The sequence below is a fragment of the Dermochelys coriacea genome, chromosome 11 (assembly GCF_009764565.3).
Source record: "Dermochelys coriacea isolate rDerCor1 chromosome 11, rDerCor1.pri.v4, whole genome shotgun sequence".
In the NCBI taxonomy this organism is placed as follows: Eukaryota; Metazoa; Chordata; order Testudines; family Dermochelyidae; genus Dermochelys; species Dermochelys coriacea.
Window position 1 is genome coordinate 31591820 of NC_050078.2, and position 72089 is coordinate 31663908.

Below are 72089 nucleotides of genomic sequence, written 5' to 3' on the forward strand. Positions count from 1 at the left end.
TTGTGAATAAGCAAATGCTAATTCAGGGGTAAAAAATGTGATCTGTGGGGCCCTCTAGAAGGGAGACTGTTTTCAAAAATAATAACATGCTTTCCTAATAATTCAGCAAAATGTGTGTATTCTATCAACAACAGAAAGGTGAAAGCAGGAATAGGAAAATATCATGTGAGATGGATATTAGTCAATTTTTTAAAAAGCTAAAATAGAGGAGGAAAACTGCATTTTTATGAATGCAGTGAAAATTGAATTAGATTTTGGTGAGGAAATATTGAAGATATTCAGCACTTCTACCAGTGAGTCAAATGTCTTTATCTGCCATGTAAATGCAATAAAAGGATATATGCATAAGATTATAGGATTTATAGCCTAGAAAGGAGCAAAATCATATAAAGTATCATTTCTGTCTAAAAATTTTGTCTTCGCCTCCTACATAAGTAAAAAAATATACATCGATATGTAATATAGATGCCTTTTACTAATGAATTACATCAAAGCATATTATGCTCTGCATTTTGCAAGAACTGGGCAATTTATAAATGCTATTCACATTTAATTAGTAGCCATTTCTTCTCCATAAGCATATTTACTTGAAACCCTTGTTCCTACGGCAACACACTGAGTACTACAGCTACAGGAACAGTCTAGACTAACCTAAAAAAAAGGAATGGAGATTAATGAGCAAGCTCGATATTAAGATTATGCTGAAAAGACCAAGCACTGAGATTGGTGAGAGGAGCATTACAAAGAAGCCTCAGCTAAGAATCTCTTATTTCAAGGAGCCTATTTAAAGCGTTACAGATTTTTATTTATTCAAGAGTGCCTATATACACAGAGTGCAAGAGACGACTCATTTTATACTAAGTTCTCTTTAATTGGCTATCAACTCAGGTAGAGGTTGTTTTTTTTTTAAATAATTACAATCCATTTTCAACATAGTTTAAAACATTTATCAAGGGAATAGCCAAACAAATATTTTAAGTATTTGTATTTATGGATGCTCCCCTTACAGACAGAGCTGTAGTTTTAATGCAGACAAAATATCTAAAATTACTAATGGCATTATAATAATTCAGTATGGAAAACACTCTTAAAAATGAAGGCTTTTTTTTCATTGACATGCTAATCAAAGGTTTCCTTGTGTATTTCATATAATGTGAGCAGTTTTTAAAAGGATGACTTGTAATAGATGCCAATTAAAGAATATAGGAAATAACTAGAACTCGACCTTGCCTCTTTGGTTTATAAGAGCCAAATCTCAGGTAACAGGACTCTAAAAAATGTTTTCTATCTTGCAAAATAAAATTAAACAAAGGATGGACCTAAGTTACTTATGACTGAGAATACAACTTAACTAAGCATTCTTTAATCAATCTCTAATTAAAAAAGAAGGTAAGTTCTATAAAGGGTCATATACTGTAGCTACACTATTTTTGCATGATTTAACTTTACAGCAGGTAATGCTGTTAAAATATTCAATATATTTGTAATTTAAATGATTAGTATAGCAACTAAAACTGTAATGATACATTTATTTTTATACAATTATTCAGAATACATTATGGAATTTTGAAAGTTAAAATGTACGTGTGTGTGTGTACACACACACCCACACGTTTTAACATTCAAAGTTCCATTTTATATATATATATATATATATATGACTGTTTTGAGGCATTTTTAAGTACAGATCCACCCTATCAACATAATAAGTATAAGGATGTTATAAATCCTCTAGTCTAAATTATCTAGTTTAAAAAAAATAAAAATGTTTCCATCTGATTTTTCAACATCATTTTATTAACTCTAGGTTGCAAGCAACAAGTTTAAATATGAGTTCTCTGTGCTGTGTTCTGATATCTTTATTTTCATAGTTTCAATGTAAAAAAGATTTTGGTGCCAACCATTTGTTTTGGAGCTACAAACATACATGCCTGACAATCAACTTATATTGGTCTTATAATTTAACTTTTCTCTGACCTTTTGACTGATTCCCCCTCATGCACATGCACACACCTCCCTGCCCCCTTTGGGACATACCAAAATATCTGAATTGTACCATTACTGAAATAGATATTGGGGGATATAGTAAATTCTGAATTAATGATTAAGTATACATTTGAAACACTCCTTTGCTTAATGTGTGTTAAGGGGTGATGGGATATTATTTAGCCTTTTTAATTAAAATAACATGGACATATGGTTTAAAAATTGTTACTTTTACAAAAATGACTTTTTAGTGCAAAAAACAAATATACCCTTTTCAAATCATGTCTCCTTAGTAAAATTTAACTCCTCTATAATTGTAGGATGATGGGAGATTCTATAAACATTACTATAATTTTATTATACATTATTACCTTCTTTCAAAACATCCATTTCCTTGCAAATATTATATAGCTAACAAATTAATTAAGCTCAACAACCAAACAACGGGGCACCTCTTCTTTCACATATAATCGGTGACCTGAGCCCAGCATTCCTATATGTAGTTCTGTGCTTGTATGAAGTGCATTTTAATACCAAAGAACACAACAACTTAAATGCCATTCGCCTGGTTTTATGAAAAAGCAATATAGGAGAGTAAATAGGGCAAATACCAACAAGGACGGACACACAAGTTGAGTCAAACAATAAATTCAAATAATATCACTAAATCTAATAGAGCCAGCGTCTGAATGAAAGATCCTCTGTGCACGTTAGTTATCTAAAAACAGCTTAGCACATGTAAAAACAATTTATTGTCTATACATAACAACAACAATCAGGTCTGGATTAATCCTATTCAAATAATTGTCCAGGTAGAGTTAAAGCTCCAACAGTAAGAAACAATCACTGCATCCTCTTGCCTCTAGTAATCAGCTCATATTTGCAATGGACTTGTTAAATAATTACAATTAAATTACCTCCTCCTCTAACACCACCTTGTTCAGCTTTATGATTCTAAGGTACATCTTAATGGAGAGGAATCAGTAAAGAAACATATGTGAGATAATCAGACAAAATACCACCCAAGCTGAAGATAGATTTTTGTCTTATTTTAACATAACCCCATAGATAATTATTAGGTATTGTAATTTACAACCCCAAATGACTAAGAACAAAAATCATTAGAACGGCATATGCTATAACCTTCAGTACAATGTAAATAACAATGCACAGAATACAAGTGATTTGCTTTGTCTGTGTTTAAACTTGATGCACGCGCGCCCGCGCGCGCGCACACACACACACACTGCCACAAACTGCAGCCCGAAAGTGCTTCAGCCCAAATCTCTGCTCTTAAACAGAAGGCAGAAAAAAAAAAGAGGGAATTCAGATTTGCAGATCTGATAATGAGCCAGTTAATGACATAAATGATACCTCAAGAACCTCACTAAACCATCCAGGTCCTACAATTTAATCTGTAATAAATACTCCTGCATCATTGCGAGATGGCTGCTCATAATGGCAAATGAAATATGCTGGTATGATAGGTACAATAAATCTGGATTTTCCTATGGTTCCCTCAGGCTAGAACAATATGTAACCAGAGTGCGCACTGTCAGGATGAGCAGATCTCAAAGCCATCATAAAATCTAAATGGGGACTAATTAGGAAGCCCTTCCCTTCTAGAGTTACTATTTCTATTGACATTTTCCATGCATGAGCCCCTCCATAACATCATAAGTCACCAAGATAAGAACTCCCTAGATTATAGGGAAAAAGCTTTAATGGAGAAGTTGAACTCAAAGGCGATGCATAAATTTTCCTTTTGATACTACAGGAAGTCTGTGTTCAGTACTTTCTTTACAAACTTTCGTTACATGCACTGGATTCTTCCCAATCTTGAGAACACTACTTCTGTGTCTTTCCTTTACCCATATCCTTGCACCATGGGTGTTAAATGCTGTGGGGAATATTTGATCAGTTAAAACATTGTTCCTTATGGCCTAGCACTGGTGAGGGAGAGGGAGACTGTAGACTGGGAAACCCCGTGTGACAGGAACCAAAAGCACCACAGTCTGGAGTCTTGTTAGAGACTGGGAGCAGTAAGGGACATTTGTTGTTGGCTTACACTTACTCAGCAAGAAAGCCATTGCCTTCCTCTGACTTCCCGAGGAACTACCATTTCAACCTGTGGGGTTGGAGGAAATCTTAAATACTCTGGTAATACACTATGGTATAACTTTAGACAGATTGATATGAATTGAGTCTTCCTGAACTGTGGCACCTGCCATATTACAGAAACTCAAGTTTAAATTCACGTGAGTGAGAGTAATATAAGCTTGGTAGGACTGGAATGAGAGGAAGTTATTATATAACTTTGATTAATTAGTATAAAAAGCAGGCCAAATAATTATAGGATTACTAAGGCAATAGGTGCTACAGATATTTGTGTGTGAAATTCCTAGAGGTGGTGTTATGTGTGAGGGAGGAGAGACACATGGTTCTCAGGACTGCAGAAGAAGGTAAATGCTATACTGCTTGTAGTATGTTGAGAAAATGACAGTGGAAATCTACATAAAAATATACAGTGGAGATGATAGTCTATCTTTTATTATGTACTAAGCACAATTACCTGCAAATAGTCTTCTTTATTAGAACTCTGACAAGTTAAACTTTCTTTTGATTAAACCCAGAACTTACCTGAAATAAGAGCTTGATAAAAATGTCCCTGATCATTCCATTGGATCCTAAATCAAATTCAATGTGACTGCACTCTTATCCTTTAATTCACTTTCTGAGAACACTTGTATGAGAGAAATATTTTCCCCCATTCTGAAGCAATGGCTTGTGAGGAAGCTTGTATTTGGGTGAATACATTTGTTTGTGTGAACTAGCATTCACACTGGGCGTTTTCTCAGAGCCATCTGGATTCTTTTTGTGGGTTGGGGATCACATAGAGAGTGTTTCTCTCTTTAATCATGCAAACATAAAAGTGTGTGATCATGACTGAGGAGGAGAATTGGGTAATACAGGTGCTCAAGAGGATGGAAAATAGAAGATCACTAAATTTAAATAAATGTACTTGGGGTATATATTCAATTTCACACCTTCTCCTTTCCTCTCTTCCATAAGAGCATTATTGTGCTCTAGGTACATAGATGGGCCCCAGATTTGAAAACACCTAAGTTTCTTCTTGACTAAGAGAAAGACATAAACCATAGAAAGCAAGATTTATTGGCTGTTTACAGCAGATTTTACATTCAATTTTCTCTTGTCACATCCACACAAAATAATTGCCCTTGTGTGTACGTGCCCATTCCTGTTTGCAAAGGTGTGGTCACATATCCTTTTCTGTCTTATTTGATTAATTCCTTAGGACTGTGTATTTCCTCAGATCTCTTGCCTACCCCCTCTCTAAAAAAATGAAATCCCTAGTTACTTATTCAGGCCTTTCTCCTTTTAGAAAAGTGATGGATACCCAATAAAGAAAAAGAAACAATATCATATGACTTAAATGACAAGTTGCACAGTTTAAATATTGAATTGAAAATATGAAATTCTCACAGTAGTACTCTCAGCAAAATCTTCATGAGCAATCCATAGGCTGCAATGTATTGCAAAATAATCTTTGACTAAGTACAATCAAGCTAAAATCTATGTAAACCTGGGTTCTTTACACTGAGAAGTCATGTATGGAAATATGACAAATTATTCATAATAAATAGTTTGCCTAGCTATACTGGAAAGTAATACAAAGTTTAAAGCAACAGCAGAAAGAAGAAATTCTGGGAAGAGGGAAGATGGTCTTGTGGCTAAGGCGCTAGATTAGAACCCAGGAGAACTGGGTTTATTCTTGGCTTTGCCATACTCTTTCTTAGTGACCATGGATAAATCACTTAATCTCTGTGTCTCACATCCATGTCTATAGAACTAAGACTAATATTTTCCCATCACACAAGGGTGTTATGAGGTTAAATTCATTATTGTTTACCGGAAATATCTGCAAGCAGCTTAGAAACTTTTGTCCCTTTGAAAACCTCCAAACTATTGATCAAACCAGTCTCGATCAAAGGCTCTCCCTGAAAAAACTTGGTGATATAGGTGAAATTCTCCAGTCTCCTGCCTTCACCCAGGAGCTGCAAACATAGCCTTCTGTTCCCCTGCCAGCCAGTCTGTGGACTTTCCTCTCCTCTCCTTTCCTCTCTTCTCTTCACAGAGTTACTACAAAATCATCACACCTTTCTGAAGATTAATGGGTGGGATTTTCAAACATTAGGGAGTTAGGTGCCCACTCCTGATGAAAGTCAATGGGAGTTAAGTGCATAATTCACTTTGGCACATTTGAAGATCTCACCCATTAATCTTCAGAGAAGATGTATTTTTAAGTGCATAATATTTTGTCAGCCGTTAAAGACCAAAAAATGGTTTCAGACATGCATAGAACCACAGAGCTATGCATAGAGAGCTGCAGTTTGGTCATTCTACAAACTTCCCCAACTGAGTACTACTGCAATCCCAGTATCTGCCACCTGGCTTGACAGCTTGAGATGATGATGATGATTTATCTATTTATTTAAGTGCCAAGAGGAGCACAAGTGAAGGCTGGTTAATAAAGATTCATGTGGATTCAGGGAAAAAATAAGGAAAAATGGAAGATTGTTTCTTTTCTAGTTTGGCTGAGTACAATTGTACTGAGAACTTTCCTTGCTGCTCCTCAGAATGTATGTTGATTACAGTTCCTGCTGATGACAGAGTGGCATTCCCCCAAAAGGGGTGGGGGTGAAAGGAAGGGGCATCTGAGCACTACAAGACCTATAATATTAAAATAAAGCAGAAGACCTCTGTAAAGGACTGAGGTTGCTCATTTGACCCTCACCTGAAAGATAAAGAAATAAATAAAATAAATACAAATCACTGGTTCCAGTACCCTTTAAAAAGGAAGATACATATCATTTGCTCATCTGGGCTATTTTCACTTTTATTTGACCCCTCTGGTGGTTCATGTACAGCTCCTAGCAAATTTCCTGAGAGCTGCACCACGTCTGGGGCTCAGTTGTACCATATAAGCACTGACCTGTATTGGCTTTTCAAGGGAGACAAATTCCAGCAGGGATTGTGCCTCAGGGAATTTAGTGCTACTCATGCAGTGAGGTGACATCCACTTGGAATATGGTTGCAGGAGTGGGCCCTCGTTAAATAGTATCTTTCTTATTGTTTAATGCAAAAATGCAAATGACTTCAGTGTTGTTGCTCTGGTGTGACTGTGGGCAGAATTTGGTGTATAAATTTTAGAAAAAATGAATAATTTGTGGCAAGTAATTTACAAATGTAGATTATGAAAAATTGTGATTGTGAGCAGAAACAAATGTATTCATTCTTTGTACTTTTTTTGTTGTTTGATTTTTGAGAGAGAGATACTGAGATTGAGATCTGTTTACTCTATGGATTAATCATCAATAGTGCATTTGGAGTATTTGATACTTATTTGAAATTCTAGCCATGTGGATTATTTGAGAGTCTGGAATATAGGATCATAGGAATTGCTGACTAGATCAGACCAAAAGTCCATCTGGTCCAATATCCTGTCTCCCATAGTGGCCATCACCAGATGCTTTAGAGAAAGGAGCAAGAAACCTCACAATAGGTAGATGTAGAACAATTTGCCCCCAATGGAAATCTCATCCTAATCCCTAGTAGTTAGGGATTATTTTAACCCATGAAACATAAAGTTTTATCTGCTTTCCAATAATCTTTTTGTTAGCATTAACTAACTATTATAATTCTGGATATTCCTATTATCCATATAAATATCCAGTATCTGAATCCTGCTAAATTCTTGGCCTCAGTGACTTCTACAGTATTGGTTTCTACAGTGAAAATACATGTTGTGTAAAAAAAAAGTATTTCCTTCAGTTAGTTTTGAATTTGCCACCTTTTAATTTCATTGAATGTCTCTTTGTTTTTGTGTTATGAGGCAGGGAGAACAAAAAGTGCCAATCTAGCTTTGCTAGATATTTTAATATATGCCATTAGCAATGTTCCACTTATTGTCTCCTTTCTAAGGTAAACAATCCCAATCTTTTCAGTCTCTCTTCATAGGAGACTTTTTTCATTCTTCTGATCTCTCTCATCAACCTTCTCAGAACCCCCTCTAGTTCTGTAATATTCTGTTTTGAGATGGGGTGACCAGTACTGCACACAGTATTCCAGTTATGGCTGCCCCATTGATGTCTATAATGGCATTATAGCTTTTGTAGTATTCTCCATCCTGTTTCTTATGCATTCTAATATATCCTGTTTACTTTTTTGGCCACAGCTGCACATTGAGCAGAGGTCTTCATGGAGCTGTCCACAGTGATTTCCAGGTCCATTTCCTGTGTCAGTACAGTTATTTAGAACTCTGTAATGTGTATGAGTAGTACCAAAATTTCTCTCCAATGTGCATTACTTTTGCTTTTAACCATATTGAACTTCATCTGCCATCATGTTGTCTATTCACCAGCTTGGTTAAGTTCCTTTGAAGATCTGCACTCATCTCTAGACTTGACTAACCTAAATAACTTTCAGAGTAGCAGCCATGTTAGTCTGTACCCGCAAAAAGAACAGGAGTACTTGTGGCACCTTAGAGACTAACACATTTATTTGAGCATAAGCTTTCATGGGCTACAGCTCACTTCATCAGATGCATGCAGTGGAAAATACAGTAGGATGATTTTTTATACACAGAAAACATGAAACAATGGGTGTTATCATACACACTATAACGAGAGTGATCAGTTAAGGTAAGCTATTACCAGCAGGAAAGAAAATAAACCTTTTGTAGTGATAATCAAGAGGGGCCATTTCCAGGAAGAATGTGTGAAGAACAGTAAGGGGGAAAAATAAACATGGGGAAATAGTTTTACTTTGTATAATCACACATCCACTCTCAGTCTTTATTCAAACCCAATTTAATGGTGTCTAGTTTGCAAATTAATTCCAGTTACACAGTCTCTCACTGGAGTCTGTTTTTGAAGTTTTTTTGGTTGTAAAATTATGACTTTTAGGTCTGTAATCAAGTGACCAGAGAGATTGACGTGTTCTCTGACTGGTTTTTGAATGTTATAATTCTTGACGTCTGATTTGTGTCCATTTATTCTTTTATGTAGAGACTGTCTGGTTTACCAATATACATGGCAGAGGGGCATTGCTGGCACATGATGGCATATATCACATTGGTAGATGTGCAAGTGAACGAGCCTCTGATAGTGTGGCTGATGTGATTAGGCCCTATAATGGCGTCCCCTGAATAGATATGTGGACACAGTTGGCAACGGGCTTTGTTGCAAGATAGGTTCCTGGGTTAGTGTTTTTGTTGTGTGGTGTGTGGTTGCTGGTGAGTATCTTGTCTGTAGACAATGGATCGTGTGGTGTGGTCTGGATGAAAGCTGGAGGCATGTAGGTAGGCAAAGCGGTCAGTAGGTTTCCGGTATACGGTGGTGGTTATGTGACCATCGCTTATTAGCACTGTAGTATTCAGGAAGTGGATCTCTTGTGTGGACTGTTCCAGGCTGAGGTTGATGGTGGGATGGAAATTGTTGAAATCATGGTGGAATTCCTCAAGGGCTTCTTTTCCATGGGTCCAGAAGATGAAGATGTCATCAATGTAGCGCAAGTAGAGTAGGGGCATTAGGGGACGAGAGCTGTCGTCTGCAGACTATTCTACCTCACTCCTTATCTCCCTTTCCAGATTAATTGATATCTTAAACAAAACATCTTGGATGGAACCTTGAGGCATCGCACTTTTAATCTTTGGTCATGATGTAAAATAATAATTTATTCCTACTCTTTGTTTCCTGTCTCTGAGCCATTTTTCTGTTAGTGACAATAGATTGCCACTCACCCCATGACTACTTAGTGTCTGTAATAGCCTCTTGTGTGCAGCCTTGTCAGAGGTCTTCTGAAAGTCTGAATAAATTATGTCAGCCAGTTTTCCTTTATCCTCTATTGACATGTTCAAAGAATTCTAATAGTTTAGTCAAAAAATTTTTTCCTTTGCAGAAACTGTGCAGATTATGGTCTATCATAATGTGATCTTCCAGGTGTTTTATTATTTTATTTTTAATGATAATTTCAACCAATTTACCAGCTACAGATGTAAAGTTTACTAGTGTGTAATTCTCCAGGTGACCCTTAAAGCCTTATTTAAGTATATGTATAACATTTGCTACCTTCCAATTCTCCCGCATAGTGTTGTTTTTAATGATTGCATATTTTGCTAGCAGCTCAGCCACTTCATACTTGAGTTTCTTCAGAATTCTTGGATGTACCTTGTGGGCCGGGTGACTTCTTGATTTTTAAAGTATCAGTTTGTTCCAGCACATCTTCTTACACCTTAATTTGGGGTAGGAAGCTATCTGAAAATAGGAAATAATTTTTATAAATGTTCATAACATTTTTGTCCTTTTGTACAGAAATTTGAAATTTGGATTGATTTTACAAAAATGCAGAGGCAAAAATTTGAATTTTGTTGACCACTTTCATAGATAGTCAAAATATAGGATTGCATTTTTGTGAAAATTTTCATAGCAAATGTTAGGGTTTTTTGTCAATTCAAAATTTCAACAGCAACAAAAACAAACAAACTAAAGACAAATCTATGTTAGGTACATTGTAGAATTTTTGTGGGTTTATGCCCCCTTTGTAAGTTACTAGGGTGTGACATAATCACAAATCTTTGCACCAAGACCTAACATTTTATCCAGCTGGGGGCAGTAGTTATATGTACACAAATTATATATTATATACTCTTTCAATTAGGCAAACTCAGCCTAGTATGTATGGAATACAAAACATTTCAATCCCAACAGTTGGCTGGCAGTTTCTACCAAATCCTGTAGTTGCATATATTTCAAAATTTCATTTGATTAATGTTTTAAAAAAATCAGAGTAGGATTTTAAATTGAATTGTTATTAGCAGAGATGACCCATGCTTGCCAATAGTGCGTGTGTGGGGGCGGGGGCAGAGTGAGGGCAGCTGGCTTCAGCAGTGTTGCTGAGAATGCTCAGTCAGTGTGAGCATGCTCAGTACAAGTCAAGCAGCAAATCTGTGTGGGGGCATGTGACCCCACATGCCCCCCCATGTGTCGCCTCTGCTTATTTGTGATATTTAATATAAAAAGTGCTACATATGTGAAAACTGAACTTTTTTAATACCATTGCCTTCACTTTATTAGACATGCTCGATAACGTAATCAGACTCTTCTGAGTTACCCCTCGTCTCACTTGTGAAAGAAAATGTCACTCACAATGGAGGACAGAAAGAAAAGGAGTACTTGTGGCACCTTAAAGACTAACAAATTTATTAGAGCATAAGCTTTCGTGAGCTACAGCTCACTTCATCGGATGCATCGGAAGTGAGCTGTAGCTCACGAAAGCTTATGCTCTAATAAATTTGTTAGTCTCTAAGGTGCCACAAGTACTCCTTTTCTTTTTGCGAATACAGACTAACACGGCTGCTACTCTGAAATGGAGGACAGAGAATCTGTGCTGCAATCAGCACAATTGAAGCATAGATATACCCTAAGACTAAAATACTTGAAAAAATGATTAATTCTAAAAATAAAGATTTTAATTACTTTTAAAAAATGTTGTGATGATGAAAAATGTAAAAAAGTCTTGTTAAGCCTTTACAAATATTTCCTAGCTTACATATGTGAAATAATTAAGAAAATACCCTGGAAAAATATACATGGAAACTTACAATGTATATAATACATGATGGCTTAGGTCTTTGATGACATTTATCTTCACTCATGAGAGAAGACCTAATCACATGAATTATCAGGTCCCTCCTCACTCATGAAGAAAAATGTCATAAAAGAGCGATACCATCATATATTCTCTGTATGTTGTATATTATCCTTATATGGTGAACTCTGTATGATATCTTAAATTTTCATTGTTTTGAATGATTATGATTTAAAATAAACATGTATTGGGTGACTTAAAAAAGAAAAGAACTGATTTCTACAAGAGTTTGGACCTGATTGAAAAGGCTGGAGTTTTCATATGTAATTATCTTGATTTTCAAATGCACATTATATTTTTGAAAATTACTGGCTTAGGTAAACAAGCACTTTCTGAAAAGCAGCATTCCTGAAGGATGAGTCTAAATACCCTTTTCTTAACTTTATGTTTACATAGAGTTATACAGGGGAAATAAGCCTTCAGAGTATTATTAGAGGGCAAACTAGAAGCAGCTGAGTTTATGAAAAAATATCACAAAAATGACTGAGAGGATAGAGATCTATATCCTAAGTCAACTTCAGCTCCATTTCATTTTTTTTTAAAGGAAAATCATTGGCAGGTGCAATTTACTCTATTTTATACCATTATTTTATTGAAGACAGAGCTGTTCCTCTGCTTCCCAGAAAGTAATACAGTGAAACCCTTTTCTGCTGGATTTCTGTTTGCCTGGAAAGAAATTCACTAGATCAGAGGGAAGCAGATTTCTTCTTGATTTTTCTGAAAGAGAAGAGAAACATGACAGTTGCCTGCCGTGTTGAATAAAGAACATACCAATATATTTAAATCACATATCACTTTATTCTTTATAGTGAAATTGTGAATGATCTTTTTGCACTTGTATTTAGAGGACAGAACATATGTGATGTCTCTGCTAAAAGTGATAATATCTATTAAAATGACCTATGTTGCCAGTATAAGAAAGAGTTTGTTCAATAAAGCAATGAAACACTATGGAAGGAAACAGGACCAGAAAACATTCAGTTTATCAGAAGATTCAATGTAGCACGGTTACAGGATTTCCCTGTGTGATATATAGTTCTCTTTTGTATTCAAAAAAGAGTTTGTATGGCAGAGTTCGGTAGAATGAATGAGTTCTTAGAAATGTACCTAATTTGTGGAGACGGCTTGATTCAATAGCAAATATGTTCACCTTTTGTACTGAGGAAGTAACTATCTGCAAGGAAGCATAAACTATAAACCATTTATTATTTCTCAGTTTTGATGGCCATCCATAACCTTCAACAGAACGAAAGCACATATAGTTTTATTATTGAATCAAACATGGAATTTTTAAATATCAAGCACAAGGACAAAATAATACCCATTCCTTATGATGCTGTCTTTAATAAGTATGTTGGTTTTATAGTTCATCTCTTTTTATACATGGAATTATAGATAGCCAATAAGTTTCATTAATGTAAAACACGGTATAGTAGTACATATCCTTTTAGCCTTCCAATACATTAATCCAGTAGTTTTTGTTATAAAGGATATAATGTCAGGAACATCTTAGATGCAAAGACACTAACTCTGTATTATACCAACAATTGATAATATGTTTTATAAAGATGTTTTCTTTTTCAGTGCAATACAACTTTAGGCCACAATATTGCAAATATCCCATTGACTTTGATGGATCTCAGCCCAGACATGGATTCAATTGCAGGATCTAGGATTTATGTTGTATTTTTCATACAAACTGTGTCAAACAAATTACAAAGGTTAACAATGGAACTAGGGTTACAACAATAAATAACAGGAGATGGAAGAGAGAGAAGGATTCATAGGTAACCAAAAGAGGCATGGTTTCATTTTATTTTTGTTGCTGAAAAATGATACAAATCACAGTTAAGATTTAAAATTAAATGTGGTTGATCAATGTGGTGTAGGACAAATACTATGATGGAGAATAAACTCAGAGGGAGGGGTATAGACTTTATTGCCAGAACTCCTCTTGGAGCAGGTAAACAATTGACAACTTTCAGGCAGTCATGGAAATTTGTATTATAACCACTACACAGTCAGCTATATTCCATTCTCAGTTATATCAGTTTTCAGAGTGGAATTAGCCTACCTTGCTTGTCACCATGAAAGGTTTTCCTCCTTTCCCCCCTCCCCCCGCTGCTGGTGATGGCTTATCTTAAGTGATCACTCCCCTTACAGTGTGTATGATAAACCCATTGTTTCATGTTCTCTGTGTGTGTGTATATAAATCTCTCCTCTGTTTTTTCCATCAAATGCATCCGATGAAGTGAGCTGTAGCTCACGAAAGCTTATGCTCTAATAAATTTGTTAGTCTCTAAGGTGCCACAAGTACTCCTTTTCTTTTAGTTATATCAGTGTAAATCTGGAGTAACTAACCTGAAGTCCACAGAGCTACTACCAGTTTACACTAGCCCACTAAGAAGCTGAGTTGGCCTATTATTCTCTGCTGAGAAGCACGTCCCACAACTGGAAGGGCTGCAAAGAATAGCAGTTGGTACTGAAGTAATGTGGCAATACAAACTGTGATAGTCATGACAATAAGCTTATTTACGATATCTAGGCCTGGCAGACAAAACTCCTCCTGGCTCGTTTTATAGAACCAGACCCTATGGGACTGATCCTAAAGTGTGCCTTCAGTGAAAGTTAAATGCCCTCCACACCTGCCAAGATCAGGTCATTTATTTGTAAAGAATATTACTATTTAAATCTGCAGAGACATTTTAATTTCACTGTATTTTCTGATGTTTATGCTAAAGTTGAATCCAGTGAACAATGTGCACTAGAACAAAAAAAAATACATCTCCAAATCAAAATTAAAAAGCCTGACTAGAATACTTTTAAACAAGTAAAAGCAGTAGTGGATGAAAAATAATATACCTCCTCATCAGTCTTTTAAAATTTCATTTAAGCATGTTGTGTCTGTGCAAAGAACAATTAACAACGAATGTGACATTTGTTGTTCCAGCAGCTTCCCACGTCTATCTTTGGGCTGAGGCAGTGAGGTACCTGATCCCAGGAAGCCTCCCAATATGTTCATGATGATTGTTACAAGCTGTGCAAATGTACTGTCTGCATAGCATTCAAAGCTGCATACATTCTGAAATCCCTGAAGTTTGGGCATATGCTTTTTACGCTTAAATTATCGACAGTTTTCTATAAAAACAGGCACTAAACTTCTTGCAAATGCTTCTGGCTGCAAGGCATATACAGTAGCTATCTGCCTGCCTACCTAATCTATATATTTTAGATATTTGTAGGGTACCAATCACCTTGGTTTTGATTCAGATTTTATTCTTTGTATTAAGTATTTACCTGAATCTCAGTGTGTTCACTGAGCCACATTTGGGCCTAGAATGCAACTTCCATCAAAAAGTTAACTCACTAATACAAAATACTGTATGAGCAAACCTTTAATTTTCAAAGCCTGTATATAGGCTAGACATATAAGGCTGCAATAATATATTTTTAGATTTACCTAGCATCTTTCACCTGAGGATTTCATTGGAAGCATCAATAAAGACATTCAGACCCCTTTAAGTATTACTCATTTTTCAGATGGGTAATCTGTGGTATTGAGAAATTTGGTGATTTGCCTAATTACATAGCTAGTCAGTGGAAGGGAAAGGATAGAATCCAGGATTCAAAATCTTAGCCCTCCTTTTCTACCCACTAGCTCCTACTATTTCCTCTACTAGAAAGAATATGATTATGATTATAATTTATAATTATAATTTAATGTCAGACAAAATTCTTGGTCAAGTAGCTGGCATGGGGCAGGGGTTATATTGATTTCTAGAAATATTTCTAAATATATTGATAATGAACAACATTTCATATTTACAAAAAGAAAAGGAGTACTTGTGGCACCTTAGAGACTAACAAATTTATTTGAGCATAAGCTTTCATGACTACAGTTCACTTCATCAGATGCATTCAGTGGAAAATACAGTGAGCTGTAGCTCATGAAAGCTTATGCTCAAATAAATGTTAGTCTCTAAGGTGCCACAAGTCCTCCTTTTCTTTTTGCGAATACAGACTAACGCGGCTGCTACTCTAAAACATTTCATATTTATACATTCAGCATAATATCTTGCACGGTAGCATGACTACTCAATCTTTTATTGTCAATGTTTCAGTCATCTAGTCATAATATACAAAGAAGGATGAGTGGTTTTGTTCACCAGAGGGAAGCATCTCTAAACCAAGCAAAATAAATGAACAAACAAACCCTCCCTCCCTACTTGCCTTTCATTTTTTATGTAGTTGCTTCTGAGGGAAGCATAAGGAATTCACTATCACATGCCTTTTGGCTGCAACATCAGAGCTGGCGGGTGATGCTTATTTGGATGAAAGAAAAATCAGGATTTGTGTCATTTTAGTATTATTCACCGTGGGTGAAATTCACGCAGTGACACTAGACTTGCAGAAAGCTCCCAGTGCAGCCAAATATCTGGGATTCCTCTGAAAAAGGGGATGGGCATACATCTTGCTTGCTGCTGAGATGGGATCTATGTCAACTCCATGTAGCCCAATATTTAGGGAGTGGTTGGTGTGCATTGGGTGACTGAACTGAAATTCACTCATGGCAAGTGTCAGTACTAGTGAATATTGAAGCAAACAGTGAGCCATATTGAACATGGCAAATCCAAATTCATGTTTTGAGTGGAACAAATCTACATGGGAAATGTTTCCATTATTTGCTCAGCTAAATAAACTTTCTTCTACAGCTGAAATGAAGAAGTGCATTTTTCAAGTGGCAGAAAGTATTGGGGTAAATATAATCAAATACATTTAGGGCCCCATAAAAAACCTGCTTTGTTCCATGCTCGCACTCCCTTGCATTCAGAGTGGCACCACCACCCCCCGCCTTCCCAAGATATTGAGTGCTGGAAGAATAGCCTTGCCTCTACCCTCATGCTTGACCACACAGGGCTGGAGTCACACCCTTCCCACTTGAGCAGCCAGGAATGGCCCAAAGGCTTCATAGGAGGGCTCAGAAAATAGTTGGAATAGCAGGCAGCAAACATTCAGTGCCCCCGTGAGGTCATCAGCTGCTGTTTTTTGGGGGGGGAGGGGTGCTTGGTTGTCTGTCTTTTCCCAGCAAAGGCGATTTGAGTGACTGTGAGGTGGAAATAGTGCTTGAACCACACAATGGAAAGAGGTGGGAGTAATAAAAGGTGGGATTATTTTTTTTAATTGGGAAATGGGGAAAAGTGATTCACCAGTCCTTGCTCACTCCCACTGAATTCAGTGAGAGTTTGGGGAGAACAAGGACTTCAGGATCAATTCTCAATCTGGGCCAGATTGTTCTCTCCTGTGTGTCTAGACAAATCTGCAAGATAAGAACACAGAGCAAGAGAAACTTTGTCAGGTTTACCCTGAAGAGTTTCCAAGCAATTGTGTCTTTGAGGATGCCTAATTGGAAGAGTCTTCAGTCTCCCAATCCAGATGCTAAGTATCTGTGAGTCCTCTCTGCTGCCCTGATAGCATGTTGGTTAAGTTCCACATTGGCTGACCAGAAGCAGCTTCAGCTGGATCAGTGGGAGTTACTGCTGCTTGAAGAACCAATAACTCCTAATTAGATTTTTGCTTTCAAATCCAGATTCAGTGGGATGATGTCATGGATAGCATCTGGCTTCCTTCTTCTGCTCCTCCTGCTGCAGGATTCACTGTTGTCTGACCCATGAAACTCCAGCAGTGGAGCTTCAGTTTGGTCCCAGATGGGGGTGCAGGGTGATGGTGCCACAGAGCCAACACTTACCCCTCCACACTGTCACTGCCTACTAGATCTCAGTCCCACTGTTCACATCGGAATTGCCATAGCAGAGCTGACCAATGGTCCTATGTCATCTCCTAAAGTGACCAGCACTAGACTCTTCAAGTGCCTAAATCAATGTGGTGGATAATTCTGGGATGACCTGCACAGTTTCTTGCTAATCCCAGGTGCTAAATGATTGATTTATGCCCCAGCAGTAGTAGTATGGTCTAGACATATACCTAATTGTTTTTATATGTTTCTATATTGCAATGTCTGTATTTTAATTCTTACCTTTGTTTTAGGTATAAAAATATATTAGAAACAATTACAATGCAATGAATTAATAGAGTGAGATTAAGGTGGAGCAGTAGTGATAGGACAGTTCAGGATGAATCAGAGTTTTCAGTTTGACAGGAGTCTTATAGTGTGATAATTATAGACAGACTGAATAGAAAACATAACAAAAACTGGAGTAATAGCAGTGAAGCTAAAGTAATATTGCAAATGAATATTTTACAGTTGAACTAAATAGTATAGTTTACATATGCAGTCTTTTAAAATCAACTTTTGCAAGAATTCCTTTGGGTGAACAGAATTTACCAAGGAAATAACTATAAAATATTTCTTGCTACTTGAATCTGCATTTCTTATATTTTGCATCATTTTCTTTAGAGGAGACAATCCTCCCATTCTAACAGAATCTTATTTAGGCACTGCTAAGGAAGAATGATTTATCAACAGATATAAATCAAAATGACTGTTTAGCAGCACTTATTAGCTTGAAATGAGTCCTCCTGGAAACACAACAGCATTTAAACATGACATATCTATCTACACTGTCATACGGCATGGCATATCTCATTTAGTTAGTATGCCCGATTGTACGCGCCCTTTAGTCACTCGACAAATTTAGAAATTGAGAATAAGGAATCTTATGCCATGTTAAAGATAATCCTACTTCAAGTGCAACAAATCTATAGCCCAGCAAGTGTAATTCAGGATCATACAATTAGTTTTTAAAAGCATTAGTAATACACCATCTCAGTGTCCGAAGACTGAGCTGTTCCACATGCCATTCTGCAATGTTGCAAAGTTGTGTGTTTTTACCATGAGTATCACAACATTTTGTGTTTTTCTGGAAGTTCCAATGCTTGGAGTCATGTGAATACATCAGCATCTCAGCTTTTGTTTAAAGTTTCCAGCTCACATGGTTGCAGAGTACAGCAGGAAAACATGACCCCTAAAGGCATAGAAGCCAGAAGGCAATAAAGAGAACCCAGCGTTTTTGTAAATGCCCTGATTTTTAAGTTAATCTTATGGTTATGGAGACCTGACTCATGATTTTTGAATGTTTTGGCAACAAGTGAGATCAACAGTATTGCAATTGCTCACTGTGTCACAGTGCAATCTGAAGAGAATGAGAGAGCAAGGCCTACTTTGAGAAGGACCCATGGCAGGAGAATTTACTCCCCATGAAAACAGGCACAATTACATTAGTAGTATCTTTCAGGGATATACTTCAGGGGCCCTGTTCTCACACTAATGATACACCTGATGGGAAATCAATGGGAGTGTCTCATCCTCAGGACCTTTTAATTTTCATTGTAGTTTTTGTATGTGTGTTTTTCCCATTTCCCTCAGACCTGTTTCCAGCTTGGATTTACATGTCCAACATATCACATTACTGTCAATTGGGTTTTTAGTGGAGCTGGCTGAAAAATGGCAAACTTTTTTTTTTAATTGTACCCATTTTTTGGTCACTTTTTATCAAAATGTTGAAAATCCAAAATATTCTGCCAGCACTAGTTTTATTGTATTCTTTGCTAAGAGGTCCATGGGATATGGCCTAGAAATTAAAAAATCAGTATATTAAATTACATAGTTTTATTGTCCTTTTCATAGAAAATGTGCACCATTAAAGACCATATGTCCACCTATAGCGCATGGTTTAACCAGTGAAGCTAAGATATTTGTAATCGTGCTTGCATTCTGTAGTGTCACTTATAATTGAATGTGGTGGGAAGGTGCCCCACCCCCATGCCAGATTGGGCTACAACAGACCAGAGTGGCTGTGCAAGGTGGCAGCCTATCAGGGAGGGCCTGTTAGAGAGCCAATCAGGGCCAGTATTACAGCCAGCCAATCAGGGCTAGGCTAGGCCCTATATAAAGGCTGCCCAAGAAGGAAGTAGGCAGTCTCTTTCAGGCCTTCAGAGGGTGAAGTCCTGTCTCCTGCATGAAGGCACTGGCACCTCTTGCCTAGTACCTGCTGGGCTGTGGGCCCTGAGAAAAAGGGGCTGAAGGGGAAACAGCCCAGGGAGAGAGAGGGACAAAGGGAGAGAAGGAGGGTAGGAAGACTGCTGCTAAAGGGTCCCTGGTTGGGACCCAGAGTAGAGGGTGGACCTGGGTCTCTTCTTCCCCACCACCCTTGCACTTCTACCTGGCTGTTTGGAGTGGCCATCATGGATGGCACCAGACCCCCTACCAAAAGGGGGTATGTTTGGGGTGTGGTTGGCCATTGTGGCTGGGGCAAAGAGAAGGACTGCTGATAACACCAAACCCCTGGAAGGAGGTGAGACCGGAGCAGGGGGCATTGCTGGAGGGCAGTGTCCTGCAGAGTATGCTGCAAGCTGGGAGCAACGCGGGTTGAAATGCCAATCTAGGGCGAGAGACGGATGGGACATCACCGGCAGAGGTCGCTCTGCATGAACTGAGCTAATTACCGGAGTGAGCCACAGGAGGTGCTGCAGTGGTGAGTCCCAACCCCGTCACATTGGGCAATGCACTATGTTTATCAGTCTGCTGTTGACTCAGCTGTGTACAATAAAAAGCAATGAAACACTAAATATGCTAGCAGTGAAAATAAATACAGAATACACTAAACTTGGTACTAGTCCTGCTACCATTAATGGCAATAGCAAACATACCATTGACTTTATTGGAAATAGAGAATCAGGCCCAAGTCCCCAAAAGGTCTCCAACATAGGCTAATTGGAGAAGAAGTGCTATACAAGTTGTTTGGACACTGTAAGTATGTGTATTCTGAGGGAGCAGACACTCAGGTGGTGTAAATTGTCCTAGCTGTATTGACTAATGAAGCTATGATAGTTTATGCCAGCTGAGGGTCTGCCAAATATTAATACACTGTGAATTTAATTTTCTCTTCTGCCAGCACATCCCAGAGACCAGGGGCCTTGGTGGCAGATGGTCCAGCTGCCAGGGGGTTGCAGCACTTTCCAAAAGTGGGTGGCCACGGCTGTTGAGGGAAAAATAGCCAGGCTGGCTAGGGAATGCAGTGATTGATCCTGTCCCATAGGTAGCATTGAGCGGAACGGCTCCTATGCAGCTGCCACTGCAAATTAAGGCTGCTGTCCCCCAACATTAACTCTGAGAAAGCAGCAGTACAGCCACCACCACCTACTCCTTCAGAAATAAATACCACTGGGATTTGCACAGGAGGGATTTTGTTGTGGGGAATCCCTGGCTCATCACTTCCCTATGTGAGGCAAACCCCATGGTTCTGTTTCCTCCTTGCCTTGGAGAAGCTAATGTTGGGACAAGTTTTTAGCCTTGAGGATTCCTTATGCTTTCTAGGCACAAGGACTCCTTTGGTTCCCAGCTTTTATATGGGGGCCCATTAGGAGAAGGTATGCGTGGTCTTCTGCTCGTGGATGGTTCAGGGGCCAGGCGGAACTTAGCCTAAATGTGGATGCTAATTTCCCCTTTCAGGAAACAGGAGTGAAATATTACTCATGATCAGGGACTGAACTCCCATTTTGCTAAATACTTGAGTAAATAATGAGGGACAACCCTAAAACCGACTGACACTGTTGTTCATTTTTCTTGCATTCAGCCTAAAATTCAGTAGTAAATAGTAAAGAATTTTCTAATAAACTTCAGAGATAATATAGTCAGTAACATCAAAGTACATAATGTTTCCTACTAACTGGAACACTAGCCCCTTACAGAATAGTGATCTAGGCGCTGTGACAGTTTTCAACTGGCATATTGTTCCATGGTATGCTCAAATTATGAGAACATCCAAGATCCCATAGGGTGAAAAGTGTGTCCTCCTCTAGAGGTGAAAGACTACCAAAAACTTTGAGATGCAGACCACAACTGAACAGAAAAGGGGGGAAAATCAGTCTTGCTTAGCAATTTGCTGCGAAATATCATAGAATCATAGAATATCCTGGTTGGAAGGGACTTCAGGAGGTCATCTAGTCCAACCCCCTGCTCAAAGCAGGACCAATCCCCAACTAAATCATCCCAAGCCAGGCCTTAAAAACCCTCTAAGGAAAGATATTATGCCGTAGAATTGGTAAAAGCATCATGTGATATGACACAATTGTCCATTACCATTGACATAACACCATAGATGTGCACAACACTTTATAGACAAATACAATTGATAGGTTTCTGCCCTGTGAGGCTAAATGGCCTCAAATCCAGCAAGAGATGACAATGCACAAAGAGTTGGGGAAATGCAGACTGAGAAGCTGAGGGTAACAATGGGGAAAGGTCATAAAATATATGACTGTTATCACATACTTCTGTACTTGACCTTGAACTCATTGCAAGTCCCTTGATTTCAGCTGGAGCAGGATGAGACCCCTGTTAGCCTCTCAATATTTTTATTGAAATCTATTTAATATATTAAAATTTGAGGCCAGTGCTCAGGAAGAAGCATAAGAGTAATGAAGGCATCAACGGTGTGCATGAGAAATAGCTTCTTTCAGAGTGCCATATTAATGATCATACAAACAAAGAAGGAGTAATAGAAGAAAACAGTGTCTGTACAAAAGCCTAGGAGATGAGAAATAAAGAGAGTGCATAGGGGAGCCATCACTGAATGGAAGCCATTCACTTTGTATTGCTACTTATGCGATTCTGAGCAGGCAAAATGATGTTGCAGACCTATAGCTAATTACTTTGTTATGACAGAGGTTAGCAAGTGACTTTTTGAAGTTTTCTGTGAGTATTATGTCAGTGTTCTGATAAACTAATCAATTGCTTTTGTATTTTGGAATCACCTATTGTATTATGATGTCCCCATGCAGTTATTACCACATGATTCGCTAAATGTGTCTGCTGTTTTTAAGATCGATAGGGACTGTACATTCTAAAATGGGATAAACATGACAGTGTTATTTTAGTAATGTTCCAGAATCACCTGCTGCAGTTATTAACTATATAAAGATGTTCACTGAATATTAATGATCTCTTACATGTTTAAATACATCACATTAGAGGGAAAACCAAGCACCTACATATGATAGGAAACATAAGGCCAGCTTCTCTCATAGGATCTGATCCAAAGGCCATTGAAGTCAATGGGAGGACTTGCATTGACTTCAATGGGCTTTGGATCAGGGCTTAGAAAGCAGTCTTCAGTCTTCCCTAAATCATTACATGGTACAAGTCAGGATGAGTAAAAGGGCTTTAAATGCAAGTCTTATGCGGTTGAGTACATAAGGGCTTACAATCTTGTGATAGAAGGATAGGAGTGTTGTGTTGCATTCTGCATGAAGTCAAGAGCCAGGAGCTTTAGGGATGTAAACAAGCATAGCTCCAGTGAAGTAAGTCTAACTATGTAAAGAGGGAAGCATGTTATTGTAATATAGTCACTTTAAGAGTCACTTTAAAAGGCTATCATTCAAAAGCTTCTTTGTTAACACTGGTGTAAACTTGGAGTCATCCCATTTATTTCAATGAAATTTTCCCGGTGTATATTGAGAGATCGTCTATTTGGACTTGCTATGGGAAATGTGTGGCAGAAAGCTGTTTTACTGTGGGCTGTAAGGTGCAAGCCAGCCAATGTATAATGTCTGAATTGGACTCCTTCCTGCTCTGTCGGATGTTGCTTAGGGCACAGACAAGATTCTGTCATTCCTGTCTATCCTGCTGCTTACTGGAATCACTATCCTGTTGTTTTTCTATAACTTAACATTTTTACAAGGATAATTTTGTTGGCCTATTGCTAAAGCCCTTACCCTGGAAGGCCAGTGTGCTGCCTTTCGTATGGTCCCTACCGTTTGACCCGTCTGGCTTGGGTGGCCCTACCAGGAGTATCAGCAGCACTCTGTCATTGGAACACACAAGCCTTTCCACCAGGTCAAGGTGCAGTCCCCAGGGAAGGGGGACATAATGTAAGAGGCTCAAAAATAAATGTGTACTCAGTATAGACCTTTAAACAAATGCATTATTTAAGAAAAGTATATACACAATTTTATTGTTTTTAAATAGTTTAGTGTGTGTATAATTGTGATAGTTATACACTATATAGATGATTTAAATAAGCAATAAATTAATCTGTAAGAAAAGCTGCAGCTATAACCAATTTATCTGAATTTTGACTCTTTTGGTGGTTTTTGTTTGTGGGATGTCTACTAGCAGAGCTTGAGTCTGTTGTTTTAATGTTAAGTGATTTTTGTTTAATCCTATGCTCAGAATTTGAAATGTGAACGACATTGATTGATTGTGACTGTCTCATAAGGCATATTGTATCATTTTGAAGCATGAGACTGCATGATACAAATGGAAATAAATACAAACAGGAACCGTATGCGTTTATCCAAAGCTAGAATAGGACCAATAATATAATTGCAACTTTCTGAAAATATAGTTATTCTTCATATTGGCCTTTGGCCCACCTGGGCTGATTAATTTGCACATTAAGCTTTCAGTGCAAATCAAGGATCAGACTCTGCAAACAGTGACCCTTGCTATGGAATTGGACTTGTCACGTGGGTAAAGTTATACACTGGCATTAAATCAGGACCCCAAAAATGTAACAGGGGCCTGATCTAAAACCTATCAAAGTAAATAGAATGATTCCCATTGACTTCAATGGGTTTTGGATTGGGCACTAGGCAGCCATTCTGCTGCTAAATGAAACTGCACACATTTTATGTTCAGATATTTAATATCAATCTTGGGGTGGGGGAGGCTGGGTTTGCTTATCCCTGTGTTAGCGCAGCCTTCTCTCAATGACCAAATGTTTTAATTTTTTATCTTGCTCATTTTTTTCCTGTATTGATTTTTTTTTTTTTAATGCTGCAGTCTCAGTGAGACATTTTGGATGCACTTGACAATATGCAGTATATCATCTGGGGAAAAATTCTCAGCTTGAAAAAAAATTAGATAATTTGTATAATTTCGGAAACATTTGGCCATGGAATGGCAAACTCATAATTTCTTGAGGGTGGCCGTGGAATTTCCACTCCGCTTGAATTAGTGAATTAAGACCCTAAAAGGAGGAGTACTTCATTGTAGGTGGTGATGTGAAGCTGACAAGTAGTTTATAAACTAGGCCTACCCTGCTACTTGGAGAAGCTTTAAAACTGATTGTTTTAATACCAAAGTGACACCAGAGGGGGTCAAGTAAATAAATATGCATGCCTCACCAGTTCAAAATAATAAAATTCCAATGTGTGCAAGCCTGCTTGTTGAACATATGTCTGAGGCACGGCTAAGCCATCTGGCTCAATGTCAAGCATTTACACCAACTGCCGTCTTATACTACCTGACAGCAGAAAAGCTTTATTCCCTTGGTGTTTGGGCACAAATGGAGAAATATTATTGAAATGATTATCTGCATCAAGACTCAGATTTGGTTTGACATTTAGCTGGCTCTGTTTAATCCAAAGGGTTGTCTGAATGAATAAAGAGAAGGGTTCCTCCAGAAGAGGCTGCAAGCAGCCGGGGAAAGCCAAATGATTAATGAGACTGAAAGGCTGGGTGGACCCTACCCACCTCCACCCAGACCTCAGTGCCAACAACTGCATATGAAAGTAGTCAAAGCCTCTTTTTTTTGTGGCTTGTCAGAAAGATGCTCACAACCTCCGAAGGGCTCTTTTTTTGGACCTTAGGAAAACAAAAGAAACAGCTACATTACTTAACACATGTGTGTTCTAATTAGAAGTACTGTCTTAAAATACTTCTCGCTGAAGACATGCACATTAGTGCTGATCCTCTTCTTACTTACACCAGTGTCCATCAGGAATAACTCCACGGAAGCTACCAGAGTAACACTGGTGTAAGGGTGAGGAGAGTAAAGCCCTTTGTCTTTTACATTACATCTTCATCCCCCTCACCTGATGGCCTGTATGTGATGGCAGTTGATCAGAAACAAAAAGGTTATTAAGAACACAATCACCTTTAATTTTGTAAAGGTTGCCTTGATCTTTTTAAAAATATTTTTCCATAACATGGGATTTAAAAAACTATAAAATGTTGAACGAGTTGATTTAAAAAAGAAATTACTGTGGTACCAGACTTTCTTTGACCTCATGTGGTTTTTCAGGTTCAATATGACTGACAAATTTAGTTGACAGGTTTCAGAGTAGCAGCCGTGTTAGTCTGTATTCGCAAAAAGAAAAGGAGTACTTGTGGCACCTTAGAGACTAACAAATTTATTTGAGCATAAGCTTTCGTGAGCTACAGCTCACTTCATCGGATGCATTTGGTGGAAAAAACAGAGGGGAGATTTATATACACACACACACACACACACACACAGAGAACATGAAACAATGGGTTTATCATACACACTGTAAGGAGAGTGATCACTTAAGATAAGCCATCACCAGTAACGGGGGGGGGGAGGAAAACCTTTCATGGTGACAAGCAAGGTAGGCTATTTCCAGCAGTTAACAAGAATATCTGAGGAACAGTGGGGGGTGGGAGGGGGGGAGACATAACATGGGGAAATAGTTTACTTTGTGTAATGACTCATCCATTCCAGTCTCTATTCAAGCCTAAATTAATGTATCCAGTTGCAAATTAATTCCAATTCAGCAGTCTCTCGTTGGAGTCTGTTTTGAAGCTTTTTTGTTGAAGTATAGCCACTCTTAGGTCTGTGATCGAGTGACCAGAGAGATTGAAGTGTTCTCCAACTGGTTTTTGAATGTTATAATTCTTGACGTCTGATTTGTGTCCATTTATTCTTTTACGTAGAGACTGTCCAGTTTGGCCAATGTACATGGCAGAGGGGCATTGCTGGCACATGATGGCATATATCACATTGGTAGATGCGCAGGTGAACGAGCCTCTGATAGTGTGGCTGATGTGATTAGGCCCTATGATGGTATCCCCTGAATAGATATGTGGACAGAGTTGGCAACAGGCTTTGTTGCAAGGAAATAGCCTACCTTGCTTGTCACCATGAAAGGTTTTCCTCCTTCCCCCCGCCCTGCTGCTGGTGATGGCTTATCTTAAGTGATCACTCTCCTTACAGTGTGTATGATAAACCCATTGTTTTATGTTCTCTGTGTGTGTGTGTGTGTGTGTGTATAAATCTCCCCTCTGTTTTTTCCACCAAATGCATCCGATGAAGTGAGCTGTAGCTCACGAAAGCTTATGCTCTAATACATTTCTTAGTCTCTAAGGTGCCACAAGTACTCCTTTTCTTTTTGCGAAATTTATTTGAGAAAGCTAGACATATTGTCTTCTAAAACTAATTGCATGGGAATGTAAAGCACAGGGCTGAGAACAATGTTTTAGATCCAGAAAATATTTTACCTAAGAGCACTAAAGTGAAACTACTTTCATTTGTTCCGATGGAGTAGTATACTATACATTGTATAGATATATATTTTAACACTGATTGTTGATTTGAATTTGAAATTAAATTGGTGATTTGGGTATAAGAATGTTAGACATGATTTCCTCCCCACTCTTACTTTTAATTAAACTTTTTAATTGAGATTAAATGAATTCTAATGAACACAATTGGTAGCCTCTAATTGATTTGTTGCAGCAGCATAGTGAGTGATCAGTATGGCTGGCAGCATTTTGATATACTATCTTAGGATGTCAAACAGTTTACAGGTTATTTTTTGGCAGAGGTTAGTTATGAGCTGGAAACAATAATTTGTTTTTTGATTAGTAAACATCTTTAATATTCAGTGATCTAAAACTTAGTGTACCTGCCCAGTTTTCTTTTAGAACATATAACTACAAAGTTTTACTGGGTGTTCTGACTGTGTAAGAACTACAGGATTGGGCCCTGTATGTGTTAATACATATGGTATTGACAAACAACATGAGCAACATTCAGACAGGCAAGAAGAAATAGATGGAATTTTAATTATAACTAGAAAGGATGGAATTAATTAATTAATTGAGGTATACTTAATGTACAAACAAAACTAATCAGTTCTTTTACACACAATTCAAGGTTTTTATTCTCAATGGATCTTCCTTTAAGGGTTTACTTAAATAAATCCCTGTGAAATTATATTCTTTTACCATTTTAAGAACAATGAGCAGATGAGGACATATATTATAACATAGTTAAACACAGGGCTATAATTTTTTAACAATGCATAAATTACATGTTTCTTCTATGATCAAGACAGCCAAAATGAACGTTTTTGAAAGAAAATGACCAACACATGATTAATTGCAAATGTACAGATTTTGCAGCTTCAAGAGTAAATCAACTGCTAAGAAGTGCTAACTTGCTAAAATATAAACTAATTTTAGTCTCTAGATATTAAAATATAATCCATCTTCTTCCTCCATTGGGAAAGCTAATTAGAAATTGTGACTGGCTTAAGGAGAAAAAACTGAACACTGGGATTAAGTTCACTTGCATAAAACCTAAATTCAAGAGAAACTGACCAGATTCTTTTACATATTTCCTATCCTACAATATCTTGAAAAACATCTTCTGCTAATGACTACTCCTAAAATGTGCAAGTGACAGAAAAGAGTTTGTAATTAGAACAAAAGTCCTTTTTTGTTCAGTCTAATCATAACACATTGCAGAAATTGAGCATGAACCTAAAAGTCATGCTATTGGAAAGCCCACATTATTGATAAACTGATACGATAATTCAAAAGTTATATATGTATTCAAGTTTCAGAACCATCAGAAATTAACCTTACAATAATCAGTTGTTTTCTGCTTTTAGAAAAGCTTTGGTCATGTATGGTGTGTTCGATTCTTTTGAAAGAAAGAGAGAAAAAGAAATCGACTCAGAAATATATAGTAAATTATTGAAAGGAGAAATCCACAGGAAAGTAAGCAGAGTAACCATTAATGACAAGATGACGTGTGTGTGGAGAGAGAGAGATAGTTATGCAACAATACATTTTTAAAAGTATTGCCAGATTTGATAAGAAATGCCCAAAATTGCAACAAGTTATTTGATCACCTATTTTGTGTGTGCACGTGCATGCTATAGAATAAGTGATCAAATTTGTTGCAATTGGAGCATTTCTTATCAAATTTGTCAGTACTTTAAAAAAAAAAAAAAAGGAATTAGCTCCAGTAATCAGTGTTGTGAATTACAAGATCTCAGAGTTCTGACCAGTGATTTGGCAGGCAGAAGTGTGTTGTGGATTTCTGCCTATTTAATCTAATCTATCAAGGTATCTGGAACACATTTATTAGGACTCGGGAGCCGACTCAGTGCAGCATGAATACTCATAGCACAAGTTCTTGCTGGTAGAACTCAGTTGAGTTATGCCAGCAGAGAATTGATAGTAGGAATGTAGCCATGATTGATAGAATTATACTTCTGCAATCACAGCTTTGATTCAAGGAGATCTCCAGGCCTGGGAGAACACACTTGTGTTCCCAGCAGCAGTTTTTTCTCATTGTGCTCTATATGTCTGACAGATTAGATTAGATTCAGAGGATTTAATTTTCTTCTCACACTTGATGGATGTAAATCAGAAGTAACACCTAAGAAGTCAGTGGATTTATATAGGGTAAATCCTAGTGTAAGAAAGAAATAATCCAGTCAGAAGACTAAGTAGGTGGGTAGGAAGAGGAGAGTTCAGGAGAACCTGGAAGAGAAAAATATACTGCTAACCTTTGAACTCTGTATATTCATTCAGAGGGCTTGGAGTCTCAGGATTTTATAGAATATAAAGAAATCTAGTTAGAAAAGTAATATTTGTATTGCATTCCAAGTAATTTACCTTAAAGTGGTTTTCAAAGACCTACATATTTTCAAAGTACTTTGGTTTGTAAACACATTAGGCAGTAAGGAATATTCATGGAAAATAATAAAAATAAATAGTTACTGGGACTTTTTTCTTGATATTAAATTGGTCTTGACACAGGTGGAAGAAGTTGCGCTTAATGGAAGCTGCAAAGGGCAGGTGGAAGAGTGTTTGTTTGTGGAATATGACTTCTCAGTAGTCCATGTCAAGTCACTTGACCTTTTCTTCCTTTGTTTTTTTTTAAAATCAGGACAGTTAATATTTTAGTGACTATAATATAATTCAAATTCTGTCCAAGAGAAAACATAATCCTTCTCCCACTGAACTCATTACCAAAACTCCCATTGACTTCAAAGGGAACACAATTGGGTCCATATACAAAAATCCTATCCTTGTCTATCCTATCTGAGAGTTAAGTAATTTAATTTTTTTGGTGAACAGAAATTCATATTGTATGCAAAATGTGTGAAGTGGGCCTGAAGTCAAGAGAGGAAGAACTACATGAAAACCAGTGGCTAAAAAGGTGAGGAAGGAAACCTCGATCTCAATTTAAAATAGAACCTTGAAGTCAATTGGCCAAATTAAATTCCTTGTATAATAATGCTGATGCCAATGAATTGACACCAGGGCTAAATTTGGTCCGATGTGTCTTTATCATAGCAGAAGAAGGTCTTGCAGCACTGCTGTGTTAAAGGATTTTTAAAAAACCCTTTCAATTAACTATTTTCAACATGTGAACAAAGTACAAAATATGCTATACAGCCCTTAGGTTTAGTACTGTGCATCCAAGTGAAGTAGCATTAGTGTGGCTCTTTCAAATACACTTTTCCTTCTAATGCTTTTGCCACTCAGAATATGAATGGACTCACCCCAGGCAAGCCATGGGCGTAACACCCAAGAGGTTAATGTCAAAGTTTAAGGTTTTCAAGAGCTGACTTCAATGGGATTGCACAGAGTGTAAATTAATGGAGAATTTGGCCCTATACTTTCACTACACAGTGTATTAAAATCATGACACCCAGCAGCAATATATGTTTCATATTATCATAAAAGAACACAGTAAAAATTAAAGTGAATATTATTTTCATTTCTTTCCCTGAAAGAATGGTTTTTCAAACATAAAATGAGTTGAAGTTCATAATTTGTTTTAAACATGATCAATTTACTGTCTTTCAAACATTACCTACTTGAGACTAAAGAGAGAGCCTTCACAATTCTGGTTAATTTAATTTTTTTCTGCTTCTTACAATACTGTTAATCTTTAATCAGTGATGTAAATGATCTTAAAAACATCCTTTGGGCTAATTACTTCTAAAAAACAATTACTAACATTTTGTGATGGGACCCTCCTTTTTTTCACCAGACATCAAGCAATTTATGATTTAGATAAATAAGACCACTGGAAATTTCTTTAAAGAAGGAATAATATCTTCAAACCTTTCATCCTTTCTACAGTGCCACAAATTGAGATCTAGTTTTAGCAGGCATGAGATGTACATTTTTATAATCTTTGGAGAGATTCTGCCTTAGTAATTTAAACCCCAAAATAGAGTTAATGTATGTGTAATGTTTGTGTTGACCCTTCAACTCTCTTAAACCAAATCTGGGTCTGAGGTTCAATACATTTTGAAAAATTGGTGGGAAGAAGGGTACACATCTGAGACATGAAGGACCCCTTCTGAAACATCCTTCATCCAGCTAGTTTTTTTCCCTTTGGTAGTCCCCTGCTTCTTCCCAATATCCCTCATTCAGGAAAACACTTAAACGTATGCTTAAGTCCCTCTGAATTCAGTAAGGCATCTAAACACATCCTTAAGTGCCATCCTGAACAGGGTCAATGAGTCGAGGCTCCTCTATTTACTATTATCTTATGAGGAAAAGAGGTCATCTCTGGTGATTTCCTCCTCCATCTCAGTGTCTCTTACAGAATCCTCAAAAGGCATTGGATGCATTCTCTGAAGCTACTGGGCAACTAATCCCAAGGGTTTTCTGATAGGCGATGAAGTAGTGGGAGAAGGACGTTCTGCTGCTGCTGCTGCATCAGCTCTGCACCAAACTGCAATGGTATTGCTAGATAACAGCTTGTAAAGCCTAGAGTAGTAGATAGGGAATCCTCCTTGGTTTCTTAGCCACCATGTGCCAAAAAGTCTAAACTCCAAGTTTTGCACAGTTTCCACCTGAAACCATAACTCACCATACTTTTGTTCAAAGATTGGTCCAGCTTCAGTCCACTAAAGTTAGTTTGGCCATTGGCCTTGATGTGCTGTGAGACTCATGAGCCTCAATTAAACCATCTACAAAGCTGAACTAAATTTGGGTTTGTAACAAAACTCAAAAGCATGCGAGTTTTGCCTACCTTGGGGCTTTGTTACAAAAACTTTGCACAGCCCTAGAAATATAGAGTATTGTTTTGTATTAGACTAGTGCAGGGGTTCTCAAACTGGGGGTTGGGACCCCTCAGGGTTGTGAGGTCATTACATGGGGGGGGTTGCGAGCTGTCAACCTCCACCCTAAACTCTGCTTGCCTTGAGCATTTATAATGGTGTTAAATATATTAAACAGTGTGTTTAATACTTAGGGGGACTCAGAGAGGCTTGCAATGTGAATGGTACTGCCAGTAAAAAAAAGTTTGAGATCCACTGGACTAGAGTATCAATAGTCTCTTGGAAAAAATTTACAAAATATCCATACATCAAGACTGAGCATGAAATTCAGGATGGAAAACCAAAAGATAATATTTGGAATTCATTGGATTCCATCCTAAGGTGAGTTAGGTCTTTGCATCTTTTTAAGTTCCTTTTGTGCCACTCCAGCAGTGTAAAAGATACTTAAATCTGCCTGATGAGGATTACCTTAGTATTGGGGAATCCTGAAGTGGCATAGTGTCGCTAGGCCTCTGTCAGCTTCTCCTGCCCCATCCCTACCAGCCAGGGAGCAAGCTGCAGGATGGGAAAGGCTGGGGCTGAAGTCCAATGTGCTCTGGCAATCTTGGCTGGTCAAGCAGCCTTTGGGGAATATTCTCTTCAGCCCAAGTTAAGCAGTTGAGATAGCCTGCCCCCCTCCCCTGGATCATTGAGAGGAGAAAGATGGAGCAAAACCCAGTGTTCCCCTCCTCGTTCTCCTCATCTCTGCTGAGCTGTGCTCTGGCATAACTGTGATCTACCCCATCGGATTATCTATGGATGGAAGACACTGAAACTATGCTTAAGTTGATGGGAAGTTGAGGCTGCAATTCAGCAAAGCACTTAAGCATGTAATTAACTTTAAGCATGTGCTTAAGTGTAATCAACTTCAATAGGACTTAAGAACATGCTTAAAACTCATTTTGTGCTTAAGTGCTTTGCTGAAAAGGAATGGATTTAGGCAGGCCTGTGGGTCTGTTCCTGCACCTTTGGAGTTTCATAATTGATTTCAATGGCAGCAGGATCAGGCCCGTATGAATGATGTTTGTCGCTCCTACATAATGTATTTTGTGTTTGTGTCTCAGGGAAGTTCAGTATACCAGGAATATTTGTATTGAACTTTCACAGGGTCATTTGGGCTCAGAGCCAATTTCAATTACACCAGAGATCAACTGCTAGTGCATAATTTACCCTCAAAGAAGCCCAAAAGCTAAGATAAGTATCATTCTTTGAAACTGTGTTTTATCTTGCAGTATATAATGCAAGTGACAGTTAAAATTCCATATGCTTAGATTCTATATTGATGAAAGGACAGAGGCAGCCTTGGTAGACTGCATAAATTATTACTTTACATAACGATTTGGTCTACTCTTGTTGAATATATTAGAGTATGAGATGATACAATATAGTACAATCATTTAGCAGATTTCATGGTGAAAAAAGATCACAGGCTATAGATAGGCTATAGTGATTGTTTAGATTAGAGTGGTTGCTTTATATCAGGATCAACACTCATTATATCACCACTTGATTTTTCCCCTAACTAGTTATTAGGATCATGTCTTTCAATTGTAGAAATTAACACACTACAAACATGCATAAAGATCGTTTAAAACATCAACGCAGTGATGGGCTTCCAATATTGATGATTTTTATTCGAGAATTTATAATCCACATCTTCCACAGCATGCATCATTTGCATAAAAACATTTTTACTGACTCCAGAGTGTATACCCCAAATATAAACACATTTACGCTGCCACTTGCTGCATTGTATTTGTATGTAAATATGCTCTCTGCTTTTATATTTTGTAGTTGGTTGACTACAAGTGGAGACTAGTTACCAAACGAATTAATGAAAAATAAATGCATGATTAACCTACAGTTAAAACTAACAATCAAATGTTTACTTATGCCACTGGCTAATATTTCAGTATCCTTGTAGCCCTTTAAATTTCATTTACAATGGTCAATTTCATTATGCAAAGTTTTTTTCACTTTGCAACAAGCGAAGGATTCAGCCCTCTTCTCATTCAAGTTAATAGCATCACCATCCATGGGAGTAGGATCAAGTCCAAAGAACTTCAATTGACTTCCATGGTGCAGGATCAAAGCTGGAAAAATGATGGACAAAAGGAGAGAAACTCCAGAGTGTTTTTTAAGATGGCTCCCATTGTAGTCTGAATTGTAATATTTTTAAAGTTAAATTTACGTTGCAGAGGACAAAACAGAACAAAAACCCCTCCACAAGCCCGCCCACCAACCAAAAATCTTTTATTTTATCTAATGCGGCGAGGAGAAATTATGTAATTTGCAATGTTGCGATAGCCTTGTTGGTCCCAAGATATTAGAGAGACAAGGTGGGTCAGGTAGTATCTTTTATTAGACCAAATTCTGCTGGTAAATGAGACAAGCTTTCAGGCTTATACAGAACTTTCCATCAGGTGTGGGAAACATGTCTGGTCTCTTGCAACATGTGTTAACTCCTTATGCTTAATAATCTGTGCTACCTTGTATTTAGCTGTGATACTTTGTGTACCTTTCCCAGACATGAAGAAGAGCTTTGTGTAGCTCAAAAGCTTGTCTCTTTCACCATAAGAAGTTGATCTAATAAAAGATATTACCTTACTTACCTTGTCTCTCAAATTATTCTGTTTTTACTTTCTGAAAAACAATATATCTTGATTTAAATCTCATTTATATGATCTTTATCCTACTCTAACTCTCATTAGTTTAATTGAAATTACTCCTGATTTACATTAGTATGAGAGGAGAATGAGACACAGGAATTAGTTTGTTCTTCATTTTCCTGTCAAACTCTGACCAACAAATTTCAAGCTCCTAAATTTTGCTGCGTGTGTTAACAATGAAAAGGAAGTTAAAAAGATTCCAAGACAGTTGTTCAGAAAATTTAAAAAAAGCTTCAAGCACAGCTATCAACAGTGTTATGAGAAATGTTGGCAAAAGTAAGAGAAACTACAGATATGGGTTCTATCAGCTGTTTTTCCTGTACTTGTCAACTGATTTGACGTGCCTGGCCAGCACAGAAATTGTCAGACTCTGTCCTCATACTTCTCAATCCCAGATGTGCACTGTGGATTAGTTTTAACATTTCTGACCTCATGTTGTATAGCATTTTGTCCTTTGCACTGAATCCTGTAATATAGAGCAATTTAACCTCTGTAGGTCCGAGTGTTTTGTGCTTGGAGATGTATGGACCATTTCTGTTGCCAATCCATCTAAAACTGCTCTCTCAAACTGTTGTAAAGTTGGATTATTTTGTGTTTTTCATTTGGGTTTCTTAAATTTTATTTTGTAAATGGGTGGAATTTGAGTCTTATCTGCTTTTGCAGCTGATTACTTCCAGTAGTCATAGGAACTCTTGAAAACATATTTGCTAAAAAAAAGTCCCTGTATTTAACAAAGCCTTTTGCAATTTAATGATCATTTTGCAAATCTAGACAGTGCTTTGCACAACAGTCCTGTAGTATGACTCTTCTTCTGCCTTTACTGATTTCTGCTTATAAATATTTTGGGTGTCTTCCACACCCAACATTTCTTTTTCAATCTCGGCATAAGTTCTAGTGTGTGTTTGTACTTTGGAAGGATGTGCCTCGAAGTGACCATCTAGAAAGGAAGGATGGTCTTGTGGCTTGGCCCCTGGACTGAAAACCTGGGTTCAAATACCAGACCTATCACAGACTTCCTGTATCACTTTGGGAAAGTCATTTAATGTTTCTCTGCCTCAGTACTCCATCTGTAAAATGAGGAAGCTGATACTTCTTTACTTCCATCCTTTGTCCTATTGTTTCTTTTGATTTCAAGCTCTTTGAGCGATCAACTGTTTCTTACTATGTGTGTACAGTTCTGTCCTGGTCTTGGTTGCGGTGTCTAAGTGTTTCCATATTACAGAGAATAACTAATAATAATCTTCCAGGACTGACCCAAGCTCAGGGCAATTTGCATAGACAGAGTTCTGAAGCAAAACAGATGGTTCTTTGACAATCATTGCAGTACCATTCTATACTGTCTTGAAACAGCAACCTGAGTGGAGCACTTAGGTGTGAAAATGTATGAATTAATTTACTTAGCTATGTTAACATACCCATGAAAATCTATAAGTCCTCCTGGGTTTGGAGTCTTTCTATTTATATAGTTACCTCCACCTTTTCTGAGTCTCACTGAACCACTTTGTCACTGGGTGCCTGTCCTGCAAAACTGCCACTTTCAGCCCAATCCTGCATTTGTTTCTATTCAATTTCAGGTTTTTTTTCCCCCACACTGCAGTATTTTCCGGTTTCTGATTGTGGTGTTGATTAGGCTTGCCACAAGTCAACCAATCAAGTTATTTCCCCCACCCATTCAGATGCTCAAAGAGGCAACCACCATCTCCACTTCTCTGCCAGATCCCTTTTAGACCAAGGAAATCCATTTGCTCCTTTTCTCGCACACAAAAAGATTTAGTTTACTTATGATACCACGTAGTAAAGCCAAGACTTTTTAGCAAGAGACGGTGAGCTTTATTTCCAGACCCCAGGAACCTGACATGGGTCAGTATTACAAAAAGGATAATACTTCTGTCCCATGGCAGGGTCCATATCCACTAAGGCTCAAATACTCAGACATTTAGGTTTCAGAGTAGCAGCCGTGTTAGTATGTATTCGCAAAAAGAAAAGTAGTACTTGTGGCACCTTAGATTAACAAATTTATTTGAGCATAAGCTTTCGTGAGCTACAGCTCACTTCATCGGATGCATTTGGTGGAAAATACAGAGAGGAGATTGATATATATATATACACACACAGAGAACATGAAACAATGGGTTTATCATACACACTGTAAGGAGAGTGATCACTTAAGATAAGCCATCACCAACAGCAGGGGGGGGGAAAGGAGGGAAACCTTTCATGGTGACAAGCAAGGTAGGCTATTTCCAGCAGTTAACAAGAATATCTGAGGAACAGTGGGGGGTGGGAGGGGGGGAGAAATACCATGGGGAAATAGTTTTACTTTGTGTAATGACTCATCCATTCCCATTCTCTATTCAAGCCTAAGTTAATAGTATCCAGTTTGCAAATTAATTCCAATTCAGCAGTCTCTCGTTGGAGTCGGTTTTTGAAGCTTTTTTGTTGAAGGATAGCCACCCTCAGGTCTGTAATCGAGTGACCGGAGAGATTGAAGTGTTCTCCAACTGGTTTTTGAATATTATAATTCTTGACGTCTGATTTGTGTCCATTCATTCTTTTACGTAGAGACTGTCCAGTTTGGCCAATGTACATGGCAGAGGGGCATTGCTGGCACATGATGGCATATATCACATTGGTAGATGCGCAGGTGAACGAGCCTCTGATGGTGTGGCTGATGTGATTAGGCCCTATGATGTCCCCTGAATAGATAGGTGGACAGAGTTGGCAACGGGCTTTGTTGCAAGGATAGGTTCCTGGGTTAGTGGTTCTGTTGTGTGGTGTGTGATTGCTGGTGAGTATTTGCTTCAGATTGGGGGGGGGGCTGTCTGTAAGCAAGGACTGGCCTGTCTCCCAAGATCTGTGAAAGTGATGGGTCGTCCTTCAGGATAGGTTGTAGATCCTTGATGCGTTGGAGAGGTTTTAGTTGGGGGCTGAAGGTGATGGATAGTGGCGTTCTGTTATTTTCTTTGTTGGGCCTGTCCTGTAGTAGGTGACTTCTGGGTACTCTTCTCGCTCTGTCAATCTGCCAAACAAAGAAAATAATGCATCCGATGAAGTGAGCTGTAGCTCACAAAAGCTTATGCTCTAATAAATTTGTTAGTCTCTAAGGTGCCACGAGTACTCCTTTTCTTTTTGCGAATACAGACTAACACGGCTGCTACTCTGAAACTTCTCCTTACAGTGTGTATGATAAACCCATTGTTTCATGTTCTCTGTGTGTGTGTATAAATCTCCCCTCTGTGTTTTCCACCAAATGCATCCAATGAAGTGAGCTGTAGCTCACGAAAGCTTATGCTCATATAAATTTGTTAGTCTCTAAGGTGCCACAAATACTCCCTTTCTTTTTTCAGACATTTAGGCATCTAATTCCCATGGGAGTTAGGTGGCTAAATGCATTTGAGAATTTGGGCCTAACTCTAGAGGCTACTCTTAAACTCTTGAGGTTGGTGAACTTTACTAAGATATTGAAGTACCTCTGTTGCACCTTTAACTGATTAACCTATAGAGCAGGAATTTACTTAAGTTAGGTATTGAAAGTAAGTAACTGAATGTTATTTATGGATCTCTAGTTCTTAAACAGCTGATATATTTATTTGCATTCCTTGCAAGTAGCATAGGCTTCCAGATCAACTATAAAATGGATCTGTTTTAAAGCACAGGATATTCATTTAATGTTCCACACCATTCTGAATCTTACTGAAGTCATGACCTCAGGGTCTTGTTCTGAAAATTCTGAGGGTTTTTTTTATTTCCAGTGCCTTTGCCAAGACATGAGAGTCACAAAGTGAGAGCATAAGAGATGGAATGAGGATGGAAAGGAATGAGATTCAAATCAATGCATCCATCTACGTGGCTGTTTCTTCTCTCCCCCCTCCCCCGCCCCGCTTCTGCTAAATTAATAGATGCCACTGAATTTTTCAGCTCTCCTTAGTGTTTTGAGCTTGCCTACCAGAAGGGTTTTCCTATGCTTTCACAACTCTTAAAAAAACAAAAGATGCTCGGTTACTATTTGTTATATCATCTGCCTGTATCTTTGAAATTTCTGCTTTGCATTAAAGACAAAGCATTCCTCTCAATTAATGCACTTTGAGTGTTTTCCTGCCACAAGAACATCATTAACTCTTTGCTGGCCTAACTAATTTCTGCATTTTAAAAAGTAGCCTGATAATGACACAAGTGGAGTACTCAATCTGCAGGGTAGCCATTAACTGCACTCTTATTGTGCAGTCTCAATTCAGACCACAATTACTGTCAGAGAATAGCACTGGAAGCTGCTACTTGTACGCAAACAAGAAAAATATTCATTAAAGACTACTTTCAATAAAATACAATCTATATTTTTAATGAATATTTGAGAAAGAAAATACAATATTGGGTTCAGAAACCTGCAATATGGTTATTATTCTTTTAATAACAGACTCTCTCATGTACATTTACTGACAGATGTAATAGAAGGCAGCAGAAATGAGATGGCTGGTGTAGGAGCTTTGACTCAGAAGAAATGAAAAGCAGAGCTCATAGTAAACTAAGTCAATGTTAAATAAGGTTTTCCTAGAACCACCTTCACCCGATACAGCTTTTTTTATGGGTTTTATTGATCTCCCTAGGCTAGTATACTCTACTTAAACCTTTCATGCCCAGTTAAATATAGGAACATGAGAAATTATAGAGACTGAAGACGACCAGGTGACCCCTCTTGGTCTATTCCCTTTTGGGTTTCTTCCACAATATTTCCTTAATTCAAATACATCCCTACCTTCTCTTTAGAGCATATGTAGAATTTTTTATTATGAGTAATCACACAAGAAGCTTTCATTTCCCATTTCAAGAAAGTAAAAAAATGGTATATCCATTTAAAAAATCTATATTTTCTGTGAACCATGGACATGGCCTTAAGGCTGAAAGGTCAAAGTTAAAAATGGTATAGTGTATATCATTTTCTATAAAGATGTGTAGCTGGTATATTTTTTTCAATACAACATAAGCTTCCATTTCTGGCCCTGCTTGTAATATTTGGTAGACATTCCATTTTCAGACTTATCCTTTTGGTTATTTGCTGTACAGTAACAGGCAGGAAAAGACTGTAGGGAGGCTGTATAGGAACACCTGTTCACTGATTACTGATTGATAATGCAGAGAACTCAGCTGTTGAGCAAGACGGGTGTGGTGTTGGCACTAGAATTGAATTGCTAAGGGGTAAAGCGGAGAGAATCTGCTAGTGAGACAATATTAATGTTTAAACATCAGGAAAACTGAAGTTGTTGTCTAGTAATGTATTTCTTTGAATAGTGGAATGTTTCATGGTAATAAGTAGTGAGTCTGTGCTAAGTGTATAGAAATAATGATGGTTTAACTGGGGGAAAAAATTGTAGTATTCTCCCCTCATCACCCATCTGCTCTCACCCTTTCTTTCTTCTACCAACACTCACCCTACCCAATTTGAGACTAGAATAATAACAATTGGAACAGCTATTATCATGTGACTTCATTTGTCATGAATACTGCAGCCCCTTTAGTGTTAATATGGTATAATTCCCTTCATTTAATACAGAATTAATACTTGGCAACCGAACTAATAGGAAATGTATAGTCCCAAAATAAGTGGTTTCTCCTTTAAGTGTTCGTTATTGCATTGTACATAGCATCTAACATGTTTTTTAATTTTATTTTTTAAAGGATGGTGTGTGCCCGGATGATTCACTAATTGAATGTTTGTAAAAGTAGCTATGTTTGAAGTATCTGTGAACGTTTTGTGAATGCAAGTGTTTCATTATTGCCAATCGCTGGCAGAGAGAAAAATCTTTCCAACTAAACATACCCTGCTTGCATGTGCCACTCATATATGGAGTGAAATGTGTTAACCTTTAAACAATTTAGAAGTTGGTGCAGTTAATAGGCAGGACAGATAGTTAGAAAGTCCTGATTAACTACAAAATACGTAGACATGTGAAAACTTGTAAATAGTGAAGGAAAGAGACAGCGGCTATTATTTACCATAGTAGAGCACAGGTACAGGTTTGTGATTGTTGGAATTCTGAACAGCAACATTGCCCTCTTTTGGCAAAACAGTGTACAATATATTTACCTCACTCTAGCAGGTAAAAGGCTTTTTTCTCTGAGCATAGAAATTGTTATATAACAAGATAAAAATATTAAAAGAGGGATCAGCATAAAGAAGCCACTTTGTGTATAGTCTTTACCAGTAAGGGACGTTGACTGGAAGAACTCCTGTCTGTGCTATTGTGAGGGTAGTGGAAAAGATGAAATATTGCACCAAGGAGTCAAATCATTGTGCAAGCCAGTTTTATTGCAGCTCAATTTCTTAACTCTTTACCCCTCTATATTTAGCTGTGTTTGTAAGTTTACTGTTCCAGAGCTTATTGAGGTTTTTCTGAGCATGAAGAAGAAAACACAGGAATGTGCATGATTGGAGCCTGATTAGCTGTGACTCTAGTTTTGCATATTATCATACTAGAATGCAGAGATACATTAAAGTCTGAGACCCTTCCAGAGTCTCAAGTTTTAGGAGTAGATAAGAACCTGAGGGGAAGCTGGTACATATCTATGTAAAAAGAGGAAGTGACTATAAAAAGATTTGCATTGCTTTATTTTTTTTTTACTTTCATCCAAACTGCTAGTGTACACAATTCTCCCTGCTAGAGAAGTAGAATTCTCATTTTCTAGGTTAACTTTTTCCTTTGCTCGTTGCTGCAGGATGATTGTCAATGAATGTCCGTGCAGAATTAGGATGTCCCCAGTACTTTCAGAGGCAGTGAAGTGGTTTATAAGCCCTTGTTGTAGGCATTTAGTCACAGCCCTGTGCTGTCTGTGATGCCTCCCACCAAACCTTCCTCCTGTGTGGCAAGCCAGCTGGCCTCCCTGCCATCTTTTGTTCTGAGTGGAAACAGCTCAGTAGCAGTCCCTACATTCCCCTGAAGGACAACATTTCTAAGCAGTCCTTATGAAAGCCTCACAAGGTAGGGAAGAGTCTTTACTCCTGCTTCACAGATGACCATATTAGCCCTAGCCACAACCTAGCCTCCTCTTATGATATGTACGTACATTTGCTTTCCCTGTAACAATTTGTGGTAGGAAGCAGAGCTGTGCAGAATATCACCACCAGGCTTGAAACAAGAGAGGGGTTCAAGTCTCAGATTTCTGGCTGGAATGCAGATTCCCAAGTTTGGAGTGTTCAGTTCTAGGGTTTGGGTTCAGACAGAACCAGACTAACATTTGGATCCAGATTCATATTCCCCAAAGCTAAGGGGCTCTCATATTCAGGTATGTGGGTCCAACTCTTCTAGAAATCATATGATCTAGGCTGGGGTTTTATTACAAATTTAAATAGACCACACATGACAAATGGTCTGAGCAAACCAAAGCCAATTTGTCATGGCACTGAAATTAGGTGAAACAGCTGTTGTAACTGAAATTTTTGGTTTGTATAGGACTAAACTCAAAGGAATTACAAACTTGCATCCAATTTAAAGAAAAATGTAGCTGTGAACCCACTGCAATTTGCACAGCTTTCTGAGTTAAGTTTCCTATCCCCACATCCTTCATTGTGCACTTTAAGGTTATATAGCTAGGTGAAAAGTAGTTAGAAAGGAACCATTCTTCAGCCTTCTGCTTTTTTCACTTTTATTCTCAAATGAAACTAGTGTGGAAGGAAGTCATATACTTGCTGGCATGTAAATCATGGTTTAAATACATTAGAATAGCAATATAATCCAAGTATTTCATGTTAAAAAAATGAAATACCAGCCATCATTACCTTGTCCTCAGTCTTTCTTTTTAAAACCATGGAAGTGGGTTTAGAATAATGTCTCCTTTTCTTTTTACTTTTTCATTGTCCAACTTGCTTTGGAGGCAGGATAGCCCCACCCTAACGATTTCAGACTCTGAAGCCACTGAAAATTTTCATCAGCTGCCATACATCAGCTACAACATTATCTCTCCCTCCACGAACAGTTCTGAAAAGCTGTCTCTCTCCCCCTGATGCTGACATTAGACACTGGGCTGAGCTTTCAGTGAGCTGCTGAGGAAGAGCTGGCGAACCCACACCATTTTCTACTCTACTGACACAGGCGATGGAAAGGAAGTTGTTGTTTTTTTCTCTTGTCTTTTCATACGAGACTCTCAGCCACACAGTTTTATAAGAAGCAGGACAAATGAATGTAAGCTATACAGTGTGTATATATTGGGGCAGAGAACCTAAATATACAAAATGCTACTTCTCGATTTCAGGTTTAAAGTTGATGGGGCAGGGATCATGTTTACCTCTGTATCTTCTATACAGCCGAGCACAACAGGGACCTGATCCGGTATGAGGGGCTCTGTGCTCTACCATAATCAGAATATTAAATAATACTAGTTTTAGAAAATTATGCTGCGCATTTGCTATTAGAGTTAAACTGCAGCGGGATCAAATAATTGCTCATCTCTGCATCTTCCTGCTTGTCTACCCCCTTCTTTCATTGCCACCTATAAATCTGTGTCAGCCACTGTTTGGACTCTGGTTTCAAGCGAAGAAATCTAATCACTCAGTGGGCACATCTGACTTTTTAGCAGGCTTCACAGGCAATTGTGCTGTCTGTCACTGACACAAACTTAGCCATTGTATGACTTTCCAGGCAGCTTTGTTCCCTTAAACATAATTTTCATTTGATTCCCCTTTGATCCTAAGGAATTTGCTTACTATTACCTGACTGAGAATACGTCCTTGTGCAAATTCCTCATTCCGCATGACAGCAATATGCAAACCCTTATTATGCTAAAGAATAGCTGGTTCCCTATAGCCATATACATCTTATGTGCAAATGTGCTTACTGACCTTCAGGCCATTCACATAATGGTACACAAATTATTTGGGCAGCAGCTGCCTTTGGAATCAGAAGTAAAAATCTGTAAATGGAAGTCCTGCTTTGCAGAGAAGAATGGGCTTCCCTGTCTCCCACAATGAGCTTCTTTTTCTATAGAAAGAAAAGGAGGACTTGTGGCACTTTAGAGACTAACAAATTTATTTGAGCATAAGCTTTCGTGAGCTACAGCTCACTTCATCAGATGCATTCAGTGGAAAATACAGTGGGGAGATGTATATACACAGAGAACATGAAACAATAGATACCGTACACACTGTAACGAGAGTGATCAGGTAAGGTGAGCTATTACCAGCAGGAGAATGCGGGGAGGGAGGGACCTTTTGTAGTGATGATCAAAGTGGGCCATTTCCAGCAGTTGACAAGAACGTCTGAGGAACAGTTGGGGGGGGGGGAGGATAAACATGGGGAAATAGTTTTACTTTGTATAATGACCCATCCACTCCCAGTCTTTATTCAAGATTAAGTTAATGGTGTCCAGTTTGCAAATTAATTCCAATTCAGCAGTCTCTCATTGGAGTCTGTTTCTGAAGTTTTTTTGTTGAAGAATTGCTACTTTTAGGTCTGTAATCAAGTGACCAGAGAGATTGAAGTGTTCTCCGACTGGTTTTTGAACGTTATAATTCTTGGCATCTGATTTGTGTCCATTTATTCTTTTACATAGAGAAGGTCCAGTTTGGCCAATGTACATGGCAGAGGGGCATTGCTGGCACATGATGGCATATATCGCATTGGTAGATGTGCAAGTGAATGAGCCTTTGATAGTGTGACTGATGTGATTGGGCCCTATGATGGTGTCCCCTAAATAGATGTGGACACAGTTGGCAACAGGCCTACCTATGCCTACCTACATGACTTCAGCTTTCATCCAGACCACACCACACGATCCATTGTCTACAGCCAAGCTCTATGATACAACCACATTTGCTCCAACCCCTCAGACAGAGACAAACACCTACAAGATCTCTATCAAGCGTTCTTACAACTACAATACTCACCTGCTGAAGTGAAGAAACAGATTGACCGAGCCAGAAGAGAACCCAGAAGTTACCTTCTACAGGACAGGCCCAACAAAGAAAATAACAGAACGCCACTAGCCAACACCTTCAGCCCCCAATTAAAACCTCTCCAATGCATCATCAATGATCTACAACCTATCCTGAAGGACGACCCATCACTCTCACGGATCTTGGGAGGCTGGCCAGTCCTTGCTTCCAGACAGCCCCCCAACCTGAAGCAAATACTCACCAGCAACCACACACCACATAACAGAACCGCTAACCCAGGAACCTATCCTTGCAACAAAGCCCGTTGCCAACTCTGTCCACATACCTATTCAGGGGACACCATCATAGGGCCTAATCACATCAGCCACACTATCAGAGGCTCGTTCACCTGCGCATCTACCAATGTGATATATGCCATCATGTGCCAGCAATGCCCCTCTGCCATGTACATTGGCCAAACTGGACAGTCTCTACGTAAAAGAATGAATGGACACAAATCAGACGTCAAGAATTATAACATTCAAAAACCAGTTGGAGAACACTTCAATCTCTCCAGTCACTCGATTACAGACCTGAGGGTGACTATTCTTCAACAAAAAAACTTCAAAAACAGACTCCAACGAGAGACTGCTGAATTGGAATTAATTTGCAAACTGGACACCATTAACTTAGGCTTGAATAAAGACTGGGAGTGGATAGGTCATTACACAAAGTAAAACTATTTCCCTATGTTTATTCCCTCCCCCCACCCCCAACTGTTCCTCAGATGTTCTTGTCAACTGCTGGAAATAGCCCACTTTGATTATCACTACAAAAGGTTTTTCTCCCCCCTGCTCTCCTGCTGGTAATAGCTCACCTTATCTGATCACTCTCCTTACAATGTATATGTTTCAGAGTAGCAGCCGTGTTAGTCTGTATTCGCAAAAAGAAAAGGAGTACTTGTGGCACCTTAGAGACTAACAAATTTATTAGAGCATAAGCTTTTGTGAGCTACAGCCCAAATGCATCCGATGAAGTGAGCTGTAGCTCACGAAAGCTTATGCTCTAATAAATTTGTTAGTCTCTAAGGTGCCACGAGTCTTCCTTTTCTTTTTGCAGATGGAGACTAACACGGCTGCTACTCTGAAACTTGTTTTATAGAGAGACTCACTGAGAGTGCTGAATTCAGCAAACTAATATAAACTGTAGGGACTTTTACTGAGGAGGTTCTTATACTATGGTTTGATGTAGTAATTGTCATACTGTTGCCTAGTGTTGGTGTTATGGAGGTTTTTATTCATAACAAAATAATGCCATAGAATTGCTGTACTCAGTTTTTGCTGTTCTCTAAATAAAAAAAATGAACTTATGAGCTCCTGGCACTACAGTGCTGCCATATACAGCGTAGTTTCCAAAAGAACATTCAGAGCACTCCCTTACTCTCCAGCTGAAAAAGGTTTGATGGAGATCAGTAAACCAGTTCAGCTGAAATAAGAACCAATGTACACTTTCTTCCAAAACTTGAATAAAGGGTGTGACCATTTTTTTAACAATTATTTTTCGTTTCCCAATGACTCTACAAGATTGCTTTGCTGGATCTGGGTCCAACCAGAAAAAAAATTCCAGTCTTCTCTCGAGGTATTTCTAGACTAATTTTGCAGACTTGCCTTGTTGGGTTTAGGTAAGTATCCAGACTTGTTGGTGTTTAGCTGAACTAACCTCTGTACCTATTGAGGTGAACACATCCAGGCTACCCTAGTGTTAGAAGGTAGGTTAGAAGTGTCTGGGAGGCAAAAAAGCAGGAAGAGTCCAGCCCCCACAGGAAGAAGCATTTTGGAAGGGTCTCCAGTAACATCTTGAACCATTTAGGGAGGAGGTGGGTCATCAGCTCTTCTTGTCTGGAAGGATAGGCAAAATGGCCCACGATAAGGGGGTTATAACCAGAAACAAAAGGACATCATTGGGATTCCAACAGGAAGTGAAACCAGTTCCTTTTGGACCTGCGGTGTGGGTTTTTCCTGGCTGTGACAACATTAGGTCTGAATACTGCTCCTGCATGGCAGTGCAAGTAGCTGTTGAACCCTGGGGTATTGTGGAGAAGAATTTGTGGGTGGGAAAGCTTAAAGCTTTTCTTTACCTAAGACAGCCCAGCAACACTGGTTAGAACAACCCCTGTATTAGGTGACATTAAAGACCTCATCCTTAATTAGACCTGTAGCAGTGAACCCCTGAACCTGTGTGGGACTCCCGTGGCTTAGAGATGGCTTTGTATGGGCAGAGCCTTAAAGTCTTAAGTAGTACTTAGGTCTTGTGCTGGCTTTCTGATCAGGCAACAGAAGTTAATTAATGAAGCTTCACAACATTCCTGTAAAATAGAGAAGTGTGAACATGCGCACATTTTGTAGGTGGAGTGTGACCAAAGGACCTCGGGATGCCAGCTGGCAGAGGGCACGAGAGCACACGCGTTCAGGGATCTCATGGATTCACCCAAAGAGTGACAAGTAAGGGCTCTAATAAAAGCCTGTATCATGCTGGTCAGCATGATCATTGTGCGGCGTTATGTTTCTATGCTGGAAATTAGATTCTCAGGGCCTTGTAATTAAAGGCAGGTCATCAAAGATAGCATCTCTTGAGACAAACTTCTCCAGACAGAAGGGACAACTGTGTACTATGTGTCCTACAATAGTAGTCTATTAACATACTGAGTCAAATGCTAATGAAGAGCTGATGGAGACTTCAATATTTACCTCTTCCTATTAATTTTCTTCTGAAGTAGGGAGAAACACCCCATTTTTCAGGTGAAGATCAAAAGGTTTGGTGTATCTGGTACCGATGAACCCCCAGGTATCCTTCAATCTGTGAGGACTAGCTGCCAGTGGGCTTGATTTTATGAAAGGGGGAATCTGTCAACCTGGCTGAAAACAGTAGAAAAGGACTTAGGATAAGCTACCTTGTATGAGACAGGACTACCATGTGAGTTAAGATTAAGCTCTGGAAATCATATTATGACTTTGTTTTATATGTAACCATTTGTTTCCAATATTCTTACTTTCTATCACTTGTATCCCTGTTCTTTGATGATAAACTTATTCTGGCTTTCACTATCTGTATCTAAGGGCTGTGTGTTAAGTAGCATGGTGATCCTGAGTTGAATCTTGCTTGCTGGTGTGTTCTGTTCCTTTGGAAGTACCAAATCTGAGAGTTCTGTGAGTGTTCAATGGAACAGGGGCTGGGCATTCCAGGGGGGTGCTCTGAGGACGTGGGGGTGGTGTGTGCCTATTGCTAACTTATACAGAGACAGTGAGTATTGTCAAGGAAGGATTGTCAAGTCTCTGGAAGGCAGAGCTTGTGTTGCCAGAGACTGGTGGAGTCAGGGAGCTGAGCCTCAGCAGGTACAGACAAGATTTCCTTACACTAAGGGCATGTGACAGTGAAGTGCCTCTCAACCCTGAGTACCCCCGGGAAGTCTCACATAGAGAAACTAAGCCACTGGCGCACATGTAAATGACCTGCCCAAAGCCATGTACCAAACCTGTGGCAGATCTGGAACCAGACCTCCTCATTCCTTTAGCTACAAAGCTGTGCTTCACCTCAGAAATTCCAATTCAAATTCCAGCACTTGGGTGACCTTTTATGTTTTCTGTACCTACTGACTTTAGGCCCAGAATCAATGAATGGGAGGTTGCAGTGTGTGGTAGAGGGAGAAGCAGCAAATGCTTCTGCAGGGGGGAGCAGGGGTGAATGAAGTCGAGGTGCAGCAGGAAAGCAAGGGGAACGGAGTGCAGGAAAGAGACTGATATGATTAGACAAGAGCAAGTTCAACAAAAAAGAGGGAATGTTAGAGAGAATGAGGGAAAGGGCAAGAAAGAGAAGACATTCAGAGACTGAGGATGGGGAAGATGAATGAAAGAAGAGTACTAAACTAGGGGGAAAGAAAGGAGAAGTTAGAATCAGAAGTGTACACTGAAACCCATAGAGGGGGGAAAAAACACACCCCCTTACCCAGGAGAAGGAAGAAAAGCTGGAAGGGAAGAACAGAAGAGAGGAAGGCAAAGAACAACAAAGTGAGGCAATTGCAATGGGCTATCCTCCACAAAGTATAACACTGTGTCTGTAGCTTGTGCACTGTCAGCCCTGTAATTAAACAAAACACAAAAGGTGAATGAAAACTGGGAGTTGCACCTGCTGGAAATGCTGGCTGCAGTCACATTGGATAAAGCTAAGTCTGAGAGAACCTATAAATTGCCTACAACTGGTGCACATTCATATTGCTAACAAGCCCAGCCATCAGTGGGAAGGGTGGACCCACTCTTAGGAGACCAATTTATTAATCCACAGCTAGAGGAGAGGCTTCTGGGCATACATATTCTGGTTTAGAAACTGATCTGTGCATAGGCAGAAGGATGGATGTTCCCCTCTCCCACACCAAAAGGGCATGTACAGATGTTGAACATTTGTGGAATAGCAGTGAGTAAGGGTAGTTGATTGGGTAAGTCCCTCGTGCGGAATAGATGGGTGAGTCCCTTATGCACTGCATGATGTTGGAATGGTCTATTCATGGTGACAATGAACTTGTAAATATAACTTCCCTCCTATATAGCCACCTCGTATGAGTTAAGGAACGGCATCTACAGCCATCTGCTGGGGAAACAGCAGCTTTGGGAGAGATACATCAGCTATTGAAAAGAAAACCCCACCACTCTTGCTACCCAGCTCACTCAGGCACAGTACAGTGTTGTCAGTGGAAGCGATAGGAAAGATGCAAATGTCATTGGAGGGGATGGAGGAGTTCCTCAGAGAGGTGGCTTCTAGGTCAAAATGCATGGATCTGTATGTCTGTTGTAAATGCATTATTCTCCCAGTTTGTGTAAACGCTGACAGTTATTTGTGGGAGATAGGCAGGCAACATTATACCAACAAACCCACTTCCCAAACAGGTCATGGAAGGCCTAGGAGGTTGTGACTGTGCCATGATATTGGCATTGGCTTAGCACCAGTTTCTCTGCACAGAGCTGAAACCTCCTCAACAAATAAATACAAGATGATTCTGAAGGGAATGGTCAGAGGCATGAGGATAAAGATTGCCTGTACAGTGGTTAAACTAACTTCACTGGTAGCACACAACTCTGAACAAGCTGTAGGGGATGCCTATGTGCCTGAAACATACAGATCCATAATTAACTGCTCAGATGCTTCACTATAATCGGACACAGCCAGCAGACACTTTGGAGATGTTGAAAACAGACTGTGCAGTCATTAAAAAACGTGACACTCATCATATTTTTCTATAGTCTGGCCATGATGTGTGAAGAAGGTAACAAATATATGCAACAACTCCACTCGTAGCATGTGTACAATAATCATTTGGTTGCATGCCAAATTACTGGTATGTACATATTGCTCAGACACTGCTTAACAAAGAAGAGTGAGCAATAGCTACAAATCAGGGCCATAGCTATGTCATAATGAAAGATCCCCACCCATTTTATTTATTCTCCCAGATTCGCTATGGGTGCACAGAGCTATGCCAGCTAGGGATGAGCATGCTGTTCTGAAAAAAAAAAAACCCTTGTTGTCCTTCACCTTATCTCTAGAAGTGAAAGGATCACAGGGTGGATCTAGCTCTGTATTGCTCAAGCACTAAGTCTGCTGTTTATATTATGACAGTGGGAGAAAACCCTCCACACTGATCCTAGATAGCCAGTCAGCCCGCCACCATGCAGTTTTCCTTTCATCTTCCATGTTGGATACGTAGTTGGCATTCATCTTGGAAATGGTTCCTGTGTGTACCTGCCAGGGACATCTCAAAATGACTACCAAATACAGGAACAAGTAAGCAGGTTAAACACACACACATTTTTAAGCCAATCAGACCTATATTCTCTGCAGCCACCCCACCCAAACATTGCGTGGGGGCACCCTAAGAAGGTTAGTATTCACTGTTTCCCAGCTCCAGGCCAGGAAGTGGCCCTTTAACACTCAATGTAGCATACACTTAATTGTGGACTTTGAGTAAAATTTTCCAGAGAGCCTAAGTCCCAGATTTTTTAAGGCATTTAGCTGCTGTTCCATTCAGCGTTGCAAGACCCAAGAGATTTAGATAGTCCCATTTTTCAAAAGTGACTAGGTACTTAGGGCTAAATCTCCAAAGGGACTTTGGCCCAAATCCCAAAATGTATTTTGGCACTTCACTCCCGTTGCTTTCAATGGGAGTGAAGTGCCTAAATATTTTTGAACATCTAGGCTTAGGCATGGCAGTTAGGCACTGAGGTGCTCTTGAAAATCCCTCTCGGGGCTCATCTGCATCTTTACACACCTAAACACCTTTAAAAACCTGGCTCTTCAGCCTTGCAATGCTGAGCAGAACACCACCTTATATGCCTTTAAAATCTGAGCCTAAGTCCCATTTTCATGTAGTTTAGGCACTTTTGAAAATGTTACCTTTTTATCTATCAGGTTCAGTTAGATAAGCAAAGCTCTAATAAATCTACATCTTTCACAAATCAGTGTCTCCCTCTGCATGGCTGAGTTCCTAAGTAAACTCAGTGTTTGGCCCATTTCACTGTAGGAGATTAGCTCTTTGGGACAGGAGTTGTCCTGATATCCATGTGCTGTACATGTTACCAGGATCTCACAAATAATTCAGAATAATACTAATAAGAAAATGTACCAGAGCTGAAAGCATAGATACACAGCTAGTAAAGTAAGAAGAAGAGATACTGAAATGAAGGCAAATGTTATCCCTCATAAACAGATTAAATATTTATTTAAGGATGGCTTGTTGAGATGAGATTTTGGGCAGTCATTGAGACCTCTGGTAGAGCATGATGGAGTAAAAAAGGATGGATGTAGAAAATATTGAACGCTTGTGGTGGGACAATTTCCAGGTATCTAGATGCTTGGGATATTCTTGACCCTCATCAATCCTGTCACTAACCTGGTACAAAGTCTGCCTTAGTTGATCTTCTCCTAGGGATGGATGAAGATCAAGTATCCATGCTGATACTATTGAATGTATCAGCTGTCCTTGACACAGTTGACAAACCTCTGGACTGAAGCAGGAATAAGTCAGACTGCTCTGAAATGGATTTTTTTCCCTTCCGTAAAGAGATCTCAAGAGGTGTATTGGGCAATGCTTATCTTCCTCAAGGGCATTCTACAGGGTTACATCTTCCTCCCTCTTGTTCTATGTGTATATGAGGGCCATATGTAGGATGACCAGATGTCCCAATTTTATAGGGACAGTCCCGATTTTTGGGTCTTTTTTTATATAGGGTCCTATAAACCCCCCAACCCCCTTTCCCGATTTTTTCACACTTGCTATCTGGTCACCCTAGCCATAGGGAGGCTTTAGTGAGAGTATGGATTGCAGCATGACACCCAGCTTTATCTTTGTATCTCTTCTGATTCAGGTAGTGCACTCAGGTGCCTTTGCCAGTGTCTGGTTGAGATTAGGGAATGGCTGAGAGCAAACTGGGTGAGCTTCAATCCAGATAAAACAGGAGTGATGCTAGTAGATTTGGAAAAGCTATAGAAAGATATGACAAATTACATCTGGGAAGGTGTCATTACTTGCTAGAAGCACTCAGAGTATAGGAGTCATGTTAGATTCCCATTTCAATGTGGATGATCAGTTTTCAAGGGCAGCCAAGATGTCTGTGTGTGTGTTTTTGTTTTTTTGTTTTTTTTTTTCCTTTCCCCAGCTGTGTCTGACTAGAAGGTGGCAGCTCTTTTGTTCTGATACAAGACTTCACAACTGAGATTAATGCCTTTGTCCCCTCAGGGTTAGATTACTGCACTGAGCACCCCCTGGGCTACACCTTAAATCCACTCTGAAGCTGAAACTGCTGAAGAATTTGGCAGCCAACTTGCTTAGCAGGTATCTCACTAGAAATGCATTACACTCATCCTACATTACTGGCACTGGTTCCCTATGGATCTCCAGGTTGAATTTATGGTGCTCTAAAGCTCTAAATGGTCCTGGATATGCCTGCATGGGAGACCTTCTCTCTTCTCATGTGACACTGCTGCAGCTGAGATCAGTTGGAGCACTTGAGCTAGACCTCCATGAGTATAAAGGAGAGGGAACTTTTAACAGGCTGCTCTCCAGGACAGTCTCCAAAATAGCCCAGATTTGTTGATCTTCAGGTCACATTTCAAGTCTGACTTTTTTAATGGGGGCTTTTTAAAGACATCTCTTCAGATGTATTGTTTTTAAGGCTGAACCAGCTATTTCTATTTCATAGAATCATAGAATATCAGGGGTGGAAGGGACTTCAGGAGGTCACCTAGTCCAACCCCCTGCTCAAAGCAGGACCAATCCCCAATTTTTGCCCCAGATCCCTAAATGGCCCCCTCAAGGATAGCATCATAGAAATGTAGGGCTAGAAGGGACCTCGAAGTCATCTAGTCTATCCCCTGGGTGCTGAGCCTGGATCAAGTAAACCTAGACCATCCTTGAGAGGGGGTTTTTCTAACCTGTTCTTAAATACCTTCAGTGATGGGATTTCACAGCCTCCCTTGAAGCCTATTCCACTGCTGAATTATCCTTAAAGTTAGATAGTTGAATCTCCCTTGCTGCACATTAAGTTCATTACTTCTTGTCCAACGTTCAGTTGTCATGGAGAACAATTGGTCATGGTTACATTTTTGTAATTTACATATTTGAAGACTGTTAAAGTGTCTCCCCTCCCCCCGTTATTCTTCATTTCTCAAGACTAAACATATCCAGTTTTTTTAACCTTTCCTCGTAATGAAGGCTCTGTTTGGTTATTTGTGGTTTTAAATAATGGCTAAAACCACCTAGGCACCTATTTATTAGCTGTATAAATCTAAATAAATAAAATACTAGCCCAATACCTCTTACACAAGATAGTACTTTCTCTCCTTCTTTATCCTGGTTAAGGGGAAATTGAAATGAATAATGGAAAATTCTTATGATTACGTGGCTTCCTGTATTTTCTACCACAAAAATGAAAGGCAAGGAAAACTATGAAGGACATCAGTAACAATCTCAATGCATTACTTTTTCATAACTAAATATACAGAGCGGCCTACCAGAGAAGTTCCTAAGACTAAGGTACAATTGATCACAAAGAAGTAAAATACTAACATGAGAAGGATAGGTTTTGAGGGATAAAATAGCCTTACATAATTCCCTAAATTTTTTTCCAACAGCAAAATCTATTCAGACAAGATTTTGCAAATAAAAATCTTAATATTTATGTAAAAATGAAATAAAATATCAGTGTCAATGTTAAATAGTAACATGACTATTTAACGTAACGGTACTGCACATGCCTATGAACCATAAGGAATCCCTCCTTCCTTCTCCCTAGGGAGATAAATATGGTTTGTCACAGTGAGAGGATATTCTATACCACAGGAATAATCAGAACATATTGTTGGCTCCAATTTTCTATCATTTATTTTTCAGTATCAAACAAAAGTAAAGTTCAGTACACAATTTGGTCATGGCTGGAAAGAGAATTAGCCATATAATATGAGCTACTCTTGGATGTAAAACTTGAAGGAAATGCTACTTATGTCAATTCACATTGTTCGTTGTGCTTACTAATACTATGAAAGGATTTTGATTTTGATTATGTACTTTGCATATTGTTTATATTAAATCAATGTACTGCTTGCCTCCTTGTGTCCCTGCAGCTGATCCATAAGGCTTTTTTGAAAGAAAACTGAACTCACACAGACTGATTCTTCATTCATCTGACATGTCATGCCAACAAATGATTTTTTTGTGCACTCTCAGTGTCTTAATCAGAGTGTCACACACCAGCCCATAGCACCTTCCTAGCTCTGAAACCTCTTCCAACACTTAATCCTTCAATTTGTATATGTTGTAAAGACATTCAGATCAGGCTTGATAATACATGAAATTTACATGTTTCTGTCATCATGTCAACTTGTCACACATCATAATTAACCTCTACCTTCCTCCCCCCCCGCCCTTCTTTTGAAATCTGAAAAAACTCTGGGTATGTTTTTTTAAAAAAAGCTTTGTTTTATTCTGGATACAGTATTTTATGCTGGTGAATTATCTTACCTAATGCCTGTCATATGTTCAGATTGGACTAATGTGTGAAGATGGATCCCTATCAATAAAGAATCCATCTCTGGCTCACTTTGTGAGGGAGAAAAAATAAACTGTACAAAATTTTTCATAATCTAAAATAGTAAATTGCAGATATTGAAACACTATGTGCAGGACTTGGGTCACAGGTTCTTTACTTTCATCATTACAAAAGAAAATGTTCTGTTTTAGTAGCTGTTAACTACATAAACCACATTAACTACTATTAAATCCTGTAATGTAGGTATTTTGTGGTTAGGCTGGGGTAGTCATGTGGAAATTTAGAGCCTGATACTCTGAGGTACTGAGTGCACGATACTCTCCCTGACTTCAAAGGGAATTGAGGGCACTCAGTCATCATCTTGCGGGATGGTGTCCTTACATCTGCAACACTGACTAGGCACATTTATTTATTTAGGGTTTAGTTATGCATTTAATGCACTAAGGGATATTGCAGTCCTATACTAACCCACAAAGCACAGTGCTGCGGGAGGCATTATGCCTTATTGGGCTGAGATGCCTTCTGGAACTCTAAGGCCTGCAGAGCCCCTGCCACATCCCTTGAAGAGATAAAGCACACACTGTCCTTCCTTACCGCCTGGCACAGAAAGGAAACAAGGCCTTGTCCCTGCTGCCTCCCGTCCCTTGTTGGAGTGGCTGCTGGTACCACCTAGGAACAATGCTTGCACTCAGGAGACCAGAAGGACTGCAGCTACGGCTGGCCCTACATGAGAAGCACAAAGCGGAAGTTGCTTGCACCCACACCCTTTGCACGCCTACATGGGGGCTAACTACAATCTGGCCATTTTGTTATCAAATCTGTTTACTAAGCAATGTATTTCAAAATGAAACTCCACTTTTGCTGCAGGCCATTGCCATTGCAGGGTACCATTCATTAATAAAGAGCATCACTGCCCTATTAAAGATGGAAAAGAGTCATCTGCCTTGCCCAGGCTACCCCCAGCCCAATTAATGTAGCCCACTTCTGCCCTCCAAATTCAATTAGTGCAGGCTCTCCCTTTGATAGCCCCAAAACAATTAATGTAGGCTGTCCCCACCTCCAAGGCTCTACCACTGTGGTCTCTCTGCCACACCCTCACTTCCACCTCCACCTAGGGGATAGGAGGCCCAGTATATCTTTCACAGGAGGAGAATGGAGAAAGAGCTGAGCAGTTTGTAGCCAGCTCACTCTTATCCACTGCCCTACACTTCTGCAAGGTAGCATCAGCCCAGCCCACTTGCTCTCTCCTATCTCTTTCCCTATCTAAAATCTACTGTTGGCTCCTGGACAGCTTCTCCCTCCCTCACACGCTAGTCTGCTCCTTGGAAGTGATGGGCAGAAAGGATCCTGGGACTCAGGCTACTGGAGCCGGTCTCCTTCCCATGCCCTCATAGATTCATAGATACTAACGTCAGAAGGGACCATTCTGATCATCTAGTCCGACCTCCTGCACAACGCAGGCCACAGAATCTCACCCACCCACTCCTACGAAAAACCTCACCTATGTCTGAGCTATTGAAGTCCTCATCATTTGTTCCCTCTCCCATTTGAGATTGCAGCAAAGAAACAGATTGAGCTGCAACTCACAAAATATTGCATAAGACAACACATGCAGGATCTCTCTGTACAAAACATACTGCAGCCCTTTCACTACAATGCTATGAAAGAATAGCATAAATAAATACAGTTCAACTGCAGTTGTTAAATGAACCAAGTAGCTTTTGGGATGAAATCTTGATTTTTATCATGCTGGCCCACTAACTTGCCCTTTCACAACATGCAATAGCATTTTGCAATGATTTTGCCCATTTATTAATGTGAATGGTCATAGTGAGGCCCCACCGTGTATCATGATGGCATTCTGGTGACACTAATTTATTCTTCTGTGGTCATTTTAGGGGTATTCTGACTCTTTTATTTGAAGACCAGAGTGTGGAATGATCATACTTTATTCATTTTTTTGGATCCTTGTAAAGATAAAACTCAGCTGAGCAAAGCTTTGTGAAACCTTCTTTAAGAATATTTTCACTTTAAAAATTATTGGAAATTCTTATTCTTATATAAGGTATCACCTCCCATTCTGATTCTTTGAATCTGTAGATTATGAATAAGAACTGAGCTTCTGTTTCTGTAGATTCTTTTTACTAGGCCCATGTGACCCATATTTCTTCTATACAAAATCTGTTAGAAGAATAGGCATTAACTAAACACATTGTTAAAATATTCACATTGTGAACTTCAGGATCAGATTTCACTTATTTTCATCTCATTTCACCTGCAGCAAATTCATGGCTAATAGAACTCTAGAGTGTTTTCTTATTAGAATTACAGTGAAGGCCACTGGGCTGGTCATATCTGTTCTGCCGTAGCAAAGCTATGTCAGAATAGCACTGCGTTGTCTTTCTGCAGTAAATGTAGCTGCAGCAGAACTATGGTAAGTGGTTTTCAGTGTAATTCAGTAACACTGGCATATGAACCAAAATAACCAAATGAGAATGGTTTTTGTAACTCTTGTATCTGCATGGAACAAACCATAAGGCCTTTTTTCAAAACATGAAGACTTATGCCAACAACTGGCGAGGGCACATGCCTCAAAATAGCAGGTAACTCTGCTATTGCTATCTCGATTTTGCTAATCTGGAGATGAGAATAGACTTTATCTGGGAATTTTCGTTATACGGGGAATTAATACATATCACATTGGGACTGGAACTATTGCAACTTGTTCTATTTTTAACCCCCTCTGCTGACCATCTAAGGGTCCAGGCCACAAGTAAAACCAAACCAGTTCACTGCTGACTACCCTTGTCCCTCAGAATCACACTGCCTGATAGGGTCAAAGATGTCAGATTCACAGTCAGTCCTTGTCCCCTTTTACTGTCCTGAGTCAAATATTTACCACAGTTATGTACAATGGAAAGTGTATATGGTCTTTAGCCTGCATAAGTTCATACCCACTGTTAGACTAGCACCGTGATAGCTGATGAGTCATTGTATGCAGCCACTCCTTAGTTACATCATGTCTGCTGCAGGAAGGCTGTTCTCTCTGCCACCTCATGCCTATTCATACTTGATCACCTCAGTTGACACTTACTAGATGTTCCCAGATGGAATAAGTGATGAGCAGGGAAAAGGAAGATACAGAGCTAGCAGGCATTGCTGGCTGTGTAGCCACAGGAAAAAGTTTTGTCAATGCATATTTGGATAAGGAATCCCATGCATTTAAGAACTGAAAAAGCTGGGACTGCCACAAATTTGTAATCAGTTAAACTAAACTTGATAAAGCCTTTGTTAAAAGCATCCACTGCTGTTTGCCTTGGAAAGTATGACACAGGTAAAATATGTTACAGAAAAGATGGAAGTTTCCCTATCGCCGTGGTCCTTTTGCAGTAGCCTTAACATTTGCAAGGATAAATGATAGCTAAATATTTTATTCTGAAGATTTTCATCTGAATGTATGTCTAGCCGTGAACCAGGAATTTAAGCCTTTATTGGAATAAACTCAGTGGTGAGCTGGAGCATGTTCGCACCGGTTCACTAGAACTGGTTGTTAAAGTTCTAGTGAGGGACAACTGGTTCTAAAAGGGCTTCTAAATTTAAACAGCCAAAAGTGGCGCCTTAGGCACCGACTCCACAGGTGCTCCAGCCCTGGAGCACCCAAGGGCAAAATTTGGTGCAGAACACCCACCGGCAGCTCCCTGCCCCACCCCCGGCCCCAGCTCACCTCCGCTCCGTCTCCGCCTCCTCCCCTGAACGCGCCGCCCCGCTCTGCTTCTCCGCCCCCCCCAGGCTTCCCACAAATCGGCTGTTCGCGCAGGAAGCTGGGGCAGGCTGAGAAGTAGGCCGCAGCTTCCCGCTCAGGCCCAGGGAGGTGGAGGTGAGCTGGGGTGGGAGGTGCGAGGAGGGCCGCCCGTGCCGCAGCAGGTAACCTGGGGGGGGGAGCACAGGGTAACCGCTTCCCGCCCCAGCTCACCTCCACCACCCTCGGCCTGAGCGCGAAGCCGCCGCTTGCTTCTCAGCCCTCCCTGGCTTCCTGCCGAACACTGATTCACGGGAAGCTGGGGCCGGGGGGGGCAGAGAAGCAGAGCAGGGCAGTGCGTTCAGGGGAGGAGGCGGATCGGAGGTGAGGTGATCTGGGGCCGGTCGCAGGGCGGGGAGCTGCCAGTGGGTGCTCTGCACCCACCAAATTTTCCCCGTGGGTGCTCCAGCCTCAGAGCACCCAGGGAGTCGGCACCTAAGGCGCCACTTTTGATGTGATCAGTGGGGGAGCGGCCGCTCCCCCTGCTCCTCCCCAGCTACGCTCTCCCGCCCCTAGGAGCCAGAGGGACCTGCTGGATGCTTCCTGGGAGCTGCCCCAGGTAAGCATCTCCGGGACTCCTCACCTCATCCCCCAGAAGGTGCCTCTGGCTCTTAGGGGTGGGGTGAGCACCCCTATGGTGGCCCCCAAGACCCTCCTGCCCGGTTCTGAGAGCAGTCAGGGGACAGAGGAGGGGGGTGGATGGGGCAGGGGTCCTGGGGAGGGCGTCAAGGAATGCAGGGGGGTGTTGGATAGGGCAGGAGTCCCCCTCGTGGGGTGAGGAGGGAAGCCGCTGTTCAGATTTTGGCAGCTCATCACTGAATGAAGCTCATCACTGTAATTATAAAAAAATCAAAATAGTTATGGAAAAATGAATATTGCAAGTTCTATTGAAAAATTTTGAGCAACCCACAATGACCTCAAAACAAACCCAGAGTACAGCTGGCAACAAAGCCTGTGTTTTCTGACCATTTTTAAATTTTAGATTTATGCTTACAGTTTTCTAAACAGCTGTAGTACTTTGCATATTAGATCTATTTTCTCCACATTTGCTAGTTGTAAGGCAAGTGAAGATACATTTACATGTACCTGGAAGCTAAACCACAGAAATGATTAGAAGTAGACAACCTTGGGGGAACCACAACAAATACATTCAGGATGAAAAATCCAAGGGCCAATGCCTGACCTCAATTGCACCAATATAAATATGCAGTAATTCCACTGAAATGAATTGAGTTAATTTGGATTTAAGATGGTACAACTGAGTTTAGAACCCAGACTAAAGTGTCCAGTGACTTTGCTTCTGGAACACAGAATACCTAAAAAGAAAAGGAGGACTTGTGGCACCTTAGAGACTAACAAATTTATTTGAGCATAAGCTTTCGTGAGCTACAACTCACTTCATCGCTCCTTTTCTTTTTGTGAATACAGACTAACACAGCTGCTACTCTGAAACCTGACAGAATATGTAGAGATTTCAACCATATTTTTTATGCCTACGGTTTGTTCTATGGCCAATTTCTAGGCTTGTTTTGCATGTTGCTGTGATGATCTTCCTCTTTCTGGTAGGCTTACATTTAGCAACAGAAGGGCATTAGGATTAATCAGTTACATACATTCACTCACTCACTTATTCCTACTTTTAAACACCATGCACGCTGAGAAATCTAAAACTGGAAAAAGTAAGAATTACTTAATGCATAGAATTCATAAACTATCACACTTGAACCATGGACCATGCTATGAACACTTGGAACAAAAGCATACCACACACAGTACAGTCTCATTAGGGACCTTGGCTTTATGTGAAACAGCCATGAGTGTCTCTTTAAGCAAATTTTCAGAGAGTTTCCACTGAAGCGGTATGTTGGGAGCACCCCTGTATCACAAAAGCTGCCTTAAGAAAGTGTTAAACCTTTTATTACAAAAAATGAGTTTGTGTAGCTTTTACACTTACAGGTGATAAATTAACAAATTTGAAGTTCACAAACATCTGCAACTAATAACATAATGAAAAAGAAACTTAGTGGAGAAGAGCATCAGATTTGTTTTACAACTCCCTTTTTCATCTGATTTAAATAAGCAGCTTTTTAATAGGATATAATACAGCTGATAGAAGAGAAAATATATAGTATTTAATATATTTAATGGCGCATTTTGTGAAAATTCCATTAAAGTATCAGTAGTGACCTCTCTTTGCTCTTCTTTCTGTTGTAAGTGTCCCCACTAGCTTTTGAGCATCTACTGTACTATTGTCTTCTGAAATGTATAAATACGGCCAACTCTGTGCACCACACAGAATACTTAAATTGAGCTGGTCTTTGTTTGACATCCAGTTTGTCTGGCATCTGACATTAGCATTGCTAAGTACCTAATTGCTAAGTGCCTACCAATTCAATATTGTACCACCACATCATTCATCCGGTCCAGCAGCCAAAAAACAAAACAAGAAAGCCAAGAAAAGAGAGACCCTTTGTACCCAGGGAGGTATTATTATGAGAAATAAAATATGCTAATTTAAAGGCTTTGGAAATGGGAATGTTAAGGGAAATTTAAAAATATATTCTAAAGGATTAAAGTAGAAAATTTGTTTGTTTTTTTAAAAAAAATGTTTTTTTTCCTCACATGCCATGGCTCCATGGCAAACAGCTATACCTTAGAGTGCAGCTCTGTTGTACAATAATGTAAAAACGGCACCGTGGGTGTCCCATAGCCAATGTAGCAATCCTTTCATGTCTGCTTAATTCATACCAGGATTTCGGCAACACAGACTGGGTTAACCAATCTGTAGCCTTGAGAGCCATGGCAAACTAAAGCAGCTCTCTGTGTCTAGCAACCAACATAAAGAATTGTCTTTGTAGTTACTACTACCACGTTTTGTATCCTTTTTACTGCAAGAGATATTATAGTGGGCTTAAAGGGATTTAGGTGTTGCAAAACTGAATGTTGCAATGCTTAACTTTTAGGACCTAGAAAAATCACTGCAATTTACAAAGCTTGAATTAGACACTCAGGCTTCCTCTCATGGAATTAGTCCTCTAAGACTGCAATGAAGGGAAGCTCCTATCTCTCCTTGGGATACTTGGCTGTGAATATGGTGACCAGATGTCCCATTTTGGCTGAGATGGTCCATTTTTTAAGCCCTGTCCCAGCCATCCCAAATATTTTTTGAAAAAGTGGCATTTGTCTCATTTGCTGTTTCTGACTTGATCAATTGGCAAGAGCAAACAGGAAAAATGCCAACTTTTGGCAAAAAAGTGGGGTGCGGTGCAGAGGAATGTGTGGGTGTCATAAACATACAGCTAAGGGTAGCATAAAATCCCTCCTTTACCTGTAAGGGGTTAAGAAGCTCAAATAACCTGGTTGGCACTTGACCAAAAGGACCAATAAGGGAAGAAGATCCTTTCAAATCTGTGGGGAGAGGTTTTGTTTGTGTGGTCTTATGTTGTTCTCTCTGGGACAGAGAGGGACCAGGGCAGGAAAAACCATCTCCTAAAACACTACCTGAAATAAGCATCCAAGATTATAAAAATTGTAAGTAATAGCAAGGAAAGGCATTAGCTTATCTTTTGTTTTAGCTTGTGAATTTTCCCTGTGCTAAGAGGGAGGTTTATTTCTGTTTTTGTAACTCTGAAGTTTTGCCTAGAGGGGAATCCTCTGTGTTTTTAAAACTTATTACCCTGTAAAATTACCTTCCATCCTGATTTTACAGAGGTGCTTCTTTTACTTTTTTCTTTATAATAAAGTTCTGTTTTTAAGAATCTGATTGGTTTTTAGTGTCCTAAAAACTGAAGGGTCTGGTCTGTTCTCACCTTGTTTACCTATTTGGTTGGTATATTATTCTCAAGCCTCCCCAGAAAAGAGGGTGAAGGGGCTTGGGGGATATTTTGCGGAAACAGAAACTCCAAATAGTCCTTTTCCTGAATCTTTGTCTAGCTAACTTGATAGTGGCAGCAGTACCATCCAAGGACAAGGAAGGATTTGTGCCTTGGGGAAGTTTTGAACCTAAGCTGATAAAAATAAGCCTAGGGGGTATTTCATGCAGGTCCCCATATCTGTACCCCAGAGTTCAGAGTGGGGAGGGAACTCTGACATGGTGGCAGAGCGGTGGGATAATTTTGAACTAGAAGCACTGACCTTAGGATTTTAAAAAGGACACATTTTTTCTTTTGGCTGCTTGAAAGCCAGGGAGGTTTTTTTTTTTTTTAAAGGACCCTCCCCCCCCCCTTTTTTTTTTAAGATGAGAGCAGCTCGAGTTTTTTTTTTCTTTGCCTGGAGGCAGAGTAGTTAAATCCTGCAAGGGAATTAACAAGCTGTTTTTTTTTGTTCTTTCTAGCTCTCGGGTTAGACGAGGCTAAGCACAGGGAGACTAGGATGATGGAAAGTGAGGTCCAAAAGAAACTAGAATTATGACATGTCTAAATTTTGTTTCAGAAAAAAACTGGGGAAAGAAAGTTCTGACAACATCAAAACACACTGTGTTAGCATTTTTGGAATGAAACAATGAGATTTTTTGTTTTTAAATGAATTTTTATTTTGATTAATTTATTTGATTATAGTATAAAATAAATGAAGTCAAAAGAGAAACCAAATGTTTTGATCAATCCAAAATAAATGTTCCATTTTTTCTTGGAATTTACTTTTCTGGAGAACTTTGAAATTTGGGGGTTTTGTTCTGATTTAGAACAAAGCCACATTTCCAAAGCTCAAATCCATAATTCACCAAAAGAGAATTTTTCTGTACACCTCTCAAATGTTTCTGTTGATGTTGCACAAGAAGGAGTAGAACCAAACTCTCCCCATAGGTTTACAACTGTCTCTGAAATTGTAACAGGAATAAACAGTACATTTGTTACTAAAATAAACAGAAAGAACCTTGAATACCTCCAAAGCATGGATCTGTTGCATAAGAAGGTACAATATTTAGAAACTCACTTTTCAGAGTAGAGCTAATTTAAGGGAAAACATTAATTTTCAAACAGCAACAAAATATAGAGGGCCAAATTTATCCCTGATGTAAATCCATTGCCTCATACTCTACAGACATGAATTTAGTGTATTCAGTATTTTCATAAGGCCATATACAATGAAATGCTTTGGTTTTAGGCCATTTTGTAAGTAATACCACTGAGTCACTACAGCATGTTCTTCAGAAGAAACAATGAGAAATAGCACTTGTCACGTGCAGCATAATAAACAGTCTTTCCATCACCCACACTGCTGTTTCTGGTAAAGTTACACAATTTTGTAATGTCAGCAACTAGAAACCTGTAGCTTTCTCCAAATAAATTCAGTAGGGAAAAACAATGGTAGTAAGGACAGTAAATGCACTGTTATTACTTGATGGCTTTCTCAGTCATAATGTTATAATAAAAAAATCAGGATCTTCTCACAAAACAGACACTGCACCAAAGAAGGTCTAATGTGTCATCAGACATTGCCACTGACCAAACCTGATGCTAATGATTAGAATGGAAGACCTCGTTATCTAATTCTGTTGGAGAATTTTGTGAAGAGCTGAGCACATTTAAAATGAATTGCATAGCTAGTTGCTACTAGTTAAAGTTGCTACTAGTTAAAGGACACGTTTGATAGCATTCTGGAATTTTGTAAAAACCAAACCAAACGCATAACCCCCAGCTGCAACAACAAAATCCCAGTGGCTTTGTAATTATAACAGGCTTTAATAAAATATGTTGCATAATTAATTTAGTTTTATCTCAATCTACCTGAAATGCCAGAGTTTCAGGAATATCCATTTTATACTGTCTACTATAAAAAAAGTTATAATCTATGGCAGAATAAAGAGTAACATGTATTCTGTGCAAATGTAATGCTTACGTATAATCACTTCAACACATATTTTAAACTACATTATGCAATACATTAAAAATAATGATTTTGAGACAAATTAAGCCATAACAGTCTCAAATCAGTTTGCCTACACTGTTAATATGTTGATTAATGTCCTGTTAGGACCAAGACACTCATTTTTATCTCATTATTCAACTCAATGTTTTCCCACAGCTATTGAATAAAAATGTAATTATTGCTCTAAATTATGTTATTATTAACTTTCACATGGTGTTTCCTGATAAACAGCAGCACAAATAGAGGGCTGCTAGAAGTAAGGAGACAAGAATAAAAAAATACATAAATAGAACCATTTAACGTCATGTATTACCAAAATACTTGGAGATGCAAATAAAAAGTGGGCAGTGTTTTAAAAAATATACAAAATACAATAAGGGATTAAGTGCTTTAAATACTGATGCACTGGATCTTACATTTTCAATGAAAGTGCAAGTAATGTGGAAAATATTGAATGTTGCTCTAAAGTGGGCATTAGCCTTGCATAGTATGTGGTGAAGTCCCTCTTCATATTCTGATATTTATGGGTTTTTGACAAAATGATCTACCAAAAGGTCCTTCATCCTAATGTTTCTTTATATTCTTCTAATATCTGAAGTTTCAAAGGAACATTTCTTCATGACCTTTACCTAAAACAAACATGACTCCAGAAATGGAGCTAAGGGATCTGATCTGTGCCTGTGTACTTAATGGAACACTTTCTTCTTATATCTTGTCAAAGATATTATACAATGCACAATCACAAAGCATTTATGAAGTCTTTAAAGATACTGTATCAATCCTCCACTTGAGTTTTATAACTAAGCTGGGCCTTTTCAGAGTTATGATTTTGACATTGTTATGCAAAACTGAATTTTCATGCATTAATTCCCACAAGAACTGTGCATGCTAGTGGTAATGTTATCAAATTAGTAAGAAAGAGTGCCTCTGCATTTGGTACTTGCAGTTTCTTTGGTTTAGTGATTACGAGTGATACATTATAAAATAGGCTTTTAAAATCCCTCTTTGTGGCTGACAACACCAGCCAGTTGATTTTGTGGTTCTATTATCTACCAGCTTGTATTTGTGTTTGCATATCACTCCCAATCACCTGGTAGTCTATCAACTAACACTTATCAAACAGTATGGGAAATTTCAGATATAAGGAACATCATCACAATTATAAATACAAAAAATGAATCAATAAGCTATAATTCAATAAATCAGTGGCCTAAAAGCAGGATTCTTATGGTTAAGGCACCGGGCTAATAGCTGGATTTGGGTTCTGTTCTTACCTGTGCACCAGATTTCCTGTGTTGACATCAGATAAGGCTTATGACTTCTCATTTCCCTGTCTATAAAATGTAAATAATATCTACTTATCACACAGCAATACTGTGTGGCTTAATTTATTAAACTGCTTTAAGACAGCAGACATATATTGAGATGAAAGAGAATTGTTGCCTGGATACTTCCATGCAGAACTGGACAAAAGGAACAAAATTATAATATCCTTAAAAAGGGTGTTGATATCCTTAAATAGGGAGTTGATTGCATCTTGGAAATCTCTGAGAACTTCTAGGGACACTAGAAATCTAGAGGCCAAAACACTGGAGTTTAGAGGCCTCACCAATAAAATGTATGGAAGAGTGTCCCTTGAATTTTATATATAATTTGTACTGTGCTGACAGCTTATCTAGGCATAACAAGAAAAATCTATCAAAATAGGTATGAAACTAATGTAGTTATTACTCAAACACATACATACTGCTTTGATGTGGGAGCACTTTGCAGTTCCATTACTGTGCGAAGGTTCTTTTGGCTCTATTTATACTCCCATGAGTTGTCATGTATTTCAATACCAGCCCCACTTATTACAACGAATACGAGTTAATATCTCACTTTTCATGTTCTGAAAAGCTCAGATCTTGTTTGTGTCAGTTCTGAAACCACAGATTCCATGACAGGGACATTCTGCCTTTTTTTGTGTGAAATTAGAAACATTTACTCTGATCATTCTCAGGATTAGTGGAGGTTTCTGCAGGGGCCTTGTTTTAAAGGCTGTTATGAGTGTTCATCGGGAGAAGACCTTTCCCCTTCTGTTTAGATGTTGATTACTAAAGGAGAATAATCTGTGAACCTTCTAATATCAGTTAAAGTCCATGATGTCTTTCAGACTGTGTTTTAATTCTGTTTAAACCAGGAGTAACTAACTAGGGGGAAAAAACCTTAAAATTAGACTATTGCCAAGAAGATTACATAAAATTATGTATTTAATAGAATTAAATGGCCATTCAGTCCAGCTGTGCACCTGCAAAAGTTGATTCCTAAGCAATATAGAGTTGAAGTACATCATGGAAGAAATATGTGAATATTTGATTGCATAAGCACTTTAGCATTAAATGTACAAAACTTGCATTGGAAGGTGCCAAACTAGCTATTTTATAAATACTAAAATAGCCTTGTATGATAAAATTTCAAGATCACCTTTTGGGAATCCCTGCAGGACATTTTTAAAATAAATACTTCAACACAAGCTAAGCGATTATAAGAAATTGCTTACAAAATACAGCATATTCACTTATTTACTAGCTATGGGATCTGAAAAATTCAGTCAGAAATTAACATTCATTGATGAGAACATCAAAAGTTAGAAAGCAGTTGTAGGCTCTTCTATGTAACACCAACAAAATATGCAGTTTAGTTGTACATTAGTCAGATGTAGCATTTAGAAGCTGACTCTTACAGTCACTTGAATGCATTAAATAAAATGCACAAAACACTCTTGCTCTGTCTTTTTTGCAGATTAAATTTATCCAATACTTTGCTGGCATTAATCATGCCAAGGATGATTGCACAGTCCAGCAGGATGTGTTCTAATCAGCACGCCATAGACTCACTACCACACTCAGAAATGAGTATAGCAAAAGCATTCACAACATACCACTAAATGGGGAAGCAACAGGCCTTATCACTAAAGCACAGGACTGGAGATATGTGATCTGAGTTCCATTCCTAGCTCTGCTACAGGACTCCAACATGAGTCCTGTCATCTGGGATGTCATCTAGGCCCAAATCCTCAAAGGTATGGCAGTACCCACATACTTTCAGGATTGGGCCTTGGTTTCCCCATCAGTAAAATTGAGATAATAATGCTTAACATCCTGATAGTAAAACTTTAAGCTTTAATCCATGCACCTTACCTTTATTACATCTTGGTTCTCCACACAAATCTAGACCAGACAGGAACATCTAAATCTAATCTTGATAGCTCATAGTTGAATTTTTTTTACACCAGGGCAAGAAGATGAATATTTGCTGAGTCAGCCCAGCCTAGGCGTGTTCTTACTGAATTCTGAAGATTTTTGAGATGATCTGTTGTCTTTTCACAAGTGATTGTGGATTTTTTTGACATTTCCTCCCATTTCTACTTCAAGTCAGATATACCTTTCTGGGTTGACTGCATGAGCATTACAGGTGTGTGGTTGAAAATTCCTTTTAGTTAATTAAGTGTGCATTACCACTTAAATCCTACAATTGCTAATGAACCTGATTTAAAGATGCATCATCCTTGTGTTACATCTAGACAAACCCTCCCTCTAAGTGACACAGAGCAAATACAGTATTTTTAAAAAAAACAAAGCAAAATAGTGGATGAAATATTAGTACCCCCTTAAGAAACTATAAATCACAATAGTATTCTGACTGCTCAAACAAATTCATTGAATTCAATAAATAATCACTTAGAAACTGGATTGCAAATTTTCATACTTCAGAGTTCCTGTATAAAGAAGGGTGTTTCAGAGACATTGTTCTTAAAATATTATTATATAAGGGTGAAAGGGGTAATTAAAGAAATTGGATGAAATAGGAACAGACCCAAACACTTCCTATATTTTCAATTAACCCAAAAGGAGTCATTTTCAGAAATATGTGCTTACACTCTGTTATTTCATCCTGTATTAGAAATTCCAAGAAGACTCCATTAGACTCCTCCAACTGCTCTCTTTTAATTAATATTGGTGCCTGTTGGTTTCTACTTGAGGATCGAGGGACCCATTGTTCTGTTCCTAAATATAGTTACCAACTGAAATCCGTTGGAACCAGATGAAAATTAGCACCTGGAATTTCCAGTTAGGTTTTCACAAACACCACTATATTTCCTGGCTCCAGTAAAAACAGTGTGCCCTATTCTGAAATCTTTACTTAGGTAAAGTTCGCTCAAAAGACAACTGCTGAGGTTTCTATGTCAGGGATGCTACTTGGGATAGGATTAATGCCTATTTATATGGTATATAGGGATCAGCAATCCACCAATTAAATGCAGCTGTCTCTGCAGAGGACCACAGCCCCCTCACTGGCCATCAGTCTGTAACAAGATTTTTAAGGAGGAGAAATGATGAATAAACTTCTCCAAAGCTACCTATAACTTCCGTATCTGAAACAACAAGGGGAAATTTTAGTTCAGTAGCACATAGTTTCTTGAGTGATTGAAATTTTTAGCAAAAATTTCCATTCCCAGCACTTCTCTGACTGTCCCTTCTTTTCTTCTCTGAGACTTCTGAAGTTGGAGATTTTCTGGGAGCTGCCAGAAAGTCCGTCTCTGGATGGGTCATGGGCTGAGTAGTGAGGTGAGGTTACCTTGAGCATGTATGGCAACATTTCTTCCTTAAAGCAATGGTGCACTCTGAACTGTGCGCACTGAACTCTGGAGTGGCACGGTGACTATTTTTCTCTAAGGGCCTTACTACTGACTTCAGTGGATCTTGAATCAGGCCCTAATTCTTTGGACTGGGACTTGCACAAAAGACATGTAAATGCTACTGAATGATCGGGGCTATCAATGTTCTTGGGAAGGCACTGACTTAAAGCACTGTGTAAGGAAGCACTTCTAGCCTAAATTAATGCATGCTTTTTATCCACATGAAAGAGGAGATGTAGGTGCATAACAGTTGAGGAGGAGGTATGAGGGATGCTTAGCTTGATTGAGAAAGGTTAATTACATGTGAAATGAGACTGGGATTCAGACTATGTTTGCTCTAGATTTTGTGTAATGTTATATCAACATTGGGATTCTCTGTTATTCTATTAACAAAATAAACTCATTTTGTTTGGTTTCATTTTACTGTTGTTCTAATACCACTGAACATTTATACTGTTATTTAATTTTACTAAACATGTGTGGATAGTAAAATACCTACAGAATTAAACTACCCAAGGATATTACAGTGATCCAGTTCTCATGGAGATTTGATCTGCTAATTAGCCATACCAATTTTATGGATCATTGCAGCACACTTAAAATGTATTGTTATATGTTCATAATCTTTCCATAATGAGCTTTTATTGAGAGCATAGGCCAACTTCAGTGTAATGTTCAACAGAGACTTTTTTTTCAAATCCTCTGTGTATGTGCCTACTTAATCATAACTAAGTTCCACAGAAAAATAATCAGTTTTTGAATCATTAAAATGATCTCTGCACTCCATATGTAAATATAAATTCTTTGGGAAATCAGAGCAGAAACATTTAGAGTTTAAAATATGAAATGTTAAAAAAAGGACCAAGGTCTTCCTCACTTTTCATCTCCAAGCACTTTACAAAGGAGGCATCATTAGCCTTATTTTACAGTTGGGGAAAATGAGGCACGGAAAGGTGAAGTGACTTGCCCAAGGTCACCCAGTAAACCAGTGTCACAGCTGGAAATATAACTCAGCTGCCCTGAGTCCTACTCCAGTGCTCCATCCATTAGGTTACACTGCCTCTGCCTCTCCAAAATGCCTATTATGTACACCTATAATAGCCCCTATATTTGAACCCTCACCTTTCAGCACTGCAACACAGATTTCTACTTTTTGACTTTGTGATATGCCCTACTGAGTTTAAATCTTACATTTAAAAATAACTCCAAAAGAGGTCAGTTCCAGGTTCCAGGATTAAATTTGCATTTTAAGTGAGAATGGGCCAGAGCTTCAAGCAAGCCCAGATCAGAAGTTTCACTTTGCGTGGAAACCACATGAAACCTATGGTTTTCCCAAGTATCAACCCTAAGTTTGCCAACAGTTGGCAGTTTTGAATTCAGCTTTGAAATTTTTGCATTAGTTTGAACCCCAAAACTTCAAGTGAACTTCAGCCTGCATGAAGTCAAGCCAAAAAAGCACTGCACAAATTTCTGTGAATTGAGCTGGGGAGTTCTTCCATAAGCAAAAGTAATTGCTGGAGCATACAGTGAAAGGCTTAAAAGCTCAAATCCTCAAAAGTAGTTAGATGCCTAACTTCCATTGAAGGGCCTGATCCTGTGAAGTGTTGTGCATTCACAATTCCCTTTGAGGTCCCTTAATTGCTATGGTTTGTTGCTTAATGTTTTATAGAGATACACTAGAATGGGAACACTTACAAGTCCGTTTTTCTGTATTTTTTCTGATAAAACAATTCTAATATTATTTTCACAAAAAAAACCAAAACCCACCACCATCCTCACAAAAACAAATGATCTTTTCAGTTTTTCTGTGCTAGACAATAGAACAATAGATCATTAGCTATGGTGACCAGAGTTAAACTGATTGTGATTTGGGACACTCCTTCCTATCTTGATTTTCTTCAACATTCATCACCGAAAAGTCAATCCACTATTTGTATCCTGAATCTGAGCAACAGTAAATTAGATTAAAGTCTTGTTGATGTCAAATAGTATTTTTTGCTTAAACATACATTAATTCAAATCAAAAGAAGGTTTAAGCTGGGAGAAAGGAGTCTGTCTTCCATCACAAGGAGCTAAAATGAATGACTGGATTATATGTGCTGCTTAAAGACCATTGGGGTTTGCATTTCAGTGGTCTGCTATGAGGTGGAGTAATACAGAAAGTATTTCTATTTCCATGGCACAGAGGCAGAAGTGATCAGATTTAGTGAAGCGAAGGATCAGTGGAGCCTGCTGGCTTTAGCCAATTTAGTCACTGTCACTGGTGGAATGGGATTTGGCCCTTAATGCGTGACTTGTTTCAGGTTGAAATGGTTTTAATTATTCACAACCAAATACATGTGTAATTTCATTAATTTCTAGCATATGGCATGGGGTAGCTGGACAGCAATGTCTAAAAGAACACAGTGTGATTCAGACTTTAATACAGTCTCAGTCCAGTGCTCTTTTTTTTTCAGATTAAACAAAAGCTTTTTACACACAATTCAGTTTCATTTCCTTGAGAAAGGCCATTTACCAAAAACAAAAAACTGGCCTCTTGTTATATATTCATGGTAAGTAAAACCAGAAAAAGAATGATGAGTAGAGGCATTTTTTAGCTCAAACACTCAGAAAGGTGTGCATTGCAACTGGACCTTGGGAAAGTGTTCAACTGACATAAATCATTTTCTTTCCAGATCTTCTTTTGCACTCAGTTGACCCTGACAGACAGGAATTTTTAAGGAGAGAATCTCTGTTAGAGAAGCCTCAGTAAGCCTTTTACACTAATGTCATGTCTTTGTTGAGTTTCAGCACTGTTATAGGAAGATGTAAGGGATTAATTTAAACTTTGAAGCAGTAATATTGCCACATGGCAGTAATGTGTAATGTAATGTGTTTGTAAGATTAGATACTGTTTAGAGTTTAAGTAAGGAATTCATGTTGTATTAGCATTTGTTACTTAAACATTAAGGGCCAAATTCTGCAATCTGTAATCACAGTGAATAGTTTTTTCTCACTCAGTTCCATTGACTTAATTGGAACTATAAATTATACTTAGTAAATAATCTAGCTAGATATGCATTAGATTCTGTTTTGTTTAAATGGCTGATACAATAAGTTGTGCTGAATGGAATGTATATTCCTGTTTTTATGTTTTTTTGTAACTTAAGGTTTTGCCTAGAGGGATTCTCTATGTTTTGTATCTGATTACCCTGTAAGATATTTACCGTCCTGATTTTACAGAGGTGATTCTTTTACTTTTTCTTCAATTAAAATTCTTCTTTTAAGAACCTGATTGCTTTTT

General features: G+C 38.9%; 1 long non-coding RNA gene across 1 annotated transcript; it reads left to right on the plus strand.

The window, feature by feature from the left end:
* Positions 1-19658: 19658 nt before the first annotated feature.
* LOC119863685 lies at positions 19659-54753 on the plus strand. The gene is made up of 3 exons (XR_005295706.2): positions 19659-20207; positions 52151-52246; positions 54034-54753. It is a non-coding gene; the product is annotated as an uncharacterized LOC119863685 (long non-coding RNA).
* Positions 54754-72089: the final 17336 nt, after the last annotated feature.